Below are 72089 nucleotides of genomic sequence, written 5' to 3'. Positions count from 1 at the left end.
AGGCTGTAATATGGTCTTTGCAGTCTAATAAAGGCTTCACACGTAAATCACGTGGTTCCATTTGCCTGTGCAGGTTACCATTGGACTATTCCTTCCAGTCTCAATGCGCTACAACGTCCCAAGTCATTTTCATTAGCGCCGTTGCTTTACAACACTCTTAACTACGTGCACTGTCCTATAAAGGCTGTAATATGGCCTTTTGCAGTCTAATAAAGGCCTCACACGTAAATCACGTGGTTCCATTTGCCTGTGCAGGTTACCATTAGACTATTCGTTCCAGTCTCAATGCGCTACAACGTCCCAAGTCATTTTCATTAGCACCGTTGCTTCACAACACTCTTAACTACGTGCTTAATCCTATAAAGGCTGTAATTTGGCCTTCTGCAGTCTAATACATGCCTCACACGTAAATCACGTGGTTCCATTTGCCTGTGCAGGTTACCATTAGACTATTCGTTCCAGTCTCAATGCGCTACAACGTCCCAAGTCATTTTCATTAGCACCGTTGCTTCACAACACTCTTAACTACGTGCTTAATCCTATAAAGGCTGTAATTTGGCCTTCTGCAGTCTAATACATGCCTCACACGTAAATCACGTGGTTCCATTAGCCTGCGCAAGTTACCATTGGCCTAATCCCTCAAGTCTCAATGTGCTACAATGTCCCAGGTTGTTTTCATTAGCGCCGTGGCCTTAGAACACTCTTAACTACGTGCACAGTCCTATAAAGGCTGTAATATGACCTTTTGCAGTCTAATAAAGGCCTCACACGTAAAACACGTGGTTCCATTTGCCTGTGCGGGTTACCATTGCACTATTCCTTCCAGTCTCAATGCGCTACAACGTCCCAAGTCGTTTTCATTATCGCTATTGCCTTATAACACTCCTAACTACGTGCACTGTCCTATAAAGGCCGTAATATGGTCTTTTGCAGTCTAATAAAGGCCTCACACGTAAATCACGTGGTTCCATCTGTCTGTGCAGGTTACCAGTGGACTAGTTGTTCCAGTCTCAATGCGCTACAACGTCCCAAGTCGTTTTCATTTGCGCCGTTGCTTTACAACACTCTTAACTACGTGCACTGTCCTATAAAGGCTGTAATATGGCTTTTTGCAGTCTAATAAAGGCCTCACACGTAAATCACGTGGTTCCATTTGACTGCGCAAGTTACCATTGGCCTAGTCCTTCAACTCTCAATGTGCTACAACGTTCCAGGTCGTTTTCATTAGCGCCGTTGCTTTACAACACTCTTAACTACGTGCACTGTCCTATAAAGGCTGTAATATGGCCTTTTGCAGTCTAATAAACGCCTCACACGTAAATCACGTGGTTCCATTTGCCTGCGCAAGTTACCATTGGCCTAGTCCTTCAAGTCTCAATGTGCTACAACGTCCCAGGTCGTTTTTATTAGCGCCGTTACCTTACAATACTTTTAACTACATGCACAGTCCTATAAAGGCTGTAATATGGCATTTTGCAGTCTAATAAAGGCTTCACACGTAAATCACGTGGCTTCAACTGCCTGCGCAGGTTACCTTTGGACTAATCGTTACAGTCTCAATGCGCTACAACGTCCCAAGATGTTTTCATTGGCGAAGTTGCCTTAGAACACTCTTAACTACGTGCACAGTCCTATAAAGGCTGTAATATGGCATTTTGCAGTCTAATAAAGGCCTCACACGTAAATCACGTGGTTCCATTTGCCTGTGCAGGTTACCATTGTACTATTCCTTACAGTCTCAATGCGCTACAGCGTTTCAAGTCGTTTTCATTAGCGCCGTTGCCTTACAACACTCCTAACTACGTGCACAGTCCTATAAAGGCTGTAATATGGCCTTTTGCAGTCTAATAAAGGCTTCACACGTAGATCAGGTGGTTTCACCTGCCTGCGCACGTTACCATTGAACTAATCGTTCCAGTTTCAATGCGCTACAACGTCCCAAGTTGTTTTTATTGCCGAAGTTGCCTTAGAACACTCTTAACTACGTGCACAGTCCTATAAAGGCTGTAATATGGCATTTTGCAGTCTAATAAAGGCCTCACACGTAGATCACGTGGTTCCATTTGCCTGTGCAGGTTACCATTGTACTAGTCGTTCCAGTCTCAATGCGCTACAACGTCCCGAGTTGTTTTCATTTGCACCGTTGCTTTACAACACTCTTAACTGCGTGCACAGTCGTATAAAGGCTGTAATATGGCCTTTTGCATTCTAATAAAGCCCTCATACGTAAATCACATGGTTCCATCCATTGTACTATTCCTTTCAGTCTCAATGCGTTACAACGTCTCAAGTCGTATTCATTATCGCTGTTGCCTCACAACTCTCCTAACTACGTGCAGAGTCCTATAAAGGCTGTAATATGGCCTTTTGCAGTCTAATAAAGGCCTCACACGTAAATCACGTGGTTTCACCTGCCTGCGCAGGTTACCTTTGGACTAATAGTTCCATTCTTAATGCGCTACAACGTCCCAAGTTGTTTTCATTGGCGAAGTTGCCTTGGAACTCTCTTAACTACGTGCACAGTCCTATAAAGGCTTTAATATGGCCTTTTGCAGTCTAATAAAAGGCCTCACACGTAAATCACGTGGTTCCATCTGCCTGTGCAGGTTACCAGTGGACTAGTCGTTCCAGTCTCAATGCGCTACAACGTCCCAAGTTGTTTTCATTTGCGCCGTTGCTTTACAACACTCTTAACTGCGTGCACTGTCCCATAAAGGCTGTAATATGGCCTTTTGCAGTCTAATAAAGGCCTCACACGTAAATCACGTGGTTTCACCTGTCTGCGCAGGTTACCATTGTCCTAGTCCTTCTAGCCTCAATGCGCTACAATGTCCCAAGTCGTTTTCAATAGTGTCGTTGCCTTACAACACTCTTAACTACGTGCACAGTCCTATAAAGGCTGTAATATGGTCTTTGCAGTCTAATAAAGGCTTCACACGTAAATCACGTGGTTCCATTTGCCTGTGCAGGTTACCATTGTGACTATTCCTTCCAGTCTCAATGCGCTACAACGTCCCAAGTCATTTTCATTAGCGCCGTTGCTTTACAACACTCTTAACTACGTGCACTGTCCTATAAAGGCTGTAATATGGCCTTTTGCAGTCTAATAAAGGCCTCACACGTAAATCACGTGGTTCCATTTGCCTGTGCAGGTTACCATTAGACTATTCGTTCCAGTCTCAATGCGCTACAACGTCCCAAGTCATTTTCATTAGCACCGTTGCTTCACAACACTCTTAACTACGTGCTTAATCCTATAAAGGCTGTAATTTGGCCTTCTGCAGTCTAATACATGCCTCACACGTAAATCACGTGGTTCCATTAGCCTGCGCAAGTTACCATTGGCCTAATCCTTCAAGTCTCAATGTGCTACAATGTCCCAGGTTGTTTTCATTAGCGCCGTGGCCTTAGAACACTCTTAACTACGTGCACAGTCCTATAAAGGCTGTAATATGACCTTTTGCAGTCTAATAAAGGCCTCACACGTAAAACACGTGGTTCCATTTGCCTGTGCGGGTTACCATTGCACTATTCCTTCCAGTCTCAATGCGCTACAACGTCCCAAGTCGTTTTCATTATCGCTATTGCCTTATAACACTCCTAACTACGTGCACTGTCCTATAAAGGCCGTAATATGGTCTTTTGCAGTCTAATAAAGGCCTCACACGTAAATCACGTGGTTCCATCTGTCTGTGCAGGTTACCAGTGGACTAGTTGTTCCAGTCTCAATGCGCTACAACGTCCCAAGTCGTTTTCATTTGCGCCGTTGCTTTACAACACTCTTAACTACGTGCACTGTCCTATAAAGGCTGTAATATGGCTTTTTGCAGTCTAATAAAGGCCTCACACGTAAATCACGTGGTTCCATTTGACTGCGCAAGTTACCATTGGCCTAGTCCTTCAACTCTCAATGTGCTACAACGTTCCAGGTCGTTTTCATTAGCGCCGTTGCTTTACAACACTCTTAACTACGTGCACTGTCCTATAAAGGCTGTAATATGGCCTTTTGCAGTCTAATAAACGCCTCACACGTAAATCACGTGGTTCCATTTGCCTGCGCAAGTTACCATTGGCCTAGTCCTTCAAGTCTCAATGTGCTACAACGTCCCAGGTCGTTTTTATTAGCGCCGTTGCCTTACAATACTTTTAACTACATGCACAGTCCTATAAAGGCTGTAATATGGCATTTTGCAGTCTAATAAAGGCTTCACACGTAAATCACGTGGCTTCAACTGCCTGCGCAGGTTACCTTTGGACTAATCGTTACAGTCTCAATGCGCTACAACGTCCCAAGATGTTTTCATTGGCGAAGTTGCCTTAGAACACTCTTAACTACGTGCACAGTCCTATAAAGGCTGTAATATGGCATTTTGCAGTCTAATAAAGGCCTCACACGTAAATCACGTGGTTCCATTTGCCTGTGCAGGTTACCATTGTACTATTCCTTACAGTCTCAATGCGCTACAGCGTTTCAAGTCGTTTTCATTAGCGCCGTTGCCTTACAACACTCCTAACTACGTGCACAGTCCTATAAAGGCTGTAATATGGCCTTTTGCAGTCTAATAAAGGCTTCACACGTAGATCAGGTGGTTTCACCTGCCTGCGCACGTTACCATTGAACTAATCGTTCCAGTTTCAATGCGCTACAACGTCCCAAGTTGTTTTTATTGCCGAAGTTGCCTTAGAACACTCTTAACTACGTGCACAGTCCTATAAAGGCTGTAATATGGCATTTTGCAGTCTAATAAAGGCCTCACACGTAAATCACGTGGTTCCATTTGCCTGTGCAGGTTACCATTGTAGTAGTCGTTCCAGTCTCAATGCGCTACAACGTCCCGAGTTGTTTTCATTTGCACCGTTGCTTTACAACACTCTTAACTGCGTGCACTGTCCTATAAAGGCTGTAATATGGCCTTTTGCAGTCTAATAAAGGCCTCACACATAAATCACGTTGTTTCACCTGTCTGCGCAGGTTTCCTTTGGACTAATCGTTCCAGTCTCAATGTGCTACAACCTCCCAAGTCGTTTTCATTAGCGCCGTTGCTTTACAACACTCTTAACTACGTGCATAATCCTATAAAGGCTGTAATATGACCTTCTGCAGTCTAATACATGCCTCACACGTAAATCACGTAGTTCCATTAGCCTGCGCAAGTTACCATTGGCCTAATCCTTCAAGTCTCAATGTGCTACAACGTCCCAGGTTGTTTTCATTAGCCCCGTTGCCTTACAACACTTTTAACTACATGCACAGTCCTATAAAGGCTGTAATATGGCCTTTTGCAGTCTAATAAAGGCTTCACACGTAGATCAGGTGGTTTCACCTGCCTGCGCACGTTACCATTGAACTAATCGTTCCAGTTTCAATGCGCTACAACGTCCCAAGTTGTTTTCATTGCCGAAGTTGCCTTAGAACACTCTTAACTACGTGCACAGTCCTATAAAGGCTGTAATATGGCCTTTTGCAGTCTAATAAAGGCCTCACACGTAAATCACGTGGTTACATCTGTCTGTGCAGGTTACCAGTGGACTAGTTGTTCCAGTCTCAATGCGCTACAACGTCCCAAGTCGTTTTCATTTGCGCCGTTGCTTTACAACACTCTTAACTACGTGCACTGTCCTATAAAGGCTGTAATATGGCCTTTTGCAGTCTAATAAAGGCCTCACACGTAAATCACGTGGTTCCATTTGACTGCGTAAGTTACCATTGGCCTAGTCCTTCAAGTCTCAATGTGCTACAACGTCCCAGGTCGTTTTTATTAGCGCCGTTGCCTTACAATACTTTTAACTACATGCACAGTCCTATAAAGGCTGTAATATGGCATTTTGCAGTCTAATAAAGTCTTCACACGTAAATCACGTGGCTTCACCTGCCTGCGCAGGTTACCTTTGGACTAATCGTTACAGTCTCAATGCGCTACAACGTCGCAAGATGTTTTCATTGGCGAAGTTGCCTTAGAACACTCTTAACTACGTGCACAGTCCTATAAAGACTGTAATATGGCATTTTGCAGTCTAATAAAGGCCTCACACGTAAATCACGTGGTTCCATTTGCCTGTGCAGGTTACCATTGTACTATTCCTTACAGTCTCAATGCGCTACAGCGTTTCAAGTCGTTTTCATTAGCGCCGTTGCCTTACAACACTCCTAACTACGTGCACAGTCGTATAAAGGCTGTAATATGACCTTTTGCAGTCTAATAAAGGCCTCACACGTAAAACACGTGGTTCAATTTGCCTGTGCAGGTTACCATTGGACTATTCCTTCCAGTCTCAATGCGTTACAACGTCTCAAGTCGTTTTCATTATCGCTGTTGCCTTACAACACTCCTAACTACGTGCAGAGTCCTATAAAGGCTGTAATATGGCCTTTTGCAGTCTAATAAAGGCGTCACACGTAAATCACGTGGTTTCACCTGCCTGCGCAGGTTACCTTTGGACTAATCGTTTCATTCTTAATGCGCTACAACGTCCCAAGTTGTTTTCATTGGCGAAGTTGCCTTGGAACTCTCTTAACTACGGGCACAATCCTATAAAGGCTGTATTATGGCCTTTTGCAGTCTAATAAAGGCATCACACGTAAATCACGTGGTTCCATCTGCCTGTGCAGGTTACCAGTGGACTAGTCGTTCCAGTCTAAATGCGCTACAACGTCCCAAGTTGTTTTCATTGGCGAAGTTGCCTTGGAACTCTCTTAACTACGTGCACAATCCTATAAAGGCTGTAATATGGCCTTTTGCAGTCTAATAAAGGCCTCACACATAAATCACGTGGTTCCATTTGCCTGTGCAGGTTACCATTGGACTATTCCTTCCAGTCTCAATGCGCTACAACGTCCCAAGTCGTTTTCCTTAGCGCCGTTCCCTTACAACACTATTAACTACGTACACAGTCCAATAAAGGTTGTAATATAGACTTTTTCAGTCTAATAAAGGCCTCACACGTAAATCACGTGGTTCCATTAGCCTGCGCAAGTTACCATTGGCCTAATCCTTCAAGTCTCAATGTGCTACAACGTCCCAGGTTGTTCTCATTAGCGCCGTGGCCTTAGAACACTCTTAACTACGCGCACAGTCCTATAACGGCTGTAATATGACCTTTTGCAGTCTAATAAAGGCCTCACAAGTAAAACACGTGGTTCCATTTGCCTGTGCAGGTTACCATTGGACTATTCCTTCCAGTCTCAATGCGCTACAACATCCCAAGTCGTTTTCATTTGCGCCGTTGCTTTACAACACTCTTAACTACGTGCACTGTCCTATAAAGGCTGTAATATGGCCTTTTGCAGTCTAATAAAGGCCTCACACGTAAATCACGTTGTTCCATTTGCCTGCGCAAGTTACCATTGGCCTAGTCCTTCAAGTCTCAATGTGCTACAACGTCCCAGGTCGTTTTCATTAGCGCCGTTGCCTTACAATAGTTTTAACTACATGCACAGTCCTATAAAGGCTGTAAAATGTCATTTTGCAGTCTAATAAAGGCTTCACACGTAAATCACGTGGCTTCACCTGCCTGCACAGGTTACCTTTGGACTAATCGTTCCAGTCTCAATGCGCTACAACGTCCCAAGTCGTTTTCATTTGCGCCGTTGCTTAACAACACTCTTAACTACGTGCACTGTCCTATAAAGGCTGTAATATGGCCTTTTGCAGTCTAATAAAGGCCTCACACGTAAATCACGTTGTTCCATTTGCCTGCGCAAGTTACCATTGGCCTAATCCTTCAAGTCTCAATGTGCTACAACGTCCCAGGTCGTTTTCATTAGCGCCGTTGCCTTACAATACTTTTAACTACATGCACAGTCCTATAAAGGCTGTAAAATGTCATTTTGCAGTCTAATAAAGGCTTCACACGTAAATCACGTGGTTTCACCTGCCTGCACAGGTTACATTTGGACTAATCGTTCCAGTCTCAATGCGCTACAACGTCCCAAGATGTTTTCCTTGGCGAAGTTGCCTTGGAACTCTCTTAACTACGTGCACAGTCCTATAAAGGCTGTAATATGGCCTTTTGCAGTCTAATAAAGGCCTCACACGTAAATCACGTGGTTCCATCTGCCTGTGCAGGTTACCAGTGGACTAGTCGTTCCAGTCTCAATGCGCTACAACGTCCCAAGTTGTTTTCATTTGCGCCGTTGCTTTACAACACTCTTAACTGCGTGCACTGTCCTATAAAGGCTGTAATATGGCCTTTTGCAGTCTAATAAAGGCCTCACACGTAAATCACGTGGTTTCACCTGTCTGCGCAGGTTACCATTGGCCTAGTCCTTCTAGCCTCAATGCGCTACAACGTCCCAAGTCGTTTTCATTAGTGTCGTTGCCTTACCACACTCTTAACTGCGTGCACTGTCCTATAAAGGCTGTAATATGGTCTTTGCAGTCTAATAAAGGCTTCACACGTAGATCAGGTGGTTTCACCTGCCTGCGCAGGTTACCTGTGGACTAATCGTTCCAATGTTAATGCGCTACAACGTCCCAATTTGTTTTCATTGGCGAAGTTGCCTTAGAACTCTCTTAACTACGTGCACAGTCCTATAAAGGCTGTAATATGGCCTTTTGCAGTCTAATAAAGGCCTCACACGTAAATCATGTGGTTTCACCTGCCTGCACAGGTTACCTTTGGACTAATCGTTCCAGTCTCAATGCGCTACAACGTCCCAAGTCGTTTTCATTTGCGCCGTTGCTTTACAACACTCTTAACTACGTGCACTGTCCTATAAAGGCTGTAATATGGACTTTGCAGTCTAATAAAGGCCTCACACGTAATTCACGTGGTTTCACCGGTCTGCGCAGGTTACCATTGGCCTAGTCCTTCCAGTCTCAATGTGCTACAACGTCCCAAGTCCTTTTCATTAGCGCCGTTTTTTTACAACACTCTTAATACGTGCACAGTTCTATAAAGGCTGTAATATGGCCTTTTGCAGTCTAATAAAGGCCTCACACGTAAATCACGTGGTTCCATTTGCCTGTGCAGGTTCCCATTGGACTATTCCTTCCAGTCTCAATGCGCTACTACGTTCCAAGTCGTTTTCAATAGCGCCGTTGCTTTACAACACTCTTAACTACGTGCACAGTCCTATAAAGGCTGTAATATGGCCTTTTGAAGTCTAATAAAGGCCTCACACGTAAATCACGTGGTTCCATTTGCCTGTGCAGGTTACCATTGGACTAATCGCTCCAGTCTCAATGCGCTACAACGTCCTAAGTTGTTTTCATTGATGAAGTTGCCTTAGAACACTCTTTTAACTACGTGCACAGGCTTATAAAGGCTGTAATATGGCCTTTTGCAGCCTAATAAAGGCCTCAGATGTAAATCACGTTGTTTCACCTGTCTGCGCAGGTTACCATTGGCCTAGTCCTTCCAGTCTCAATGCACTACAACGTCCCAAGTCGTTTTCATTGGCGAAGTTGCTTTACAACACTCTTAACTACGTGCACAGTCCTACAAAAGGCTGTAATATGGCCTTTTGCAGTCTAATAAAGGCCTTACACGTTTATTACGTGGTTTCACCTGTCTGTGCAGGTTACCATTGGCCTAGTCCTGCCAGTCTCAATGCGCTACAACGTCCCAAGTCGTTTTCATTGGCGAAGTTGCCTTGAAACACTCTTAACTACGTGCACAGTCCTATAAAGGCTGTAATATGGCCTTTTGCAGTCTAATAAAGGCCTCACACGTAAATCACGTGGTTCCATCTGCCTGTGCAGGTTACCAGTGGACTAGTCGTTCCAGTCTCAATGTGCTACAACGTCCCAAGTCGTTTTCATTTGCGCCGTTGCTTTACAACTCTTTTAACTACGTGCACAGTCCTATAAAGGCTGTAATATGGCTTTTTGCAGTCTAATAAAGGCCTCACACGTAAATCACGTGGTTTCACCTGCCTGCGCCGGTTACCTTTGGACTAATCGTTCCATTCTCAATGCGCTACAACGTCCCAAGTTGTTTTCATTGGCGAAGTTGCCTTAGAACACTCTTAACTACGTGCACAGTCCTATAAAGGCTGTAATATGGACTTTGCAGTCTAATAAAGGCCTCACACGTAAATCACGTGGTTTCACCGGTCTGCGCAGGTTACCATTGGCCTAGTCCTTCCAGTCTCAATGTGCTACAACGTCCCAAGTCCTTTTCATTAGCGCCGTTGCTTTACAACACTCTTAATACGTGCACAGTCCTATAAAGGCTGTAATATGGCCTTTTGCAGTCTAATAAAGGCCTCACACGTAAATCACGTTGTTCCATTTGCCTGCGCAAGTTACCATTGGCCTAGTCCTTCAAGTCTCAATGTGCTACAACGTCCCAGGTCGTTTTCATTAGCGCCGTTGCCTTACAATAGTTTTAACTACATGCACAGTCCTATAAAGGCTGTAAAATGTCATTTTGCAGTCTAATAAAGGCTTCACACGTAAATCACGTGGCTTCACCTGCCTGCACAGGTTACCTTTGGACTAATCGTTCCAGTCTCAATGCGCTACAACGTCCCAAGTCGTTTTCATTTGCGCCGTTGCTTAACAACACTCTTAACTACGTGCACTGTCCTATAAAGGCTGTAATATGGCCTTTTGCAGTCTAATAAAGGCCTCACACGTAAATCACGTTGTTCCATTTGCCTGCGCAAGTTACCATTGGCCTAATCCTTCAAGTCTCAATGTGCTACAACGTCCCAGGTCGTTTTCATTAGCGCCGTTGCCTTACAATACTTTTAACTACATGCACAATCCTATAAAGGCTGTAAAATGTCATTTTGCAGTCTAATAAAGGCTTCACACGTAAATCACGTGGTTTCACCTGCCTGCACAGGTTACATTTGGACTAATCGTTCCAGTCTCAATGCGCTACAACGTCCCAAGATGTTTTCCTTGGCGAAGTTGCCTTGGAACTCTCTTAACTACGTGCACAGTCCTATAAAGGCTGTAATATGGCCTTTTGCAGTCTAATAAAGGCCTCACACGTAAATCACGTGGTTCCATCTGCCTGTGCAGGTTACCAGTGGACTAGTCGTTCCAGTCTCAATGCGCTACAACGTCCCAAGTTGTTTTCATTTGCGCCGTTGCTTTACAACACTCTTAACTGCGTGCACTGTCCTATAAAGGCTGTAATATGGCCTTTTGCAGTCTAATAAAGGCCTCACACGTAAATCACGTGGTTTCACCTGTCTGCGCAGGTTACCATTGGCCTAGTCCTTCTAGCCTCAATGCGCTACAACGTCCCAAGTCGTTTTCATTAGTGTCGTTGCCTTACCACACTCTTAACTGCGTGCACTGTCCTATAAAGGCTGTAATATGGTCTTTGCAGTCTAATAAAGGCTTCACACGTAGATCAGGTGGTTTCACCTGCCTGCGCAGGTTACCTGTGGACTAATCGTTCCAATGTTAATGCGCTACAACGTCCCAATTTGTTTTCATTGGCGAAGTTGCCTTAGAACTCTCTTAACTACGTGCACAGTCCTATAAAGGCTGTAATATGGCCTTTTGCAGTCTAATAAAGGCCTCACACGTAAATCATGTGGTTTCACCTGCCTGCACAGGTTACCTTTGGACTAATCGTTCCAGTCTCAATGCGCTACAACGTCCCAAGTCGTTTTCATTTGCGCCGTTGCTTTACAACACTCTTAACTACGTGCACTGTCCTATAAAGGCTGTAATATGGACTTTGCAGTCTAATAAAGGCCTCACACGTAATTCACGTGGTTTCACCGGTCTGCGCAGGTTACCATTGGCCTAGTCCTTCCAGTCTCAATGTGCTACAACGTCCCAAGTCCTTTTCATTAGCGCCGTTTTTTTACAACACTCTTAATACGTGCACAGTTCTATAAAGGCTGTAATATGGCCTTTTGCAGTCTAATAAAGGCCTCACACGTAAATCACGTGGTTCCATTTGCCTGTGCAGGTTACCATTGGACTATTCCTTCCAGTCTCAATGCGCTACAACGTCCTAAGTTGTTTTCATTGATGAAGTTGCCTTAGAACACTCTTTTAACTACGTGCACAGGCTTATAAAGGCTGTAATATGGCCTTTTGCAGCCTAATAAAGGCCTCAGATGTAAATCACGTTGTTTCACCTGTCTGCGCAGGTTACCATTGGCCTAGTCCTTCCAGTCTCAATGCACTACAACGTCCCAAGTCGTTTTCATTGGCGAAGTTGCTTTACAACACTCTTAACTACGTGCACAGTCCTACAAAAGGCTGTAATATGGCCTTTTGCAGTCTAATAAAGGCCTTACACGTTTATCACGTGGTTTCACCTGTCTGTGCAGGTTACCATTGGCCTAGTCCTGCCAGTCTCAATGCGCTACAACGTCCCAAGTCGTTTTCATTGGCGAAGTTGCCTTGAAACACTCTTAACTACGTGCACAGTCCTATAAAGGCTGTAATATGGCCTTTTGCAGTCTAATAAAGGCCTCACACGTAAATCACGTGGTTCCATCTGCCTGTGCAGGTTACCAGTGGACTAGTCGTTCCAGTCTCAATGTGCTACAACGTCCCAAGTCGTTTTCATTTGCGCCGTTGCTTTACAACTCTTTTAACTACGTGCACAGTCCTATAAAGGCTGTAATATGGCTTTTTGCAGTCTAATAAAGGCCTCACACGTAAATCACGTGGTTTCACCTGCCTGCGCCGGTTACCTTTGGACTAATCGTTCCATTCTCAATGCGCTACAACGTCCCAAGTTGTTTTCATTGGCGAAGTTGCCTTAGAACACTCTTAACTACGTGCACAGTCCTATAAAGGCTGTAATATGGACTTTGCAGTCTAATAAAGGCCTCACACGTAAATCACGTGGTTTCACCGGTCTGCGCAGGTTACCATTGGCCTAGTCCTTCCAGTCTCAATGTGCTACAACGTCCCAAGTCCTTTTCATTAGCGCCGTTGCTTTACAACACTCTTAATACGTGCACAGTCCTATAAAGGCTGTAATATGGCCTTTTGCAGTCTAATAAAGGCCTCACACGTAAATCACGTGGTTCCATTTGCCTGTGCAGGTTACCATTGGACTATTCCTTCCAGTCTCAATGCGCTACAACGTCCCAAGATGTTTTCCTTGGCGAAGTTGCCTTGGAACTCTCTTAACTACGTGCACAGTCCTATAAAGGCTGTAATATGGCCTTTTGCAGTCTAATAAAGGCCTCACACGTAAATCACGTGGTTCCATCTGCCTGTGCAGGTTACCAGTGGACTAGTCGTTCCAGTCTCAATGCGCTACAACGTCCCAAGTTGTTTTCATTTGCGCCGTTGCTTTACAACACTCTTAACTGCGTGCACTGTCCTATAAAGGCTGTAATATGGCCTTTTGCAGTCTAATAAAGGCCTCACACGTAAATCACGTGGTTTCACCTGTCTGCGCAGGTTACCATTGGCCTAGTCCTTCTAGCCTCAATGCGCTACAACGTCCCAAGTCGTTTTCATTAGTGTCGTTGCCTTACCACACTCTTAACTGCGTGCACTGTCCTATAAAGGCTGTAATATGGTCTTTGCAGTCTAATAAAGGCTTCACACGTAGATCAGGTGGTTTCACCTGCCTGCGCAGGTTACCTGTGGACTAATCGTTCCAATGTTAATGCGCTACAACGTCCCAATTTGTTTTCATTGGCGAAGTTGCCTTAGAACTCTCTTAACTACGTGCACAGTCCTATAAAGGCTGTAATATGGCCTTTTGCAGTCTAATAAAGGCCTCACACGTAAATCATGTGGTTTCACCTGCCTGCACAGGTTACCTTTGGACTAATCGTTCCAGTCTCAATGCGCTACAACGTCCCAAGTCGTTTTCATTTGCGCCGTTGCTTTACAACACTCTTAACTACGTGCACTGTCCTATAAAGGCTGTAATATGGACTTTGCAGTCTAATAAAGGCCTCACACGTAATTCACGTGGTTTCACCGGTCTGCGCAGGTTACCATTGGCCTAGTCCTTCCAGTCTCAATGTGCTACAACGTCCCAAGTCCTTTTCATTAGCGCCGTTTTTTTACAACACTCTTAATACGTGCACAGTTCTATAAAGGCTGTAATATGGCCTTTTGCAGTCTAATAAAGGCCTCACACGTAAATCACGTGGTTCCATTTGCCTGTGCAGGTTACCATTGGACTATTCCTTCCAGTCTCAATGCGCTACAACGTCCTAAGTTGTTTTCATTGATGAAGTTGCCTTAGAACACTCTTTTAACTACGTGCACAGGCTTATAAAGGCTGTAATATGGCCTTTTGCAGCCTAATAAAGGCCTCAGATGTAAATCACGTTGTTTCACCTGTCTGCGCAGGTTACCATTGGCCTAGTCCTTCCAGTCTCAATGCACTACAACGTCCCAAGTCGTTTTCATTGGCGAAGTTGCTTTACAACACTCTTAACTACGTGCACAGTCCTACAAAAGGCTGTAATATGGCCTTTTGCAGTCTAATAAAGGCCTTACACGTTTATCACGTGGTTTCACCTGTCTGTGCAGGTTACCATTGGCCTAGTCCTGCCAGTCTCAATGCGCTACAACGTCCCAAGTCGTTTTCATTGGCGAAGTTGCCTTGAAACACTCTTAACTACGTGCACAGTCCTATAAAGGCTGTAATATGGCCTTTTGCAGTCTAATAAAGGCCTCACACGTAAATCACGTGGTTCCATCTGCCTGTGCAGGTTACCAGTGGACTAGTCGTTCCAGTCTCAATGTGCTACAACGTCCCAAGTCGTTTTCATTTGCGCCGTTGCTTTACAACTCTTTTAACTACGTGCACAGTCCTATAAAGGCTGTAATATGGCTTTTTGCAGTCTAATAAAGGCCTCACACGTAAATCACGTGGTTTCACCTGCCTGCGCCGGTTACCTTTGGACTAATCGTTCCATTCTCAATGCGCTACAACGTCCCAAGTTGTTTTCATTGGCGAAGTTGCCTTAGAACACTCTTAACTACGTGCACAGTCCTATAAAGGCTGTAATATGGACTTTGCAGTCTAATAAAGGCCTCACACGTAAATCACGTGGTTTCACCGGTCTGCGCAGGTTACCATTGGCCTAGTCCTTCCAGTCTCAATGTGCTACAACGTCCCAAGTCCTTTTCATTAGCGCCGTTGCTTTACAACACTCTTAATACGTGCACAGTCCTATAAAGGCTGTAATATGGCCTTTTGCAGTCTAATAAAGGCCTCACACGTAAATCACGTGGTTCCATTTGCCTGTGCAGGTTACCATTGGACTATTCCTTCCAGTCTCAATGCGCTACTACGTTCCAAGTCGTTTTCAATAGCGCCGTTGCTTTACAACACTCTTAACTACGTGCACAGTCCTATAAAGGCTGTAATATGGCCTTTTGAAGTCTAATAAAGGCCTCACACGTAAATCACGTGGTTCCATTTGCCTGTGCAGGTTACCATTGGACTAATCGTTCCAGTCTCAATGCGCTACAACGTCCTAAGTTGTTTTCATTGATGAAGTTGCCTTAGAACACTCTTTTAACTACGTGCACAGGCTTATAAAGGCTGTAATATGGCCTTTTGCAGCCTAATAAAGGCCTCAGATGTAAATCACGTTGTTTCACCTGTCTGCGCAGGTTACCATTGGCCTAGTCCTTCCAGTCTCAATGCACTACAACGTCCCAAGTCGTTTTCATTGGCGAAGTTGCTTTACAACACTCTTAACTACGTGCACAGTCCTATAAAGGTTGTAATATAGATTTTTTCAGTCTAATGAAGGCCTCACACGTAAATCACGTGGTTCCATTTGCCTGTGCAAGTTACCATTGGACTATTCCTTCCAGTCTCAATGCGCTACTACGTTCCAAGTCGTTTTCAATAGCGCCGTTGCTTTACAACACTCTTAATACGTGCACAGTCCTATAAAGGCTGTAATATGGCCTTTTGCAGTCTAATAAAGGCCTCACACGTAAATCACGTGGTTCCATTTGCCTGTGCAGGTTACCATTGGACTATTCCTTCCAGTCTCAGGGCGCTACAACGTTCCAAGTCGTTTTCCTTAGCGCCGTTGCCTTACAACACTATTAACTACGTGCACAGTCCAATGAAAGTTGTATTATAGACTTTTTCAGTCTAATAAAGGCCTTACACGTAAATCACGTGGTTCCATTTGCCTGCGCAAGTTACCATTGGCTATTCCTTCCAGTCTCAATGCGCTACTACGTTCCAAGTCGTTTTCAATAGCGCTGTTGCTTTTCAACACTCTTAACTACGTGCACAGTCCTATAAAGGCTGTAATATGGCCTTTTGCAGTCTAATAAAGGCCTCACACGTAAATCACGTGGTTCCATTTGCCTGTGCAGGTTACCATTGGACTATTCCTTCCAGTCTCAATGCGCTACAACGTTCCAAGTCGTTTTCCTTAGCGCCGTTGCCTTACAACACTATTAACTACGTGCACAGTCCAATGAAAGTTGTATTATAGACTTTTTCAGTCTAATAAAGGCCTTACACGTAAATCACGTGGTTCCATTTCCGTGTGCAGGTTACCATTGGACTAATCGTTCCAGTCTCAATGCGCTACAACGTCCTAAGTTGTTTTCATTGATGAAGTTGCCTTAGAACACTCTTTTAACTACGTGCACAGGCTTATAAAGGCTGTAATATGGTCTTTTGCAGTCTAATAAAGGCCTCAGACGTAAATCACGTTGTTTCACCTGTCTGCGCAGGTTAACATTGGCCTAGTCCTTCCAGTCTCAATGCACTACAACGTCCCAAGTCGTTTTCATTGGCGAAGTTGCTTTACAACACTCTTAACTACGTGCACAGTCCTATAAATGTTGTAATATAGACTTTTTCAGTATAATGAAGGCATCACACGTAGATCACGTGGTTTCACCTGTCTACGCAGGTTACCATTGGCCTAGCCCTTCCAGTCTCAATGTGCTACAACGTCCTAAGTCGTTTTCCTTAGCGCCGTTGCCTTACAACACTATTACCTACGTGCACAGTCCAATAAAGGCTGTAAAATAGCCTTTTTCAGTCTAGTAAAGGCCTCACACGTAAATCACGTGGGGCCATCTGCCTGTGCAGGTTACCATTGGACTAGTCAGTCCAGTCTCAATGCGCTACAACGTCCCAAGTCGTTTTCATTTGCGCCGTTGCTTTACAACACTCTTAACTACGTGCACAGTCCTATAAAGGCTGTAATATGGCCTTTTGCAGTCTAATAAAGGCGTCACACGTAAATCACGTGGTTCCATTTTCCTGTGCAGGTTACCATTGGACTATTCCTTCCAGTCTCAATGCGCTACAACGTCCCAAGTCGTTTTCCTTAGCGCCGTTGCCTTACAACACTATTAACTACGTGCACAGTCCAATGAAAGTTGTATTATAGACTTTTTCAGTCTAATAAAGGCCTCACACGTAAATCACGTGGTTCCATTTGCCTGTGCAGGTTACCACTGGACTAATCGTTCCAGTCTCAATGCGCTACAACGTCCCAAGTTGTTTTCATTGATGAAGTTGCCTTAGAACACTCTTAACTACGTGCACAGTCCTATAAAGACAGTAATATGGCCTTTTGCAGTCTAATTAAGGCCTCAGACGTAAATCACGTGGTTTCACCTGTCTGCGCAGGTTACGATTGGCCTAGTCCTTCCAGTCTCAATGCACTACAACGTCCCAAGTCGTTTTCATTGGCGAAGTTGCTTTACAACACTCTTAACTACGTGCACAGTCCTATAAAGGTTGTAATATGGCTTTTTGCAGTCTAATAAAGGCATCACACGTAGATCACGTGGTTTCACCTGTCTACGCAGGTTACCATTGGCCTAGCCCTTCCAGTCTCAATGTCTCGGGCAACTTACGGAACGTCTGGAATTATTTCGGGTAAAGCACGTATAAAACGCGTTTTTCACAATTTTATACCGCGTTTTGCTATCTGACGTGTTTGTTTTGACGTGGTGTTTTTGTGTATGACTACATCGATGATGAGCCAATTTTTTAAGTTTGTGAAGGAAGGCGCCGCCATCTTCAGGAAAGTGATGTTGACAAAGGTACCCGTAGTGATTACACAGAAAATCAAGGTTTGTTAAATTATTACGGATATATATTTAAACTACTAGTAAAAGCATAATTAAAATTATATATATATTTAATTAAGAATACCTGGAAATGTCGTAGATCACAGCGGATTAGCTAGCTAAAATAGTTGTGGGTGCAAGTCCCACCTCTGTACAAAAAGAGTAGCTTAATAAGAAAAGCAATTTAGCTAGTATTCTCTTAGATTAAGTATAGCCAGTAAGTAAATACATTAAAGGTTCCCTCTGACGTTTTAATGATGCTACCTAATTAAGTTCTATTCATATAGCTAAGTATTTAAGAAAATAACATTCGTTTTTTACAGAAAAGTTTAGTACAGCAAAAAATTGTAAATAAACTTTCAAATTTTGAGCTACCTCACTTCATGCGGCTTTATCATGCTCCAATTCTTCTCGAACTTTGAAATTCATAATGGCTGCATAATTGACATCACAAGGACCATTTACATGAGCTTATCTTTGCTGTACTGAATGATTAAAACTGCAAAAACGTAAAAAAACATTTCCAGTGCAAATCTTCTATTATAATTATTGTATATAAATAAATTTTATTAATTAAATTAAAAAATTTCTTCCTGGAAAAGTACACAATTGCATGCACATATATACCTTGGATCCTTTTTCCATGTTATTTAGTTCTTCCAATAACGCAGCTTTATCAAAATTTATTAGGGTCTGGGCTATGCCGCTTCTTTTTACCTAGTAGTGCTGCATCTACTTCTCCACATTGATGTTTTTTTCCTAAAAATGTAAATATAAATAATTAGTTTTTTCAAAGAAAATTTGATATGAAAGAGAAAGAAAAGGAATGAGTAATGATTACCTATGATTCTCTGGAGAGCTTCATCCTTTATCTCAAAATACTGGATTGATCGTGATTTTCTGTATGAAGATGCAGACTGTCTGATCCTGAAAACAGTTTCCATTGCCTTGCCACTTCCGTAACATTTGCTTTCCAAGGACTTTTTTATTCTGCTGTTCCGCTGTCTAATTCCTTTTTTTCCTGCAAATCAGACTTAGCCTCAACTAAATTTACAGATCTAATTAAATGTGAGGACTTTAGTGTGTCATATATACTATCCAACTTTGAATTTATTGATTTAAGTGCTCCTTCTGCATTAATTTTCATATATTTCATGTCATTTTTTGTTGACTGTATTTCAAATGAGATGGTGAAAGAGCTGTCTCCTGTTTTTTTCTTATTCTTAGGTGTGTTCATTTTATTAGGTGTTAGCACTCACCAATTCTGTCCTGATGGGTGTCTTTATATCTATTGAGTTGTTTGTATTTAAAGGTGTATTTATGTTCACTGCTTCTGGTGTATTTTGCTTGCACACAATTGGTGTGTTTATAGACATATTTTTATTTAACGGTGTGTTTGTATTGATAGCTGCATTTGTAATACTGTCTAATGTGTTTGTTATGTCCAAGAAATGTTTTATATTTTTTATTTCAGCGTCCAGTTGCAGTAGGAAACGTATTTTTTCCTCTAGTAGTAAAAAAGAACCATCCTTCACAATTATGATTGTGTGTGTATTTTTTTCTACATTGCTGAATTTGTTCCAAACATCTCTGGAATAGTCCTTCACCCTGATATTGCCATGCATTTTCTTTTTCTAACAAAGGAAACAAGCTCTTTAGCCTTCCTGTTAAAGTGAGATTTCTTGAAGTTTACACAAGAAGGGAACATACAAATGAAGGCATTGTATCTGACACCTTCATGGTGGTAACTTACACTCTGGATCTCACGTAAAACCTCTCCTCGCATAAAGGCGCATTAAAAATAATTTGCCATGCAACCATGGAATGAATTTCTCTGCCTCCAATTCCCGCTAAATATCCGCCATTTCTATTAAAAATTCTCCCGCGCGTTTTACATCTGCTGGCATCACGGAAAAGTTCCGACGCAGGCGCGGCAATAATGTCAAAACCGCGAATTTTTGCCGACATATTCTATTTCTGACAAATATTCTTGTGAAATTGACGGAAAAGCATGATCGCACTATGCGCGTAGGACTTACGACATATTTTGTTGACGTAATTCATCCACAAAATGATTACGAACGGTAAAAAAGCCGTTCAAAGATTGTCGTATTTATATTTTTCGAGATATTCGCGAAAAGAGGATTGTTTAAAAACCTTCAAATCGAGGCTGTGACGTCATAATATTTAATTTACATTTAAAACACCTTTTTTCAGGAAGCCCTAAAGTCATGTTAACTATTGGACATTCATCTGTTATTGTGACTAGTACCCTTAAAGTGCGCCGATGAATTTAACAAATCCCAGACGTTCCGTAAGTTGCCCGAGGTGCTACAACGTCCTAAGTCGTTTTCCTTAGCGCCGTTGCCTTACAACACTATTACCTACGTGCACAGTCCAATAAAGGCTGTAATATAGACTTTTTCAGTCTAGTAAAGGCCTCACACGTAAATCACGTGGTTCCATCTGCCTGTGCAGGTTACCATTGGACTAGTCAGTCCAGTCTCAATGTGCTACAACGTCCCAAGTCGTTTTCATTAGCGCCGTTGCTTTACAACACTCTTAACTACAGGCACATTCCTATTAAGGCTGCAATATACACTTTTTCAGTCTAATAAAGGCCTCACACGTAAATCACGGGGTTCCATTTGCCTGTGCAGGTTACCATTGGACTATTTCTTCCAGTCTCAATGCGTTACAACGTCCAAAGTCGTTTTCATTAGCACCGTTTCTTTACAACACTTTAACTACGTGCACAGCCCTACAAAAGGCTATAATATGGCCTTTTGCAGTCTAATAAAGGCCTCACACGTTTATCACGTGGTTTCACCTGTCTGTGCAGGTTACCATTGGCCTAGTCCTTCCAGTCTCAATGCGCTACAACGTCCCAAGTCGTTTTCAATAGCGCCGTTGCTTTACAACACTCTTAACTACGTGCACAGTCCTATAAAGGCTGTAATACGGCCTTTTGCAGTCTAATAAAGGCCTCACACGTAAATCACGTGGTTCCATTTGCCCGTGCAGGTTACCATTGGACTAATCGTTCCAGTCTCAATGCGCTACAACGTCCCAAGTTGTTTTCATTGATGAAGTTGCCTTGGAACACTCTTTTAACTACGTGCACAGTCTTATAAAGGCTGTAATATGGCCTTTTGCAGTCTAATAAAGGCCTCACACGTAAATCACGTGGTTTCACCTGTCTGCGCAGGTTACCATTGGCCTAGTCCTTCCAATCTCAATGTGCTACAACGTCCCAAGACGTTTTTATTATCGCCGTTACCTTACAACACTCTTAACTACGTGTACAGTGCTATAAAGGCTGTAATATGGCCTTTTGCAGTCTAATAAAGGCCTCACACGTAAATCACGTGGTTTCACCTGTCTGCGCAGGTTACCATTGGCCTAGTCCTTCCAGTCTCAATGCGCTACAACGTCCCAATTCGTTTTCAATAGCGCCGTTGCTTTACAACACTCTTAACTACGTGCACAGTCCTATAAAGGCTGTAATATGGCCTTTTGCAGTCTAATAAAGGCCTCACACGTAAATCACGTGGTTCCATTTTCCTGTGCAGGTTACCATTGGACTATTCCTTCCAGTCTCAATGCGCTACAACGTCCCAAGTCGTTTTCCTTAGCGCCGTTGCCTTACAACACTATTAACTACGTGCACAGTCCAATGAAAGTTGTATTATAGACTTTTTCAGTCTAATAAAGGCCTCACACGTAAATCACGTGGTTTCACCTGTCTGCGCAGGTTACCATTGGCCTAGTCCTTTCAGTCTCAATGTGCTACAACGTCCCAAGACGTTTTTATTATCGCCGTTACCTTACAACACTCTTAACTACGTGCACAGTGCTATAAAGGCTGTAATATGGCCTTTTGCAGTCTAATAAAGGCCTCACACGTAAATCACGTGGTTTCACCTGTCTGCGCAGGTTAACATTGGCCTAGTCCTTTCAGTCTCAATGTGCTACAACGTCCCAAGTCGTTTTCATTAGCGCCGTTGCCTTACAACACTCTTAACTACGTGCACAGTCCTATAAAGGCTGTAATATGGCCTTTTGCAGTCTAATAAAGGCGTCACACTTAAATCACGTGGTTTCACCGGTCTGCGCAGGTTACCATTGGCCTAGTCCTTCCAGTCTCAATGTGCTACAACGTCCCACGTCGTTTTCATTATTGCCGTTACCTTACAACACTCTTAACTACGTGCACAGTTATATAAAGGCTGTAATATGGCCTTTTGCAGTCTAATAAAGGCCTCACACCTAAATCACGTGGTTTTACCTGTCTGCGCAGGTTACCATTAGCCTAGTACTTCCAGTCTCAAAGTGCTACAACGTCCCAAGTCGTTTTCATTATCGCCGTTACCTTACAACACTCTCAACTACGTGCACAGTCCTATAAATGCTGTAATATGGCCTTTTGCAGTCTAATAAAGGCCTCACACGTAAATCACGTGGTCTCACCTGTTTGCGCAGGTTAACATTGACCTAGTCCTTCCAGTCTCAATGTGCTACAACGTCCCAAGTTGTTTTCATTGGCGAAGTTGCCTTTCAACACTCTTAACTACGTGCACAGTCCTATAAAGTCTGTAATATGGTCTTTTGCAGTCTAATAAAGGCCTCACACCTAAATCACGTGGTTTTACCTGTCTGCGCAGGTTACCATTAGCCTAGTACTTCCAGTCTCAAAGTGCTACAACGTCCCAAGTCGTTTTCATTATCGCCGTTACCTTACAACACTCTCAACTACGTGCACAGTCCTATAAATGCTGTAATATGGCCTTTTGCAGTCTAATAAAGGCCTCACACGTAAATCACGTGGTCTCACCTGTTTGCGCAGGTTAACATTGACCTAGTCCTTCCAGTCTCAATGTGCTACAACGTCCCAAGTTGTTTTCATTGGCGAAGTTGCCTTTCAACACTCTTAACTACGTGCACAGTCCTATAAAGTCTGTAATATGGTCTTTTGCAGTCTAATAAAGGCCTCACACTTAAATCACGTGGTTTCACCGGTCTGTGCAGGTTACCATTGGCCTAGTCCTTCCAATCTCAATGTGCTACAACGTCCCAAGTTGTTTTCATTATCGCCGTTACCTTACAACACTTTTAACTGCGTGCACAGTCCTATAAAGGCTGTAATATGGCCTTTTGCAGTCTAATAAAGGCCTCACACGTAAATCACGTGGTTTCACCTGTTTGCGCAGGTTACCATTGACCTAGTCCTTCCAGTGTCAATGTGCTACAACGTCCCAAGTCGTTTTCATTGGCGAAGTTGCCTTAGAACACTCTTAACTACGTGCACATCCTGTAAAGGCTGTATCGAGGCCTTTTGCAGTCTAATAAAGGCCTCACACGTAAATCACGTGGTTCCATTTGCCTGTGCAGGTTACCATTGGACTATTACATCCAGTCTCAATGCGCTACAGCGTCCCAAGTCGTTTTCATTAGCGCCGTTGCCTTACAACACTCTTAACTACGTGCACAGTCCTATAAAGGCTGTAATATGGCCTTTTGCAGTCTAATAAAGGCCTCACACGTAAATCACGTGGTGTCACCTGTCTGCGCAGGTTGCCATTGGACTATTCCTTACGGTCTCAATGCGATACGACGTCCCAAGTCGTTTTCTTTGGCGAAGTTGCCTTAGAACACTCTTAACTACGTGCACAGTCCTATAAAGGCTGTAATATGGCCTTTTGCAATCTAATAAAGGCCACACACGTAAATCACGTGGTGTCACCTGTCTGCGCAAGTTACCATTGGCCTAGTCCTTCCAGTCTTAATGTGCTACAACGTCCCACGTCGTTTTCATTATTGCCGTTACCTTACAACACTCTTAACTACGTGCACAGTTATATAAAGGCTGTTATTTGGCCTTTTGCAGTCTAATAAAGGCCTCACACCTAAATCACGTGGTTTCACCTGTCTGCGCAGGTTACCATTAGCCTAGTACTTCCAGTCTCAATGTGCTACAACGTCCCAAGTCGTTTTCATTATCGCCATTACCTTACAACACTCTTAACTACGTGCACAGTCCTATAAAGGCTGTAATATGGCCTTTTGCAGTCTAATAAAGGCCTCACACGTAAATCACGTGGTTTCACCTGTTTTCGCAGGTTAACATTGACCTAGTCCTTCCAGTCTCAATGTGCTACAACGTCCCAAGTTGTTTTCATTGGCGAAGTTGCCTTACAACACTCTTAACTACGTGCACAGTCCTATAAAGTCTGTAATATGGCCTTTTGCAGTCTAATAAAGGCCTCACACTTAAATCACGTGGTTTCACCGGTCTGCGCAGGTTAGCATTGGCCTAGTCCTTCCAGTCTCAATGTGCTACAACGTCCCAAGTCGTTTTCTTTGGCGAAGTTGCCTTAGAACACTCTTAAGTACGTGCACAGTTATATAAAGGCTGTTATTTGGCCTTTTGCAGTCTAATAAAGGCCTCACACTTAAATCACGTGGTTTCACCGGTCTGCGCAGGTTATCATTGGCCTAGTCCTTCCAGTCTCAATGTGCTACAACGTCCCAAGTCGTTTTCATTATCGCCGTTACCTTAGAACACTCTTAACTACGTGCACATCCTATAAAGGCTGTATCATGGCCTTTTGCATTCTAATAAAGGCCTCACACGTAAATCACGTGGTTCCATTTGCCTGTGCAGGTTATCATTGGACTATTACATCCAGTCTCAATGCGCTACAGCGTCCCAAGTCGTTTTCATTAGCGCCGTTGCCTTACAACACTCTTAACTACGTGCACAGTCCTATAAAGGCTGTAATATGGCCTTTTGCAGTCTAATAAAGGCCTCACACGAAAATCACGTGGTGTCACCTGTCTGCGCAGGTTGCCATTGGACTATTCCTTACGGTCTCAATGCGATACGACGTCCCAAGTCGTTTTCTTTGGCGAAGTTGCCTTAGAACACTCTTAACTACGTGCACAGTCCTATAAAGGCTGTAATATGGCCTTTTGCAATCTAATAAAGGCCACACACGTAAATCACGTGGTGTCACCTGTCTGCGAAAGTTACCATTGGCCTAGTCCTTCCAGTCTTAATGTGCTACAACGTCCCACGTCGTTTTCATTATTGCCGTTACCTTACAACACTCTTAACTACGTGCACAGTTATATAAAGGCTGTTATTTGGCCTTTTGCAGTCTAATAAAGGCCTCACACCTAAATCACGTGGTTTCACCTGTCTGCGCAGGTTGCCATTGGACTATTCCTTACGGTCTCAATGCGATACAACGTCCCAAGTCGTTTTCTTTCGCGAAGTTGCCTTAGAACACTCTTAAGTACGTGCACAGGCCTCTAAAGGCTGTATTATGGCCTTTTGCAGTCTAATAAAGGCCTCACACGTAAATCACGTGGTTCCATTTGTCTGCGCAGGTTACCATTGGCCTAGTCCTTCCAGTGTCAATGTGCTACAACCTCCCAAGTCGTTTTCATTGGCGAAGTTGCCTTAGAACACTCTTAACTACGTGCACATCCTATAAAGGCTGTATCATGGCCTTTTGCAGTCTAATAAAGGCCTCACACGTAAATCACGTGGTTCCATTTGCCTGTGCAGGTTACCATTGGACTATTACATCCAGTCTCAATGCGCTACAGCGTCCCAAGTCGTTTTCATTAGCGCCGTTGCCTTACAACACTCTTAACTACGTGCACAGTCCTATAAAGGCTGTAATATGGCCTTTTGCAGTCTAATAAAGGCCTCACACGTAAATCACGTGGTGTCACCTGTCTGCGCAGGTTGCCATTGGACTATTCCTTACGGTCTCAATGCGATACGACGTCCCAAGTCGTTTTCTTTGGCGAAGTTGCCTTAGAACACTCTTAACTACGTGCACAGTCCTATAAAGGCTGTAATATGGCCTTTTGCAATCTAATAAAGGCCACACACGTAAATCACGTGGTGTCACCTGTCTGCGCAAGTTACCATTGGCCTAGTCCTTCCAGTCTTAATGTGCTACAACGTCCCACGTCGTTTTCATTATTGCCGTTACCTTACAACACTCTTAACTACGTGCACAGTTATATAAAGGCTGTTATTTGGCCTTTTGCAGTCTAATAAAGGCCTCACACCTAAATCACGTGGTTTCACCTGTCTGCGCAGGTTACCATTAGCCTAGTCCTTCCAGTCTCAATGTGCTACAACGTCCCAAGTTGTTTTCATTGGCGAAGTTGCCTTACAACACTCTTAACTACGTGCACAGTCCTATAAAGTCTGTAATATGGCCTTTTGCAGTCTAATAAAGGCCTCACACGTAAATCACGTGGTGTCACCTGTCTGCGCAGGTTACCATTGGACTAGTCGTTCCAATCTCAATGCGCTACAACGTCCCACGTCGTTTTCATTATTGCCGTTACTTTACAACACTCTTAACTACGTGCACAGTTATATAAAGGCTGTTATTTGGCCTTTTGCAGTCTAATAAAGGCCTCACACCTAAATCACGTGGTTTCACCTGTCTGCGCAGGTTACCATTAGCCTAGTACTTCCAGTCTCAATGTACTACAACGTCCCAAGTCGTTTTCATTATCGCCATTACCTTACAACACTCTTAACTACGTGCACAGTCCTATAAAGGCTGTAATATGGCCTTTTGCAGTCTAATAAAGGCCTCACACGTAAATCACGTGGTTTCACCTGTTTTCGCAGGTTACCATTAGCCTAGTCCTTCCAGTCTCAATGTGCTACAACGTCCCAAGTTGTTTTCATTGGCGAAGTTGCCTTACAACACTCTTAACTACGTGCACAGTCCTATAAAATCTGTAATATGGCCTTTTGCAGAATAAAGGCCTCACACGTAAATCACGTGGTGTCACCTGTCTGCGCAGGTTACCATTGGACTAGTCGTTCCTATCTCAATGCGCTACAACGTCCCACGTCGTTTTCATTATTGCCGTTACTTTACAACACTCTTAACTACGTGCACAGTTATATAAAGGCTGTTATTTAGCCTTTTGCAGTCTAATAAAGGCCTCACACCTAAATCACGTGGTTTCACCTGTCTGCGCAGGTTACCATTAGCCTAGTCCTTCCAGTCTCAATGTGCTACAACGTCCCAAGTTTTTTTCATTGGCGAAGTTGCCTTACAACACTCTTAACTACGTGCACAGTCCTATAAAGTCTGTAATATGGCCTTTTGCAGTCTAATAAAGGCCTCACACGTAAATCACGTGGTGTCACCTGTCTGCGCAGGTTACCATTGGACTAGTCGTTCCAATCTCAATGCGCTACAACGTCCCACGTCGTTTTCATTATTGCCGTTACTTTACAACACTCTTAACTACGTGCACAGTTATATAAAGGCTGTTATTTGGCCTTTTGCAGTCTAATAAAGGCCTCACACCTAAATCACGTGGTTTCACCTGTCTGCGCAGGTTACCATTAGCCTAGTACTTCCAGTCTCAATGTGCTACAACGTCCCAAGTCGTTTTCATTATCGCCATTACCTTACAACACTCTTAACTACGTGCACAGTCCTATAAAGGCTGTAATATGGCCTTTTGCAGTCTAATAAAGGCCTCACACGTAAATCACGTGGTTTCACCTGTTTTCGCAGGTTACCATTAGCCTAGTCCTTCCAGTCTCAATGTGCTACAACGTCCCAAGTTGTTTTCATTGGCGAAGTTGCCTTACAACACTCTTAACTACGTGCACAGTCCTATAAAGTCTGTAATATGGCCTTTTGCAGAATAAAGGCCTCACACGTAAATCACGTGGTGTCACCTGTCTGCGCAGGTTACCATTGGACTAGTCGTTCCAATCTCAATGCGCTACAACGTCCCACGTCGTTTTCATTATTGCCGTTACTTTACAACACTCTTAACTACGTGCACAGTTATATAAAGGCTGTTATTTGGCCTTTTGCAGTCTAATAAAGGCCTCACACCTAAATCACGTGGTTTCACCTGTCTGCGCAGGTTACCATTAGCCTAGTACTTCCAGTCTCAATGTGCTACAACGTCCCAAGTCGTTTTCATTATCGCCATTACCTTACAACACTCTTAACTACGTGCACAGTCCTATAAAGGCTGTAATATGGCCTTTTGCAGTCTAATAAAGGCCTCACACGTAAATCACGTGGTTTCACCTGTTTTCGCAGGTTACCATTAGCCTAGTCCTTCCAGTCTCAATGTGCTACAACGTCCCAAGTTGTTTTCATTGGCGAAGTTGCCTTACAACACTCTTAACTACGTGCACAGTCCTATAAAATCTGTAATATGGCCTTTTGCAGAATAAAGGCCTCACACGTAAATCACGTGGTGTCACCTGTCTGCGCAGGTTACCATTGGACTAGTCGTTCCTATCTCAATGCGCTACAACGTCCCACGTCGTTTTCATTATTGCCGTTACTTTACAACACTCTTAACTACGTGCACAGTTATATAAAGGCTGTTATTTAGCCTTTTGCAGTCTAATAAAGGCCTCACACCTAAATCACGTGGTTTCACCTGTCTGCGCAGGTTACCATTAGCCTAGTACTTCCAGTCTCAATGTGCTACAACGTCCCAAGTCGTTTTCATTATCGCCATTACCTTACAACACTCTTAACTACGTGCACAGTCCTATAAAGGCTGTAATATGGCCTTTTGCAGTCTAATAAAGGCCTCACACGTAAATCACGTGGTTTCACCTGTTTTCGCAGGTTAACATTGACCTAGTCCTTCCAGTCTCAATGTGCTACCAAGTCCCAAGTTGTTTTCATTGGCGAAGTTGCCTTACAACACTCTTAACTACGTGCACAGTCCTATACAGTCTGTAATATGGCCTTTTGCAGTCTAATAAAGGCCTCACACTTAAATCACGTGGTTTCACCGGTCTGCGCAGGTTAGCATTGGCCTAGTCCTTCCAGTCTCAATGTGCTACAACGTCCCAAGTTGTTTTCATTATCGCCGTTACCTTACAACACTTTTAACTGCGTGCACAGTCCTATAAAGGCTGTAATATGGCCTTTTGCAGTCTAATAAAGGCCTCACACGTAAATCACGTGGTTTCACCTGTTTGCGCAGGTTACCATTGACCTAGTCCTTCCAGTGTCAATGTGCTACAACGTCCCAAGTCGTTTTCATTGGCGAAGTTGCCTTAGAACACTCTTAACTACGTGCACATCCTATAAAGGCTGTATCATGGCCTTTTGCAGTCTAATAAAGGCCTCACACGTAAATCACGTGGTTCCATTTGCCTGTGCAGGTTACCATTGGACTATTACATCCAGTCTCAATGCGCTACAGCGTCCCAAGTCGTTTTCATTAGCGCTGTTGCCTTACAACACTCTTAACTACGTGCACAGTCCTATAAAGGCTGTAATATGGCCTTTTGCAGTCTAATAAAGGCCTCACACGTAAATCACGTGGTGTCACCTGTCTGCGCAGGTTGCCATTGGACTATTCCTTACGGTCTCATTGCGATACGACGTCCCAAGTCGTTTTCTTTGGCGAAGTTGCCTTAGAACACTCTTAACTACGTGCACAGTCCTATAAAGGCTGTAATATGGCCTTTTGCAATCTAATAAAGGCCACACACGTAAATCACGTGGTGTCACCTGTCTGCGAAAGTTACCATTGGCCTAGTCCTTCCAGTCTTAATGTGCTACAACGTCCCACGTCGTTTTCATTATTGCCGTTACCTTACAACACTCTTAACTACGTGCACAGTTATATCAAGGCTGTTATTTGGCCTTTTGCAGTCTAATAAAGGCCTCACACCTAAATCACGTGGTTTCACCTGTCTGCGCAGGTTACCATTAGCCTAGTACTTCCAGTCTCAATGTGCTACAACGTCCCAAGTCGTTTTCATTATCGCCATTACCTTACAACACTCTTAACTACGTGCACAGTCCTATAAAGTCTGTAATATGGCCTTTTGCAGACTAATAAAGGCCTCACACTTAAATCACGTGGTTTCACCGGTCTGCGCAGGTTAGCATTGGCCTAGTCCTTCCAGTCTCAATGTGCTACAACGTCCCAAGTTGTTTTCATTATCGCCGTTACCTTACAACACTTTTAACTGCGTGCACAGTCCTATAAAGGCTGTAATATGGCCTTTTGCAGTCTAATAAAGGCCTCACACGTAAATCACGTGGTTTCACCTGTTTGCGCAGGTTACCATTGACCTAGTCCTTCCAGTGTCATTGTGCTACAACGTCCCAAGTCGTTTTCATTGGCGAAGTTGCCTTAGAACACTCTTAACTACGTGCACATCCTATAAAGGCTGTATCATGGCCTTTTGCAGTCTAATAAAGGCCTCACACGTAAATCACGTGGTTCCATTTGCCTGTGCAGGTTACCATTGGACTATTACATCCAGTCTCAATGCGCTACAGCGTCCCAAGTCGTTTTCATTAGCGCTGTTGCCTTACAACACCCTTAACTACGTGCACAGTCCTATAAAGGCTGTAATATGGCCTTTTGCAGTCTAATAAAGGCCTCACACGTAAATCACGTGGTGTCACCTGGCTGCGCAGGTTGCCATTGGACTATTCCTTACGGTCTCATTGCGATACGACGTCCCAAGTCGTTTTCTTTGGCGAAGTTGCCTTAGAACACTCTTAACTACGTGCACAGTCCTATAAAGGCTGTAATATGGCCTTTTGCAATCTAATAAAGGCCACACACGTAAATCACGTGGTGTCACCTGTCTGCGAAAGTTACCATTGGCCTAGTCCTTCCAGTCTTAATGTGCTACAACGTCCCACGTCGTTTTCATTATTGCCGTTACCTTACAACACTCTTAACTACGTGCACAGTTATATCAAGGCTGTTATTTGGCCTTTTGCAGTCTAATAAAGGCCTCACACCTAAATCACGTGGTTTCACCTGTCTGCGCAGGTTACCATTAGCCTAGTACTTCCAGTCTCAATGTGCTACAACGTCCCAAGTCGTTTTCATTATCGCCATTACCTTACAACACTCTTAACTACGTGCACAGTCCTATAAAGGCTGTAATATGGCCTTTTGCAGTCTAATAAAGGCCTCACACGTAAATCACGTGGTTTCACCTGTTTTCGCAGGTTAACATTGACCTAGTCCTTCCAGTCTCAATGTGCTACAACGTCCCAAGTTGTTTTCATTGGCAAAGTTGCCTTACAACACTCTTAACTACGTGCACAGTCCTATAAAGTCTGTAATATGGCCTTTTGCAGTCTAATAAAGGCCTCACACGTAAATCACGTGGTGTCACCTGTCTGCGCAGGTTACCATTGGACTAGTCGTTCCAATCTCAATGCGCTACAACGTCCCAAGCCGTTCTCATTAGCGCCGTTGCTTTACAACACTCTTAACTACGTGCACAGTCCTATAAAAGCTGTAATATAGCCTTTTGCAGTCTAATAAAGGCCTCACACTTAAATCACGTGGTTTCACCGGTCTGCGCAGGTTACCATTGGCCTAGTCCTTTCAGTCTCAATGTGCTACAACGTCTCAAGTCGTTTCCATTAGCGCCGTTGCCTTACAACACTCTTAACTACGTGCACAGTTATATAAAGGCTGTTATTTGGCCTTTTGCAGTCTAATAAAGGCCTCACACTTAAATCACGTGGTTTCACCGGTCTGCGCAGGTTATCATTGGCCTAGTCCTTCCAGTCTCAATGTGCTACAACGTCCCAAGTCGTTTTCATTATCGCCGTTACCTTAGAACACTCTTAACTACGTGCACATCCTATAAAGGCTGTATCATGGCCTTTTGCAGTCTAATAAAGGCCTCACACGTAAATCACGTGGTTCCATTTGCCTGTGCAGGTTACCATTGGACTATTACATCCAGTCTCAATGCGCTACAGCGTCCCAAGTCGTTTTCATTAGCGCCGTTGCCTCACAACACTCTTAACTACGTGCACAGTCCTATAATGGCTGTAATATAGCCTTTTGCAGTCTAATAAAGGCCTCACACGTAAATCACGTGGTGTCACCTGTCTGTGCAGGTTGCCATTGGACTATTCCTTACAGTCTCAGTGCGATACAACGTCCCAAGTCGTTTTCTTTGGCGAAGTTGCCTTAGAACACTCTTAAGTACGTGCAAAGTTATATAAAGGCTGTTATTTGGCCTTTTGCAGTCTAATAAAGGCCTCACACTTAAATCACGTGGTTTCACCGGTCTGCGCAGGTTATCATTGGCCTAGTCCTTCCAGTCTCAATGTGCTACAACGTCCCAAGTCGTTTTCATTATCCCCGTTACCTTAGAACACTCTTAACTACGTGCACATCCTATAAAGGCTGTATCATGGCCTTTTGCAGTCTAATAAAGGCCTCACACGTAAATCACGTGGTTCCATTTGCCTGTGCAGGTTACCATTGGACTATTACATCCAGTCTCAATGCGCTACAGCGTCCCAAGTCGTTTTCATTAGCGCCGTTGCCTCACAACACTCTTAACTACGTGCACAGTCCTATAATGGCTGTAATATAGCCTTTTGCAGTCTAATAAAGGCCTCACACGTAAATCACGTGGTGTCACCTGTCTGCGCAGGTTGCCATTGGACTATTCCTTACAGTCTCAGTGCGATACAACGTCCCAAGTCGTTTTCTTTGGCGAAGTTGCCTTAGAACACTCTTAAGTACGTGCACAGGCCTCTAAAGGCTGTATTATGGCCTTTTGCAGTCTAATAAAGGCCTCACACTTAAATCACGTGGTTTCTCCGGTCTGCGCAGGTTACCATTGGCCTAGTCCTTCCAGTCTCAATGTGCTACAACGTCTCAAGTTGTTTTCATTATCGCCGTTACCTTACAACACTTTTAACTGCGTGCACAGTCCTATAAAGGCTGTAATATGGCCTTTTGCAGTCTAATAAAGGCCTCACACGTAAATCACGTGGTTTCACCTGTTTGCGCAGGTTACCATTGACCTAGTCCTTCCAGTGTCAATGTGCTACAACCTCCCAAGTCGTTTTCATTGGCGAAGTTGCCTTAGAACACTCTTAACTACGTGCACATCCTATAAAGGCTGTATCATGGCCTTTTGCAGTCTAATAAAGGCCTCACACGTAAATCACGTGGTTCCATTTGCCTGTGCAGGTTACCATTGGACTATTACATCCAGTCTCAATGCGCTACAGCGTCCCAAGTCGTTTTCATTAGCGCCGTTGCCTTACAACACTCTTAACTACGTGCACAGTCCTATAAAGGCTGTAATATGGCCTTTTGCAGTCTAATAAAGGCCTCACACGTAAATCACGTGGTGTCACCTGTCTGCGCAGGTTGCCATTGGACTATTCCTTACGGTCTCAATGCGATGCGACGTCCCAAGTCGTTTTCTTTGGCGAAGTTGCCTTAGAACACTCTTAACTACGTGCACAGTCCTATAAAGGCTGTAATATGGCCTTTTGCAATCTAATAAAGGCCACACACGTAAATCACGTGGTGTCACCTGTCTGCGCAAGTTACCATTGGCCTAGTCCTTCCAGTCTTAATGTGCTACAACGTCCCACGTCGTTTTCATTATTGCCGTTACCTTACAACACTCTTAACTACGTGCACAATTATATAAAGGCTGTTATTTGGACTTTTGCAGTCTAATAAAGGCCTCACACCTAAATCACGTGGTTTCACCTGTCTGCGCAGGTTACCATTAGCCTAGTACTTCCAGTCTCAATGTGCTACAACGTCCCAAGTCGTTTTCATTATCGCCATTACCTTACAACACTCTTAACTACGTGCACAGTCCTATAAAGGCTGTAATATGGCCTTTTGCAGTCTAATAAAGGCCTCACACGTAAATCACGTGGTTTCACCTGTTTTCGCAGGTTAACATTGACTTAGTCCTTCCAGTCTCAATGTGCTACAACGTCCCAAGTTGTTTTCATTGGCGAAGTTGCCTTACAACACTCTTAACTACGTGCACAGTCCTATAAAGTCTGTAATATGGCCTTTTGCAGTCTAATAAAGGCCTCACACGTAAATCACGTGGTGTCACCTGTCTGCGCAGGTTACCATTGGACTAGTCGTTCTAATCTCAATGCGCTACAACGTCCCAAGCCGTTCTTATTAGCACCGTTGCTTTACAACACTCTTAACTACGTGCACAGTCCTATAAAAGCTGTAATATAGCCTTTTGCAGTCTAATAAAGGCCTCACACTTAAATCACGTGGTTTCACCGGTCTGCGCAGGTTACCATTGGCCTAGTCCTTTCAGTCTCAATGTGCTACAACGTCCCAAGTCGTTTTCATTAGCGCCGTTGCCTTACAACACTCTTAACTACGTGCACAGTCCTATAAAGGCTGTAATATGGCCTTTTGCAGTCTAATAAAGGCCTCACACGTAAATCACGTGGTTCCATTTGCCTGTGCAGGTTACCATTGGACTATTACATCCAGTCTCAATGCGCTACAGCGTCCCAAGTCGTTTTCATTAGCGCCGTTGCCTCACAACACTCTTAACTACGTGCACAGTCCTATAATGGCTGTAATATAGCCTTTTGCAGTCTAATAAAGGCCTCACACGTAAATCACGTGGTGTCACCTGTCTGCGCAGGTTGCCATTGGACTATTCCTTACAGTCTCAGTGCGATACAACGTCCCAAGTCTTTTCTTTGGCGAAGTTGCCTTAGAACACTCTTAAGTACGTGCACAGGCCTCTAAAGGCTGTATTATGGCCTTTTGCAGTCTAATAAAGGCCTCACACGTAAATAACGTGGTTCCATTTGCCTGCGCAGGTTACCATTGGACTATTCCTTCCAGTCTCAATGCGCTACAACGTCCCAAGTTGTTTTCATTAGCGCCGTTGCCTTACAACACTCTTAACTACGTGCACATTCCTATAAAGTCTATAATACGGCCTTTTGCAGTCTAATAACGGCCTCACACGTAAATCACGTGGTTCCATTTGTCTGTGCAGGTTACCATTGGACTATTACTTCCAGTCTCAATGCGCTACAGCGTCCCAAGTCGTTTTCATTAGCGCCGTTGCCTTACAACACTCATAACTACGTGCACAGGCCTCTAAAGGCTGTATTATGGCCTTTTGCAGTCTAATAAAGGCCTCACACGTAAATCACGTGGTTCCATTTGTCTGTGCAGGTTGCCATTGGACTATTACTTCAAGTCTCAATGCGCTACAGCGTCCCAAGTTATTATATTAGCGCCGTTGCCTTACAACACTCTTAACTACGTGCACATTCCTATAAAGGCTGTAATATGGCCTTTTGCAGTCTAATAAAGGCCTCACACGTAAATCACGTGGTGTCACCTGTCTGCGCAGGTTACCATTGGACTAGTCGTTCCAATCTCAATGCGCTACAACGTCCCAAGTCGTTTTCATTAGCGCCGCTGCTTTACAACACTCTTAACTACGTGCACGGTCCTATAAAGGCTGTAATATGGCCTTCTGCAATCTAATAAGGGCCTCAAACGTTAGTCACGTGGTTGCACCTGTCTGATTTATTCAAAAAGAGATTTAGCTAGTGTTTTTTCAGAGCAATATAGGTAGCTAGCTTTATTTTAAATTTATCTTGTTAAAAAAGGAAACAACAAATTTTTTCTGCTGAGCTATAAATTTGTTTTTGTCTGCAAAGCAAAAATGGTCATAAAATAAGACAATACGAGAGTGATGATATTCAGTTCAGCACGTCGAATAAATAAATGCTAGAGGTCAATATTTACTCGCTTAGTTAAAAAATATATAGTGCAGGTTCAGGAATTTTATTCACCTATCTCTGCTTTAAATATCAAAGTAAAATTATTATACAACTGATATATATAGCTATATAGCTATATATCTTTATTTATTTTTAGCTAGTTAGTTACGATGTTGAAATAATAACCCTTTCCTTTAGAGTATTTCACTTGTACACATTTAATGAAGTTTCGACTGAAAATATGTGAGCAAGTTTCGTAACATTTGCTTCTGAAAATCCGTTTTTATTATAAGAAATTGTTATTAAAACCTTATTTATCAAGCGCAGCTAATTATAAATGATTGCGTAAAATATTTACATGTTAATTTATCATAAGGCTGTTGTTTAGACAAAATTGTAAAGAGTCAATTGTAAAGTTTAGCCTAAGAACAGCATTTTACTACAAGACTCATGTTTGAAACAAACATATTTTTTGTGAAAACAACTTTAATCAGTATATATATTGTATTTAACTTGCATTGTAATGTTCACAAAAACTGGTTAAGAACCTCTGAAACAATATTATATTGTGAATATTATCTTACAAATACACTAATTTCATTTTTGCAACAGTGTTTCGGCTATCGGAGACGTCTCTGACCCTTTAATTATAGCTAATTTTTTTAGTAAATATTTTAGTTCAATTGCAGACAATCTTAGGAAAACCATTCCACATAGTTCTTAATATTTTTCTTCATATCTAAAAATCATGTTACTAATTCTCTATTCCAACTCCTACTGATCAACTAGAACTTCTTGATTGCCTTTCTCTCATCAAATTTTTACTTCGAAAAAGTTGTTATACCAAGAGATTTCTTGGAAAAATTAGTTCCCATTAGGTGCCATTAAGGTATATACATATTTAGCTTTTTTAACTGCATTACGGTAAAACAGTAATTTATGCTATTAAAATTTGTAAAAAGGTTTTGATCGTCTAATTAAGACACCTACATTATAGGAAATCCAGGTTCAAGTCCTGGTCAAGACAGTTTACCTTAGTTATGGTGTAATAATTTTATTCTTAATGTGTGAGTGCATTCAACTTTTCTCCAATTCTTGCCATGCAACAACGTGAAAAATGCCACTGCACTTATATCAACAACCATAATAACAACAAATACATATATTTTATATATTTTATAGGTCTAGTAGGCCTATAAAATATATGGTTTTTTTAATCCTCACTCAGCAACCATTCTTTTTTGAAGTCCTTATACCGACATTCCACAACATGTACCTGAGGGTAGTAGTTTTTACCTTGCACATACACCGATGAAATAGCTAGGATGGTACTGGCTTGGCAGGGTTCATCGTAGGGTACTGGCATGTCATGGAATTTGGTCGTGATTGCATCCTTGTAGTATTTAAGCTTGGCGTTCACGTAACGGTCCTTTTTCACAGGCTCTGTCGTCAATTACTCAGATATCAACTCCTGGATCTTGAACCAGATTTGGTGATACTTCGCAACCCAATCAGGGTACTCTTCAAAATCAAGACTCATCGCCGGTACTGCATTGGCGTTGTACCGGGTGACCCCATGTGGGGACTAGATTTTTGGTGTTTTTACCCTGAGGGATACTACGAGGTCTCGTGTATGATATCCTATAATGTACCGATTATCCTTACCCCCATTAGCAGGAATGGGATCCGACACTGTTAGATAGTCCACGTTGATATCGTTGATGTCTGTAAAAGTAGCAGCAAATGAGTAGAATAATTTAGGGTTGACAAGCTCATTCTCAAATTGTAGCATCTTCTTTATTGTAATTCAAACGATTTTGGAGGATTTCATCTTGCTCACACACACAACTACCCCCGTTATATGTGACGTATTCCTGGTAGCAGTACCAACACAACATTTTACCATTTACAACAAGCCTCCGACCACAGTTACATCTGTCATACTCGTCAAGTACCCTTTCACAGTCCTTACATTGTTCCATTTATCTTATGATTCTAAGGCATCAAGACGATCCTCTAGGTCTTGAATCCTCCGTTCATTATCCTTCTCCTTCTCCGATTCTTGTACTAATGCCAAGGCCATAAGGGGCAGAGAGAGACCAATACCTGCTATAAAGGCCATGACTACTGCACTTCCAAATATATCAAATTTTCTTTGACAGTTGATGCACATTTTATTAGTGGCATTTTTCACCTACGGCAGGGTTGTAAGATAACCTTGGTTTCAAACCAACCCCCACAATTTTTCAAGACCTGCCTTTTCATCCTCCGGAAAGCACCAATCGATTACCCTGTCAGGATGCAAGGCTAATGGAAGAAGAGCCTCCATAATCCAAGCCTTTTCGGCCTTCCTCTGGTGATAGTCAGAGAGAAGTTCAGGCCTAGTGTTCATGCTGCTATACATATCCTGGGTGACAAACCAATCCGATATATATTCGAGCATGTGGGGATACTTTTCAACAGCTTTGTTGCACATGTCCTGCGTCTTGAATTGATTCGGGACATGCATGATCATCCCGGGATACTCTCCAACAGCCTTGTTGCACATGCATTGCGTCTTGAACCTGTCGGGGATATACTTGAATAGGTAGGGATCTCTTTTAACAGCCTTGTTGCACATGTATTGCGTCTTGAACCTGCCGGGGATATATTTGAATAGGTAGGGATTCCTTTTAACAACCCTGCTGCACATGTATTGCATCTTGAATTGATCTGGTGCATATCTGATCACCGGGGGATCCTTTTCAACCAATTTTTTCCACCTTTCTTGCCTCGTCATCACTATACAGAGGGAATTCCCCTACTAGGTGTGCTAGAACTTTTTTTGACTCATTTTCTGTATGATAGGGACTTTACCTTGAATTCCATGGATAAGCATAGCATAGTACTGGATTTGTTGTGGTTGACCGTGGGTGTGCGCGATGTGCATGCGCGACTATGCTAGAACATACATTTCTCTATCTCTCCCCACAAAATGTCAAAAAATTTAATAAACGCCCCGGGCGTTTATTCGAAGCATTACGGTGCGTTCCATGCTCAAAAGAGATCTTATATTATTAGTATTTTTCTCTTATAGTGCGAATTACTCTAAAACAGACGCTCATTTTACAGTGCTCTTTGTTGCTTAATTTCTATCGGTCTTTAGTGTTCTTTAGTGCCATGTGAGAACCAAGCCTTATGGTGACCATTTATTTTTAATTTGACTTCTCTAGCACCTTCGCACTTAAGTGCAGATGACGTCATTTTCTAGAAATAGGCCGTGTGGAGACATTCACACATGATTAAACTCAAAGAAATGATATTATTTTGAGACTTGCTCGAAAAATAATTGCTTTCTTGACAATTATAGAGCGAGTCCAAGTTTGTCTCGTTTATTATGTATTAATAATGAAGAGTTCTAGTCAGTTCTGTCTCGGATTCTGATACTCGATTAATAAATTACCAAAGTTTACATGATTTTACTTTCATTTTATGTATCAAACTGGAAGATGTTTACATCGTACCAATTCAAACCAAACCTGGACTGTTCGTCTGAAGAACCAACGGCTGCTCCTTTTTTGTATCCTCAATTTTCCTATCCAGATAAGATTGAGATAACACTCCTAATAACTCGGGAGCCTGAAAGGTTTTTAAACGTTTCCTCCCGAGCAGAAACAAGTTGATCTTAATAGGTAAGTAAAATATAGTTAATAAAGAAAAAAAAATCCTTTCTACTATAAATGTTGTTTTCGAATGATAAAAGGAATTTAAAAATATCACACTTCCACATAACCATGGGCTTCGCGTCCGCCATTGCCGAGTGTTTTGAAACGAAAAAGCAAATGCGATATATCTTGTGTCGTCATCACGAGATTCAACACAGACCAGATTGTCACACGGAAAGTGAAAAAATTTACTTTAAAGACTGCCAACCTAGACTAAGAAAAATTATTTCTCCCCTCAGCATAATTTTCCGCTGCAAACGAGCAGACATTTTGCATAATATATCAGATTTTAGGTGTAAAAAAAAAAAAGATTTAAGAAAAAACATCACTATCAAGCCCCAATAATGTAACATAGATTACGAAAATCTTCGTGAAAATAAATTGTTTTTTAACCAAGTGTTTTTATTGATTATTGATACTTATTTTTGACTGTAGACATTCACATCTACACATTTGTTATAGTAATATGTTTTATAAAAATATCAGTGTTGGATTTCAAGTTAAAAACAGCAGATCTATTGTGTCTATTATTTAGAACAATTGGAAAAAAAGAATGATGACCAGCCTAGAATTTAGTATTCTTATAAAAAAGCATGTAAGTTGTATGTTGTAGTTCATTTGTAAATATTCCTATTCGCCGTCGCTATCAACTTCGTGCACCTATGTGAAACTGATTTTATTTACGTAATCTCCGTCTTTGCATCCGGTGTAACTACCGTCTAGAGAAGGAAATTCTTCTCTTATTCGCTTGACAAAACAAGCTCGGATCACACGTTGCACAGATCTGTCACGACGGTTATGTGACAAAGGAAGAAACAAACGTCAAAGTATAATTACTATTAATCGTCTCGCGAAGAAGGAAGGCCGATTTTGCCTGTCGTACATTCCAGCTAATGCCGTCCAAAGATTTATTTCGTTAAGACGATAGAAAAAATATGATCGTGCTCCGTTATGCACCGTTTATCTGAGATAGTAACACAATAAATATTATTTCACAAAATAAGTCACAATGAGACACTAATCACTAACTGAATTTATTTACCGCCTAATTCCTAACTCGGTTATATCCATTCCTCTACAGTATTTACACTCTTATAAGTACTCATTTTCATGCAAACACCGCATTTGCACCAGATACAATTAATTTTGTTCTGTCAGTGACTTCACCCGATTCCGTTTCCCGCACGTCATATGGTGTAGTACTTGAACAGAGTTGTCTCCCGTTGGTTCATATTAAAAACCCAAAAACGTATTTTCATCCATATTCATACACGTGTTGATATACTTATTTAATTTCCTTAAAAATTGGTTTTTGCTTCTGCATGCTTGTAGAATCCACTTTATAATACAGGAAAGGGGCGGGGTAATTAAAAAGTCTTTATCTATAATTAAAAGATCTTTACTACAATTTTCGTTCTGGTCAGTAGCTTATCTCGTGATGACGTAACATTGCTGATGTAAGCATTTTTTACCGTTCTCATAATGCCCGCGTGACAAGGGTTTGGAGAGGGAGCTAAACAGCAGTAAGTCAATTTCTTTTCCAATGGTACTCCTTTGGTCTGTAAATATAGGGAAAAACATTGTTATTTTGTCGAATAACATGTTGTTGTGGATTATTTTAAGGCAACGTGTGTTTGCTTGGAAGGTAACCTTTAAGCTAGGATATGAAAAACTGAAGCAACCAAAACGTACGAAAAGGAGGAAAAACGACTATATTTAACTTGTATACATACAGAACACCACCCTGTAAACAGAACATTACCTCACTAATCAACATCTGTTGTTTTTGTTTCTGCATATGGCCCCAGTAACGAGCGGTTAATAGACAAGAAACTTATTGACATCACTTGGGCGAAAAAACTTTTAAAAATAGCAGCATAGAATGACTACTACACGCTACTCATCACATCAAGCGTAAAATATTTCGTAGGGTTTGAAAATTTTAATTTTATTCCCTTTTCTCCTAACGGTTTGTGAACAATCAGTAATAGCGTTGCTTTGCAGTTAATTTTTAAGTTGGTCGAAAAAAAGATTCAAAATGCACCGTTTAAACTCGGGTTGATAAAAAATACTTTTTTGTCGTACTCTCCGATAGATTTTATGTCTAAAAACAGAAAAAAAACCTTTAAATTTAAAAATTTGTTATAAGCAATGCTTTTAATTTTTCTTCAGTCTTTCTTAGTTATTTTTTACCCAATTTTAGACCTTTTTCATAGGCGCAAAGATGAAAAATCGCAGGTGTTTCCAGTGCGTTTTTCAGTTAGTAAGATGTCTAAAGCGCAAAGGGAAGGAATAAAACCAGGGATACAATGTTAGAGTTGTTTTTGGAACAGCCCTAGTCAAGTAAGTATTTATCTAACCACGAGCATCACTGCATTTAAACAAGGTGTTAGAGCAGTATCGGTCTGTGCTTTGGTTTTCTTGTACGTTTTTTTCTCTATCTCCGGCAGATTTGTCAGCCCATATCTCTGGCGGCAATGTAACATAGTTACAGTCGGAGGGAAGAAAGAGTCAGCTGTTAGAATGAAATCCTTAAGGACATTAAACTTCCCTTTACTTATTTACTTACTAACTGACTACTGTTGTAACAAAAAATAAATATAAAGGGAAGGTCTTATATACATCTGTTAACAAAACATCTTTTACTTGTAAAGAAAGTATACACTTTAATTTATACTTTTCAAAAGGATTTAAAAATGTACAGAATTATTTCCTGAACAGTTTGTTGCTTATCGTTTTTCGTTAGTTGGAAAGGTGGTAAATAGATCGGCTCCTCGGACTCGTTCACCGTTGGTACCCTCAGAATAAATAAACATAGCCATATCGTCGACTGGTGGTTCTGGATCATTCCTGGCAGCGAAAACTGCTTCTTCCACTTCTTTCTTTACAGATAGATCGATTTGCTAAAATAATATCAAGATAATTAAAGTCTACGAAGCACCACAATTCTTAGAACGCACTCAAGGCGCCAGAAGTGGTTTTTCAATACTGCTTTACGTAATACATCCAAAATTCTAGGTCGGTTTGAATTTCGGACAAAAAGCCTGCCCGATAATTATTTTTTGAATTTTTTTTTGCAAGTCCTAAGTTTTCGCGAATTTCGCAAAAGAAAAGAATGTGATAACGTTTGGTTCTCTGTTTATGCTGTTTCCAATGTAGGAGACATTTAAGACTCATTTACATATTATTTCATTAGCGTTTTTGGAATTTTGACTTCCTCGCCCTCTGTATTTATGTATATAATCATTTGTATTCTTTGCAGGGACTAATTTTAACAAAATTGACAATACCTCGGGAACTTGACAAAAACTAGCGAAATTTGCAAAAATTACGGTAGAAAGCTATTTTCTTCTGATTCGAAAAAACTCACTTTAAGTTCAGCTGATGACACAAGGTTTGCACGGGTTATACGTTCTTTAAAACCAGTAATCGGGTCTCGCTTCTGCCTGATCTCTTGAATTTCATCTCGTGTGCGATAACTAGTACCTGGATCACTCATACTGTGTCCAAAATATCGATACGTATTCAACTCCAACAACATCGGACCCTGTGATCACAGATAACGTGTCAAAAAATACAACTCGAACAAAGGGATAAAACGTCTTTAAGTATTTCTACCTTTCCACTTCTCGTCCAATCAACCGCAAACTTCGAAGCCTCTCGAACACTGATAACACAGTTGCCATCAACTTGTATTCCGGGAATGAAATCGCCTCGCGTGTAGAATTCATCAACGAAGGACGCACGAGACGAGGAGGTACCCATTCCGTAGCCATTATTCTCAATAACAAAAATACACGGTAACTTCCAAATCGCGGCCATGTTGAAAGTTTCAAACACCTACGTGGTAAGAGAATTTGTAGATTAGTATATAATGAATTTGGAAGCAATACAACCAGTCACCTTCAGAAGCGTACCTGTCCTTGATTAGCTGCACCATCACCATACAATGTGACACAGACGTGTTTGTTACCCCTGTATTGATGTGCTAATGCTATCCCAGCACCTAATGGCACCTAAAATGTAGCAATTTTATCATCTTCGTGGTATAATCGATCCTTCGTAGTGAGTCGGTCTATAAACCAGAATAATGAAGTACCCACCTGAGCACCGACGATACCGTTACCACCATAAAACTCGTGACCATACATATGCATTGAACCGCCTTTCCCCTGTGTGCATCCAGTTTTACGTCCTAGATTTTTTACAGTTGAAACACATATAGAATATTTTTGTTCTTATTAAACACTTTATATGTCTATATCTATTTTTTTAAAAATTAGTTTTACCAGTTAGTTCCGTAAGAACTTCCTTTACACTTCGGCCTTTCATATAAGTCCATCCATGCGCTCGATATGCTGTTATAACACTGTCGCCAGAAGTCAAGGTGTCATTCATGCCAACACAACATGCTTCCTAAAGAGTTAGATGAGTTGCGAATGTTTACAAAGTTCCGTAAATGCGCGTGCTTCCTGACAGGCTATAGTAGTAGGGCCACATAGGTTAAATTGACTATTACGCTAATTTATAGATTTTTAGTTATTTAGAATAAAAATGCTATGGAATTCTTTTTTCTCAACTATTATCTTCTCTATTTAAGAGCAAACTTTTATTTTCACTTAATATTTTCGATCGTTGCAGTCTGTCGTTTATATTTTTTGCCTGTGCATATGGGTGCGCATGTCCATTGTTCTCGATGCAAAATCAAAACATCACATCACGCCTCATCTATAGTAAGTTGATTAAAAGCTTATGTTTGATTCTCACTCAAGAAGGATTCCCAGTCTAAGCTAAGGAATACCTTTTCTGATAATGCCAAAAGTCCATAACATTTTTCTATCATAAATATAATTTATCCCTTTAAATGACGTTTAACCATTTTTCAAACAAAAGATATTCGTATGTGTTTTCGGTTAAACAAACAAACTAAAACTACTTTCACAAACCTGACCGGAATATAGATGACAAAAACCTCTAATAATTTTCTCTTTGTATAATTTTGACGCTTCTTGTTCCATGCGACGTATAGTGACCATTTCTTGATAATATTTTAAGGCTTTTTCCTTTGTGAGAACGGCACTATTGAGCAAGACATTTTCCTCCAGCTTATGAAACTTATACGGCTGAAAAAAATAAGTAAAAGTAAAATGTACTTTCAGAATTTGTACCATTTTAAAACTGAATAAGGTTTGTCCCGAATATAAGATTAAGATATAAAGTGATTTTTTCAATATGCAACGCTGTTTATTTAATGGCGCCTAATGGGTAATCAATAGTTAATCTCAAAGATCCCAAAGTAGGCTAAAAATTTGTAACTAAAGGATAAGAAATAATATGATTCCAGACAAAACATTTATATGGAGATTCGAAAAAATTACAATTGAGTGGCGTAGCAAAGTGTGAAAACCATGTGCAATGTTTTGCTTAGATAAAAGTTTTTTGCATGTTTATATTTGTCATTTGTCATTTGTGATTAGGAGGTCATGTCAAGCTTGACTAGCTGTTTGAGTTTCCATACGACTGCATTTTCTGCTCGAGAGCTTGTTCCACAAGCATGCGCAATGAAAGAACCACTATTTGATATAAAAATACGCTCATATGGTTCTTTCAAAAAGTTGAACTTCTTTGACTTTTTCAGTACTTTTCAGCCAATGAAATTCAAGGAACTGTAAACAATTGTGAATATATTATATTCAAGAGTAAAAAAAATATTCTTTTCCAAATTATGAGTTCATCAGCAAAAAAATAAGAAGCCTGGGACGAGCAAGCTAGTGTCATTTTGGCAAAAAAATTTATGTTAATCAATTAACCTTTATGATATCTATGCATTGATAAAGTTTGAATGCACACCCCTTAACAGGTCTACAATTACTGATGAAAGAAAATGTCTAAATTTGCTATTACTGAAATATGACATCATAATTTATGCAGCATAATTAAATCTGAAATTCTTTAAATGTGAATATCTTTAGAACGAAAAGAACTTTTTAAAAATTTAAAAAGACTTGTTAGCTAACTTTTTAAGCTCTATAATATAAGTCCAACATAATTTTATACCTCGGGTTCCCTTTAACCCTATTCGGTCCGGGGGGGGGGGGGGGGGATTCCGCCCCCCCCCCCCCCCTGACGTTTTTTTTTTAATAACTCCTGATTGCTTTCTTATATGGCTATGATACTTACTGAGTTTTAACATTTATCTATTAGACACCTGCACGCTAAATTTGTAGGACCCATTCCTTTCAGAAGCTTTGATATTGGCCATTACTCGAAACTACCCCTAAAATCTCTATGAAATCCTTATAATGGGAAAAATATAATAACTCCTGTTAGGATTATCCTTAGAACTTGAAACTTGCAACACAACTTTGTTTCATCAAGAAAAACCATTTTGAATAATTTTGACACATGACCAATCCGATTTTCCGATTTTGTCGGATTTTACCCGAAAATCGAAAAAAAAACGGATTTTCGGGGAAATTTTTGTCAATTTGTTATCCGATCCATGTAAAAACCGGAGGATATGTTAAACAAAATTTATTTAGCTTTCAGAAACTTCAAACAGAATGTAAAAATTCGCTTTAGAACAAAAGTAATTATATTTTAAGCAGATAGTGGCATTTTTAACAATGTTCAAGCTTCTGATGACGTCACAGAAAATGTGCTGACGCAAGCAAAAATTTATTGGCGCCATTTTGTTCCTTTTATGACGTACTATAAGTGTGCTAAGTGTGATTCAATTTGAGCAATCCTATGAAAAGTTATTGAGGGGTGGCGGAATCCACCCCCCGTCATAGTATGTTCGAAAAACCCCGGACCGAATAGGGTTGAAGCTGTTTTAGCGGAGTAATTACATTCTCCTGGAAAAAGTGGAGAGACCTGTTTGAGACTTTCAACAGGTGAAATCTAATAAGTAACGATAAATAATAACTGTGTCAACCTGTGCTTCCCTGAAAATTCTAGTTGCAGTTACCTGTTACGTCTTCTTTCATTGTGGTGTCATTATAATTACTTTCTGCACATTGAGCATATTTTTTCTGAAGGAGAAAATTATAGCTCTTGGCTTTTCTTTCTCATGTGGGTAATGCAGTCGTAAAAAAAACCTGTATGATGAAATCACTTAACCAATGAATATTTAACATTAACATTAGAATTCGAATGTGTCTCCGGATAATCAGGAAATAGTCTTACTTAAGTATTGCATGCTAAAACATTTTGCTTACCTGGCCCTATTGACGAGATATCCAAATCCAGCATATGAAAAACAAAATCAATTAAATTAGTCAGTACAATGTCTTAAATGATAAAAACACATAAAAATCAGGCTGTGAACAATAATACATACGAGAAGCTGGAAATCCATGGAATCTGCAGGTGTACTCATCTTTCGAATACGAGTACAAAAAATCGGAGTTAGCTGAAAAAAACAAATATATAAAGGACCAATTGAACAACAAGAAACTCAGAATACAAAAAGGAATTCCACATGAAACAACTTACCTTTTCAGCAGTTTTAGCAAACATTTTTGGGAAGCTCAAACATTTTATTGGTAATGATAAGGCTGCCATAATCATATCACTATTAAAATATTTAAAACATCAATTCACATTTTCTTAAAACTATACTAATACAGACTGGCATCTGAGTTACTGTGCTCCAAGTTTGTCACCATTTTGGAGATATATATATCTAATTATAAAATTGAAAAAAATATGTAGTGATATATAGCAATGAAGGTCTTAGGGTGCTGATGTCGGCAGTCTAGATCCAACAATTAAATAATTAAAATAATTGTGGATCTGGTGAAAGTTAAAAATTCAATTTTATATTAAAAACTCATCAAACAGTGAGAATAAATTAATACAAAGTTTCATTTAATTAGAGACCACAGAAAAAACAGTGGTGCATTGGATTATTGGTAACTTGGCATGTGGAATTGACATACTTTAATAAATAGTAAATTATCAGCCAAAATGTTTTGAAATAGCTTGCTAGGGTAAAGAAAATTAGAGGAGATAACTGATGTTGAAATTTTTGAAAATGTTCTTTTTATAAAAATGTACTTTAAAAGAATATCAGACTAGGATTTTAGGTTTTAAACAATAGGTCTATTGTTTAGAATAATACAGAAGTAAGAATAATGACCGGCAAAGATTTTTGCATTTATTTATTCTGCATGTCAATGTTCTTTTAGAAACTGTTGATATTTTCTATTGTCATAATTTTTAAAAAATATATACTTACAAAAATATATATGCAAGAAAATTAATAATATGAATATGGAACAAATGCAGGACAACTACTCAATAAGGCAAAAACATCTTTAAAAATCTTGGTGAATCTGGATCTGGTATTTATTTTTTACACGCTCAGAATTCCCAGACCCTCTAACCATTTAGCTTATATATATACATACATGACTACAAAAATCTAAGGAAAGGACAAGAAAACCTTCTAAACCCTCCTTTACCTCACGGTTCACTTTAGGCCATGTACCCCAATTGGGGTAGCATTTTTAGTGGTTAGGGTAACGTATATTTTGTAAATACACATTATAGATTCAAATTTATTGCAATACAACTGCTTTTAGGGCACAACATACTGAATATAGCGCCCATGTGTTAAAAAGAATTTTATAACGCAAAGCTCCACAGTATTTAAATCCCTCAAGATGAAATTGTTCTGCCCGGATAATAAACGCTGCCCTGATTAAGTACGGCAGCTTGCCCCGGTTAAGAACAGGACAGAAAATATATAATCAGGGCAACATCATCAGGACAGGCCAGCTTATCACTCAAAAAAATATTATTTGGCACTTATAAAAGGAAAATAATCGCGGCTAGAGATAGGGAAATGTTACTTCTGGCACAATCGCATGCGCACGCCCACAAGACGTCACGGCAACCCATAGGAACCCCCAGCAAAGTCATCGACAATCCCCTAATAGTGACCGCATCATTCCAACACCCATGACCTATTAATCCAACACCCATTCCATATTAATCTACATAAGACCTAGTAATCCAACACCATCCCCTAGTATTCATCAAAATGACGTCATCAAGATTCTAACACATACAGGGAAATTCCATAATGATACTAATATTCATCAATAATTAACGCATGCGCAGTAAAGAGGGAAATTCCCTTGAGGGAAATAACTGTGTTAGTCGAGCAGAATGAAATCCTCCGACAAACAAAAATTCTATATAGTAAAGAGAATGAATACACATATATACTGTAAAAGAATTACGTGATATCGCAAAGGTTGTGGACTTAAAGAGTATTATAGGCTACGTAAGGTTGAATTGGTGGCCTTATTGGAGGATGTACTAAAATACGCCCCAAGGCCACCTAAACAACCAGCCAAGCCTATGGTACCAGGGGATGTGGATATCTTTGAGAGACAGGAGATGGCGAAGGTGCGTTCCGTTGTAAGGGATAAGATGCAGGAATGGTACAACTGGTTGGTTGATGCCATTCTGAAGCCAATAAAAGAAGGGGTCATGAGTAATTATGCAAAATTCAAACGAGGGGTGATGGAGCTCTATCGCAGGGCAACCAATAAAAGGCCTACACTTCATGACGAATGAGAAAAAGAGGCCAAGAAAGACTATATATATGAACAACCAGGGAAAGATTTTACACCACAGGAGCATAAGCATGCTCACCATCAGTTAGGAAAATCCTACATTTGCGGTATACTCCAATTGTGGTATAAAATTTTTGCGAAGCAATTGAGCTTCGCAAGCGAAGCGAGCGAAGCGAAATTGTGGAGCACGTTTGCTACGCGAAGTATACCAAAAGAATTATTGAGATTCTCAAAATTTCGATAGAAAAGAAATCATATAAAATCAGCTTAAGGAGATATGACTGATATTTTTTCTCGAAAAGGTAGGTTATTTTTTTGTCTAATAGAACAAATAAGTTTGGACCAAGCAGCTCTTATAAATGTTAGCTAAAAATGCCAGTAAATAGGCTTTGTACCCCCCTACCCCCGTCTTTCGTACCCCCCCGTTATTTCCCGATTTTCCGTTTGCCGGAAGCGAAAGACTGGGAAGTAAACTCAAGCAATCAGAAAACGGCTATCGGCTAAATTGAATTATCGTGTATTTTACAGACCTAAGAAAAATACATAGTTTATACCAAGTCCTGATAATAATTGGCTTAGCTGGCATGCTATTTCTCTTAATATTTGCACTTGGAAAGCTTGTATTTACCTTTTGAAGGCACATTATATTAATTTGAACGTTTAATGCGCAAAAACGTGTTATATTTATGGCTTCATTAAAAAGAAGATTTTAAAGTACTAAATTATCAGCTTGAATTGGCATGTTTGTGGTATTCTTTTCATACAGCAGAAGAAAAGTGAGTTGCGCAGGTATGGATGATTTGAAAGTTATATTTACGTTCCTTGGTTTGATGTAGCTAGCTAACTAAATTACTTTTTGGTGCGTATGGCCACCATGGAAAATTATTTTTGCTGTCATCCTTCAATCGAATCATTAGCTAGCTAGATAGATAGCTACCTCTAGCTACAGTCAGAAGAAGAAAATTCAATCCATAATGATTAACAAAACTCTTTTTTTTAAAATTTTATTACACGATTTTTAAATATTTCCTAAAACTCAAGTTGCTTCTTTTTTTTGTTGCATTGTGGAAATAAATTTAAGTCACCAATCCAAAACTAACGGGAAAATACCTCTTTATTCTTTAAGGTATTTACTCATTTGTGGTTAAAAACTTTTGTACTTTTGCTACTAGGGTCTTTTTACTGATATATGTTCTAAATCTGAACTATTTTATCAAATGGTGCCCTTACCTAGAAATTCTACTTTGTTTACCTACTTTCGCATCTTGTTAAATTCTTCAACACTCAAACCTATAGCAATAAATTTTTCAAGAAGTTAGCTTATGTACGATGTGTGAAGTCACAAATGACCAATTGGACTTTTGTTCGATAATGGTGGCAACCGTTAATGTAATTATTGTTTTTGTGAGATTAAGTTTGGACATATATAAAATATTTAAAAAAGATAAAAAAAAAAACTGGCCATAAAAGCCATAAGTGTGAGGGCAACCTTGAGCAAATTGTTAAGTACAATTTGTACTTTCCAAATGGAAAACAGTGCCTTCAATTCTGTTGTCTTGGCCACAAAAAGTAGTGATCTATATTTTATGTGGTTAGCCTCGTTAATTGCAATAAATTTACCCTGTCAATTGTTCCAGGAGGGACAACATGACGATTCTAGAGTGCTAAAAAGCTTCCATTTGAGCTACAAAAACCCTTTAAATTTCTGTTCATTAAGGAACAGCTGTTATATGGGATTGAACCCATATGAATATGAAGTGAACACTCTACTGACTGAACTACCAATCCCCAAAAGAAGACAACCCCCAAAGTAAACAGAGTTGCATGACTTTATTAATTCTATCAAGCATGTATCAATCATATTGTATTTAGTAAATAATATTTGAGCACTCTTTCCCAAAAAAGATATATATTTGTAGTTTAGAAATTTAGCTCTAAATATCGTCTCTCAAAGGCACTGGATTTTAATGTATTTAAAGACTTTACTATATATATAATATAATATACTATATAAGAATGTTTTCTGTTTCTTTTTAGATTGCGTACAATGAGCGAGAGATGGTATCTTTCAATATGTGAGATAAAAAGAAGAAAGCGAAACCTCATCCCGCGTTGTTATTGTTTTTCTGTCAAAAACTTGAAGCTGTTTTATAAATCTTGATAAAGTTAATAAATTGTTTTCGTTTCTATAGATGTTTGTTTTTGTTTATTGTTTCTCGTGAGTTTACAAAATTTATTGCAACAGATTCATTGGCTTCAAGAAATCGGTTTTCATAACTAGTGCCGTTATTATTAAGTGAAAAAAAACACATGCTGCTTCGTGCGCCTTCTTGTCTCTGAAAGTCTCTATTATTATCTGTGTTCCGAGTATTATTTTCCGGTTGAAAGAGTACCTTACGATGCGCATCCCCTTAATTCGTGACATTTTCGCACACTACGGATTGTACAACTCGATGTATTGCATTTCTTTCAAAATAAGGGTTTTAACTTTATAAAAGTATAACTTTGCATGGATTTTTAGTGCTAAAAGCTTCATCAATGTTGGATTTACGTCGGCCACCACTGACAATATTGTGATTATTGTCAATATTTAATCTTATAATTCTGTGAAAAAGAGGTTTTACGAAATTTCTTAGTTATCGTTTATGTTTAGTTTCGCGCGATCTAAATTTCTCGTACCTTCTTAAAAGAAATATTCCGCATATATATATTGTATTTTTGCCAAAAAATCACTACTTTTGCACAACGAGTTGTTGTTGTTCCGCGGAGAGTTTATTTTACAACCTCGTCGCCAGGGTTTTCTACGTCTATGATATTCCGTTTTGGTGTATTTCCCAGATATCAGCTGCAGTAAGATGTAAGCACCTCGTCGTATTATATCAAAGAGAAACAAAAGCACTAGGGTCAACTATTGGCTAGTTTCGATCTTGCTTGCAACTTGCGTAATGCTTCGCAACCTTTTTTTAATTTCTAGTTTGCTCTTGCCCAAGAAGGGTTGCATCAACAAGGTTTTTTTCGTTTTCGCATCGGATGGCTAAAAATCGCATCCAGTGAAATATGTCATCGGGAGCTCCAGGCTATGACCTTTATTCTTGCCTGCGGGAAAAAAAACGTATTACGCGTTTGTATACTGCAATTGCAGTATAAGAGACTATGCGTGAACGTTGTGGGAACTAGAAATTAAAAAAAGGTTGCGAAGCATTACGCAACTTGCAAGCAAAATCGAAACTAGCCAATAGTTGACCCCAGTGCTTTTGTTTCTCTTTGATATAATACGACGAGGTGCTAACATCTTACTGCAACTGATATCTGGGAAATACACCAAAACTGAATATCATAGACGTAGAAAACCCTGGGGACGAGGTTGTAAAATAAACTTGCCGCGGAACAACAACAACTCGTTGTGCAAAAGTAGTGATTTTTTGGCAAAAATACAATATATATATGCGGAATATTTCTTTTAAGAGGTACGAGAAATTTAGATCGCGCGAAACTAAACATAAACGATAACTAAGAGATTTCGTAAAACCTCTTTTTCACAGAATTATAAAATTAAATATTGACAATAATCACAATATTGTCAGTGGTGGCCGACGAAAATCCAACATTGATGAAGCTTTTAGCACTAAAAATCCATGCAAAGTTATACTTTTATAAAGTTAAAACCCTTATTTTGAAAGAAATGCAATACACCGAGTTGTACAATCCGTAGTGTGCGAAAATGTCACGAATGCGCATCGTAAGGTACACTCTTTCAACCAGAAAATAATACTCGAAACGCAGATAATAATAGAGACTTTCGGAGACAAGAAGACAAACGAAGCAGCATGTGTTTTTTTTCACTTAAAAATAACGGCACTAGTTATGAAAACCGATTTCTTGAAGCCAATGAATCTGCTGCAATAAATTTTGTAAACTCACGGGAAACAATAAACAAAAAAAAACAATCTACAGAAACGAAAACAAATTATTAACTTTATTAAGATTTATAAAACAGCTTCAAGTTTTTGACAGAAAAACAATAACAACGCGGGATGAGGTTTCGCTTTCTTCTTTTTATCTCACGTATTGAAAGATAACATCTCTCGCTCTCATTGTACGCAATCTAAAAAGAAACAGAAAACATTTTTATATAGTATATTATATTATATATATAGTAAAGTCTTTAAATACATTAAAATCCAGTGCCTTTAAAAGACGATATTTAGAGCTAAATTTCTAAACTACAAATATATATCTTTTTTGGGGACAGAGTGCTCAAAAATTATTTACTAAATACAATATGATTGATACATGCTTGATAGTCATGCAACTCTGTTTACTTTGGGGGTTGTCTTCTTTTGGGGATTGGTAGTTCAGTCGGTAGAGTGTTCACTTCATATTCATATGGGTTCAATCCCACATAACAGCTGTTTCTTATTGAACAGAAATTTAAAGGGTTTTTGTAGCTCAAATGGAAGCTTTTTAGCACTCTAGAACCGTCATGTTGTCCCTCCTGGAACAATTGACAGGGTAAATTTATTGCAATTAATTAGGCTAACCACATAAAATATAGATCACTACTTTTTGTGGCCAAGACAACAGAATTGAAGGCACTGTTTTCCATTTGGAAAGTACAAATTGTACTTAACAATTTGCTCAAGGTTGCCCTCATACTTATGTCTTTTTGGCCAGTTGACACGCATACTAATCTACAATACTGAACACAAAAGTTACGAAAAACACAAAATTTGATTAAGGTGTATTATTTAGTTTCACATTCCAGAGTAGTTTTTACATATTATAACTTAGCAATACCACATTATTGTAAGCTCGTGAAACACAATGCAAAAACATAGGGTCGTAAAGAAAAAAATGAAAATGATGAAGCCCTAAATTTTTTTTTGTCTTTCTTAAATATTTTATATATGTCCAAACTTAATCTCACAAAAACAATAATTACATTAGCGGTTGCCACCATTATCAAACAAATGTCCAATTAATCATTTGTGACTTCACACGTCGTACATAAGCTAACTTCTTGAAAAATTTATTGCTATAGGTTTGAGTGTTGAAGAATTTAACAACATGCGAAAGTAGGTAAACAAGGTAGAATTTCCAGGTAAAGGCACCATTTGATAAAATAGTTCAGATTTAGAACATATATCAGTAAAAAGACCCTAGTAGCAAAAGTACAAAAGTTTTTAATCACAAATGAGCAAATACCTTAAAGAATAAAGAGGCATTTTCCCGTTAGTTTTGGATTGGTCACTTAAATTTATTTTCACGATGCAACATAAAAAAGAAGCAACTTGAGTTTTAGGAAATATTTAAAAATCTAAAAATTTAAAAAAAAGAGTTTTGTTAATCATTATGAATTGAATTTTCTTCTTCTAACTGTAGCTAGAGGTAGCTATCTAGCTAGCTAGCTAATGATTCGATTGAAGGATGACAGCAAAAATAATTTTCCATGGTGGCCATAGGCACCAAAAAATAATTTTTGCGCATTATAAACGTTCAAATTAATATAATGTGCCTTTAAAATGTATATACAAGCTTTCCAAGTCCAAATATTAAGAGAAATAGCATACCAGCGAAGCCAATTATTATGAGGACTTGGTATAAACTATGTATTTGTGTTAGGTCTGTAAAATACACGATAATTCAAATTAGCCGATAACCGTTTTCTGATTGCTTGAGTGTACTTCCCAGTCTCTCGTTTCCGGCAAACGGAAAATCGGGAAATAACGGGGGGGGGGGGGTACGAAAGACGGGGGGTAGGGGGTACAAAGCCTATTTATTGGCATTTTTAGCTAACATTTATAACAGCTGCTTGGTTCAAACTTATTTGTTCTATTAGACAAAAAAATAACCTACCTCTTATTGAAAAAATATCAGTCATATCTCCTTAAGCTGATTTTATATGATTTTTTTTCTACCGAAATTTTGAGAATCTCAATAATTCTCTTGGTATACTTCGCGTAGCAAACGTGCTCCACAATTTCGCTTCGCTCGCGAAGCTCAATTGCTTCGCAATAAAGTTTGTATACTGCAATTGCAGGATATGAATTTGCGGTATACTGCAATTGCGGTACATATCCTGCAATTTCAGTATATACATTTTTTAAAGAAACTTTTTTATAATCTTTTAAATCTTAAACTTATGATCTTAGAAATCTTGGACGTTCGATTTTTAATGCAGCTGTTCTAAATTCGAATCCTAATGTATAAATAACAAATTTAAGAAAAATTGTTTCAGTGTTCTTAGAGAAGTCCTTAGAGCGGTAAATAACACTTGATCGACTGCGATAGTAAGTTTCTTTTATTTGCATTACTGTTCACAAGTGGAATAACCTGTTTAAAAATTGCTAATTAATTGCTTTTTTCATAGACTTATCAACTCAACAAAATGGATCCCTTTCAACCAACTTTGGATTTATCCAACGAATCATCTAAAAGTCTCCCGGTGTTAAAGGATATTACAAGCATTATTGGAAATTGCGGCCCGTTAGAAATTTCAAATTTTAATAATTCGTCATTTTTTAATGCATCCTCGCCCATTCAACCATTCACTTTTTTAACTCAGCAGCGCTCCACAAACACTCATACAAATATTTCAAATGGGACTTCTGTTCCTGATGAGCAGCAACAGGTTCAAGCTGAAAATATTAAAGAAGAAGAAGAAGAAGAAGAAGAAGAAGAAGAAGAAGAAGAAGAAGAAGAAGAAGAAGAAGAAGAAGAACCTGTCAACAACATCACTATTTACAGCGAACAAGGAGAAATAAAGCTAGAGCGAAGAAAATTAACAACGCACCAGCAAGAAATCAAGAAGAAATTGTCGAGTGAAAAGATACGTGGAAAAAGATGCACCCAATATCAGAAAAACTCCGCCTTTAGGGCAAAATCGCGTTACAACAACACAAATGGGCTGCTGCGGAAAATGCAGGACTTAAAAATAACACCTGGGGACGAAGTGTTTCTAAAAGTCTTCAAAGGATTATGGCAAAGACAATTGCTGTGTCAAAAAATTTGCAAATCTGCCCGTTCTTTTAAATGCCCGAGCAGCGATTTCAGGTGCACAGGCTGCTGTTGCTCCATTGCCGTCGATAGAACTTTTGACTGAAAACTCGCCATCAAAGGCGAGAAAAAAAAGATTCAAATATGTATGTCAACTTTGCGGTATCGAATACGATAGTGACAGGGACAAGCGATATGACAAGGTCTTTTGTTGATTCATATGAAGATGCCCAAGTCCTGGTACCATTGCAGCGAAATCAAACCTTTCAACCTCTCTGTTAATAATACGTTCTGATAGGCAATACGGAGGACCATCACATCCTAAAAGCACCCATTCTCGACTTTTCCCGATTTCCGCTATGATTTTCATCTCCATCAATATCGACTCTATATTTTTATAGCTGTTCGGATTCAGTATGATCGATTCAACCATACGAATCAATGGCTTGTGTTCGCATTTTTTGGCACCAACGTCAACATCTTTCAACAAATTAATTCCACACTTCATCACTGGGGTATGATTGTACGAAACACCTTCTACAACACTTCCGCAGACACATTTTCGTTTTAATGTTGAAAATTTCTTTCCGCATGCTTCGTTCGTGCAGATTCGTCTTACTGACATTTCCTTAAATTAAAATATATAGGTTTATTATAGGAGTTTCAAATATTGCAATATAACCAACTTGTTAGAAATATAAAATCCATACTTTTTTAAAACAAACATATCAAAGTAATTTACCTTAATGTTATTGTCAATGCTCCTGTCATATTCGTCCCCAATGACAACGTAGTCAAAAAGTTCTTTTACAAAACAAAAACGAAACTTGCGAAAATCTTCATTGGCGCGTTGGATCTCCAATTGCATCAATTTGTATGAGGATTTAACATCGGCACTTCGGCTAGGTTTCAAGTCAATTCGTTTCTGTATGTCGTCAGTGCTATTTGGATCCCTGTCGTTATGATATCAGCACTTTTCGTTTTCAGTATGCTAATCCGATAGTTCTTTACGATATACTTGCCAATGTTATCAAAAAATAAATCCACTGGTCCATCAATGCAAGTTAGCGGTTTCGCTCCTTTTTCAGATAGCCAGTTTTTAAAGGTGGTATAACAAACGCCAGGAGAGGTTTTTCCGTTCATCACCGAAACAACTTTAGAACCGGAAATTGATGACTGAATAAAGTTCCCAAGAAAGGAAAAGGGAAGAACAAGTTGAAAATTTCTTAAATAATAACACATTTCAACAGTATTGATAAATGACATCTTTTTCTCTGTGGACGTGTTGGACATATCTAAGCCAGTTACTCCACATAAAAACAAAACTAACAAACGATTCCGCTCTTTAATGTATCGGTCTACATCTTGTTGGATCAGGAAATTGACATCTTTGTATTTTTTTGATATCTTTAGACCGTCTTTATAAATTTCCTTATTGCAAATTTTATTGCCGATTAAGAATATAAGATTCGCCCATAAGTTCTCGTTACCTTTTAGCAAGGCTTCTATGGATTCGTTTTCTAACTTATCAACGAGGTTATGCAATAAGTATGCGATTGAATTTTCTTTGGCAAGTTCAGGTGTTTCTAGTGTTGGTACAGTTTCCTGAACATTTGCAGTTACGGATGTAGTAGCTATTTCTTTTTGGGTGGTTTGCATGTCGATCGTTTCATCTACGTTTTTGTATCGCTCATAACAAGTTGTACAAAGATATTTCGCTCGTAATGGAAATATCTTCTTTTCTTTGAAATCATTAATTACGCTCGCTTTGTACCTTTTTGAAGAACTAATATCGTAGCAACCATTGCCATTTATGTCAGTATCATTGTGCAGAATGCACTTACATTTTTTTGAAAAATCTTTCTTCGGATTTCTAAGGCTACGCTTCATGTTTTCATTTTTAAAATAAAACAAGACGTATGATATACGCAAACAACCTCGCGAATAAAGTTTACAAAAAGCTGTCTATCAAATTGGGATTTTTGTTACGAAGTTAGACACGACATATTTTACTATTCAGATACGCAATAATATTTGTTACACACTTATTTTTCAAAATTGATTTGTGAGACCTTCCTGAACGGAAAATTCCTCGAACTTTTAATTTTCGATTTAATTTTCAACTGACAGGAAGAAGAAAGACCACAAACCCACAAACCCCAAAATTTGCGAAATTCATTAATTCAGTTAATTCTGCCTACATTCACTTTTAAAAAGTTTGGTGGAAACACCTTTATTTACTAGTTAGTTAAACAAGTGTTTTGAACACTTGTCTTCGAACACACGACTCCCGTGTCGGTGCTCAGAGAGGCAAAAATTTCCATTCTTGTAGGACACATTTGCGTTTTAATAAAAGCTCACGAGCTTGTAACAAGTGATATATATATCGCAATTGCGGGATATTCGAATCCCGTATATCCCGCAATTGCGGGACAAAATTTTCAGATTATTTTTATACCGCAATTGGAGCATACCGCAAATGTAGGATTTTCCTAACTGACCATAGGACCTTCCGAAGTTTCCGAATTCCCGGTATAGGAAATGCCGATGTTAATGGCTATTTCGGGATGGTGAGGTCAAACGTGAAAACCTTAAGGGGCAGGTAGAAGATATGGGATAAGCGAAGGTACAGCTGTCGCTATGGATAATGTGGAAAAAACCAACAAATATAGAGGGGGCTAATGGCGAGGAGAGAGATAGGGAAATGTATGTTCTAGCGCAAAACAACGACGACAACGACAACGTAAACAACAACAATGTAAAACAACACAACAACAATTCCCGGAATTCCAAAATTCTCTAATTCCGATAAATCCCAGAATCCAAAAACAAATCCGAAACCGATAAATCTAGCGCATGCGCACACGCCGCTAGTAATAATGCTGACATCAACAAAAACCAACGACTGCGTGGTTAAGTAAGGGAAAGTCCCATACTCAAAGCCCGACCGTCACACATTTTGCGTTTTACAGTGATCAAAGATGCGGGGACGGCAGCCTCGGGGTCTACCGCAGCCAAGGCAGCCGCTGCTGCGTACAAAATCACCAACATCAACCTGTAGTTTGACAAGATCACTCATGAAAGCCTGGCAAGTAGCATGATGTCCCGTTATAGCCATCTTGCACTACCTTATGAACGAATCCTATGAAGCAAGATCGTGACTATGAAATAGGCTGTTACCAGCTACAACTTCCAAATCGATACCCCTGCAAAGAGCCTAAAAGGTGTCTTGCTACTCTTCATAGACCCTTGGAAAGTATAGCCGTCACACCTCTCCCAGAGGATGTACCACAGAGACCACCCAGGAGGGCCGGGCGACGAAACCTAGTCAGACCAGTGACTATTCTACCAACACCAGAGACCATGGACATCTTCGAACAACAGGAGATGGTAAAGAGTCGATCGGTGGTGAAAAACAAGATGCGTGAATGGTACAACTGGCTAGTGGACGCTGTTCCCGAGCCAATAAAGAAGGGTGACAATAGCGCATATAACACGTTCAAAAACAATATGATGAACCTCTACAACAGGGCCACGGGTGCAACGCTTCATGACGAGGTTGAGCAAGAGGCAAGGGAGAATCATGCCGAAGACAAGCAGCAACCGGAGCAAGACCTCACACCCAAGGAGCATCTGCAAGCCCATGGCAGGACCTTACGGAGCTTTCGCATCCCCCGCATAGACGGCCCAGACGTCGACGGGTACTTAGGGATGGTGCGATCACACGTGAAAACACTGGTCGAGAACCAAGTAGAGGAGATGGGGTCGGCGAAAGCGCAGTGCTCCCTCTGGATCCAGTGGAAAAAGCCGGCGGATGGTACCAGCAAGTTCATGGAGGTCGACAAGGTCTTCAACAGCAACATGACGCCTATCTTCCAGGGTAGCGACGTGGAAGAGGTGCTAGACACCATGCTCGCTCAGGTCAAAACGCATGTGGAGTACCCAGCGCTGCCCAAGAGCTATTTTAGCATCGGCCGCATCCTACATCTCGACGTAGACTTCTTCAAACTCAAGCTGACGAGAGGATCCTCGTACATCGAAGCACCAAAGTGGATAATCACGAGAAAGGCCATCATTAACCCAGCGAATAAGGACGAAGAGTGCTTCAAGTGGAGCATCATCGCTGCTCTACATCATGAGGATATTGGTAGAGACCCGCAGAGAATCAGCAAGCTGAGACCCTACGCGGAGCGCTATAACTGGCAGGGCATCGAGTTCTCTACGTTTGTCAAGGACATCACCAAGTTTGAGTTGAACAACCCCGGGATCGCGGTGAACGTCTTGTACGTGATGGTAAAGACGATAAACATACCACGTCGCTCCGATCACAACATCTCGCGCGACAAGCAGGCGAACCTGCTCCTCCTCACGGATGATAGCAAAACCCACTATACAGCAATCAAAAGTCTCTTACGACTGCTGGGCAGCGAGACCTCAAAGAATACGGCAAAAATGCACTTCTGCTTGAACTGCTTGCACGCTTTCCCCACAGTTATCTCGCGCGACAAGCACTATGACTACAGCGCCAACAACAAAGCGGTCAAAATCAAGGTGCCGAGCGAGAAGGATAAGTGGCTATACTACTCGGATGGTAAACAGCAGTTCAAGGTACCCTTTGCAATCTACGCCGACTTTGAGAGCTTGCTAATCCCGAGCCAAAACGCGAGCGACACCAAGACGAAGAAGCTTAACGAGCACGTACCACGTGGCTGGTGTACGTACAGTACCTTCGCATACGGGCCAGTACCAGACCCACTGACAGTCCAAAGGGGTAAAGACTGCGTGAAGAAGTTCGTCGACCACCTGGAGGATGAGGTAAAGCGACTCTACTCCACCTTCCCTCAGCAGGACATGTTACCACTAACGGAGGTACTAAAGAGGGAGCACGACTCCGCCATGACTTGTCACATCTGCATGAAACCCTTTGACAACGACTCAAAGAACGGCAAAGTGAGGGACCATTGCCATTACACGGGACTTTACCGAGGTGCCGCGCATAACAGCTGCAATCTCAAATTTAGAATCCCGGGCACGTACCCGTGATATTCCACAACCTGTCAGGATATGACGCCCACTTTTTCATCGGGGAGCTCGGTGCCAAGTATGACGCTCAAGACCTTGGTTGTATCGCTGAAAACACAGAAAAGTACATCTCCTTCAACGTAAAGATCAAGGTACCTATCGACGACTTCTTAAAGCAGGTAGAGATACGATTCATCCACAGCTGTCGGTTCATGGCCTCGAGCCTGGACAAACTCGCAAGCAACCTCGATAATGAACAGTGCAAATATCTCCTGCGTAAGAAGGGAGTCTACACCTGCGAGTACATGGATGGCTGGCAGCGATTCGAGGAGGCGGAGCTACCTCCCAAAGAGGGCTTCTACAGCAAACTCAACATGCGTGGGATCAGCGAAGAAGACTTAAAAAGTATGGAATGTCATCACTCCAGAGGGTGCGGAGGTCAATATGGGAGACTATCACGACGTGTATCTTACCACGGACGTCCTGCTACTAGCAGACGTATTCGAGAACTTTCGGGGAGTTTGCTTGGATCAATACAAGCTCGACCCCGCCCACTTCTACAGCGCTCCAGGCTTAGCCTGGAAGTCAGCGTTGAAGTACACCGAGATCAAGCTGGAGCTCCTCACGGACTTGGAAATGCTCCTGATGTTCGAGAGAGGCATTCGAGGAGGTACAAGCCAAGCCGTGCACCGCTATGCCAAGGCCAACAACAAGTATATGGGAAACCAGTACGATCCTGAAGAGGAGTTGTCCTACTTGCAGTACCTCGACGCCAACAACCTTTAGGGTTGGGCCATGCGGAAGGACCTACCCACTGATGGGTTAAATGGGTGTCGAACGTGAAGGCCTTTACGGAGAAGAAGATCAGCAAACTCGTGGCTACCAACAAACACGGCTACTTCTTGGAAGTTGACATAGACTACACCGAAAGCCTACACGACAAGCACAACGAGCTGCCCTTCCTGCCGGAGCGCAAGGCGGTTCACAGGGTCGAGAAGCTCATCCCAAATCTCGAATATAATCAGAAATACGTGGTACACATCGGGGCTCTTCACCAAGCTCTAAAGCATGGGCTCGAGCTGAAGAAAGTGCACAGAGTCATCCAGTTTAACCAGAAACCCTGGTTGTGTGACTATATCGACCATAACACGAGGCTGAGAACTACCGCCAAGAACGACTTCGAGAAGGACTTTTACAAGCTCATGAACCTCTCGGTCTTTGGGAAAACCATGGAGAACATCCGCAACCACCGGAACATTAAGCTAGTCACGAACGAGGCCGCGTACAAGAAGTTCGTCATGCAACCGAACTTCAAGGGCGGTAACTACTTCAGCGAGATGAAAATGGGCAAGACGGGGATCAAGATGAACAAGCCAGTGTACATTGGCCAGGCTATACTTGATCTGTCAAAGACCGTTATGTACGAGTTCCACCATGACTATATGCAGCCCATGTACGACAGCAAGCTGCGCTTGTGCTGTATGGACACGGACTCTTTCGTCTACCACATCAAGACTGAGGACTTTTACCGTGACATCGCCAACGATGTCGAGGAGCGCTTCGACACGAGTGCCTACAGTAAGGACGATGACAGACCTCTCCCCATCGGCAAGAAAAAGAAAGTCGTAGGCTTGATGAAGATTGAGCTAAGTGAGAAGGTCATGACAAAGTTCATCACTCTAAGATTGAAGGCATATGCCTACGAGAGTCTCACGAAAGAGGGTGGGGATCACAAGGCTAAGGGCGTAAAGAAGTGCGTCACGGCCAAATCGATAACCTTCGATGACTACCAACGCTGTCTGGAGGAAGGCGTTAGCATCTACAAAACCTGGGTATGTATCGCCAACAAAGCGCATCAGGTCTTTACGCAGGAAGTGACCAAGCTGGCACTCAACCGAGCAGACGACAAGCGGATCATCGTGTAAGCGATTCAAATCACGACGCTCGGGAGAGGTCATTGCCGTTGGAATTGCAGCTCGCGTTGAATAGATTTGTGTTTTTTCTCACAACTTTGAGTCACTCCTCATCAGTATGAAGCGGTAGCAACAAGATCAAACTCATTTGCCTCATGCATTCAGAAATGATAAACACATTTCTGAATAATCAAGAGGTTTTCTGTATGATGGGTACACGATCTAACCGGTGATGCGTGAATTTTCACACAGGTAATACTCAAGGTGGTACTGAATAGCCTATGTACGAAGCACGATATGTACTAAAATTGTGGTAGCATGCTTAGACCTGGCTGAAGGGTACGGACGGTTGGGCGGGTGAGACCATGCCTTACCTGGAGACTGCCGTCTCGCCCCCGTTTCTATCACACTGTGCCAGTCGGAAAAAATTGTGCCAGTCGGGGAAAACAACAACAACAACAACAACCAACACCCAGAGGGTTCCCTTACGAGGGTTTTGTTTTAAAAAATAAACATGCTGAGCGAAATATGCCTATGTCTCGCCGTGCTACTACCCTATGTCTTGATCACCTGCATATTTCTACGCTACCGCTGTCTAATAAAGAGAACTTCTGATCTTGTACAAATGTTTGATGAAGTTGACACACCTGCGGAAGCCCTCGAGCATTAGGAAAAACCTATCGACAAACGTCAAGGTTTGAAGGATGCTATACGCAAAGGTAAACAGCATCTCTTGCCCAAAAAGTGTACTGAAGGCTTTGTCGACAAGGCTCCCGATGGGGTGATCGAGAAAATGTACAGTGAGTTTGTTCAGCGGGAGATCCATGAAAAAGGGGAAAAGACGGCGAAAGCTGTATCCTCACAGGCCATCAGTCTGTATACCAAGGCTGTGGGCAGCGTAATTCAGTTTGACAGACCGAGGGTCTAAGAGCGGACATTGAAGACAATCCCATCATCAAGGATAGTATGGCAGACTTGGGGATCCTCGTGTACTCCGCCTTTAGGAAACTCCTAGCTCCGCTGTTGATAGCTGCTCACACTGTTAACCACTGCCAGCTCACCGCGACCAAGGTGGGTGAAGAGCAAGATGATGAAGAGCGAGATAAAGATGGGAAACAGTCTTTCAAAGGTACGGATTGACAATCGAGAACTATATGATATAGCAAACAAATTGACTATATCCAAACTCCCTGCATTAAGGTATACGGATTGGTGCAGCATTTACGGAGACTATCACGGTAAAAAAATTTTGACACCGGCAGCTGATAGATTTCCGCCTTCCGTGTGTATTTTAGAGATGAAGCCCCATCGGAACGTGATAGGATACGCTGGTAGAAACGGTTTGAAGGCTGGATAGAGGGATTTTTGTAAGTCTCGGACTTATAAGAAATGGACGAAGAACAAACACAAGAGGATAGGGTCATAACAAAGCCAGTAAAGCACCCGGGAAGAGTCGCGCAAGGTCACAAGTTGGCGGCACTGATGAAGAAAAGGAAGGAACATCTGAAGCAACAAGAGGGCGCTGTACAATCCACAGTCAAAACCTCTTCTGGAGCGAGTTCTGGAGTCTCCGCACAGTCAGGCGATCTCTATGACGCTGGAGGTCTCGCTGCCGCACTCGCTTGTGTAGGAGTTGGGTTCTATGCTTTCCGTAAGAAGCCTGTAGCGGCTCTGCAGCTTGTCGAAATTCCGAGCCACGTGCGCCTTAGCCCACGCGAAAGCAAGAGCCCGCGAGACAGCCTTATATCGATATTTTCAAGATGGGATAAGCCCATAATAAATGAGTTCAAACGTAACACCTCAGCAAAAAGAAGTCCTCGACGGTCTCTACGAGACTGTCGTGGACCTTTACATTCGCTTACGCCATGGCGGGGCGCAAATTCCTCGATATCTCGAGCCCATCTACCACAATGGACACCAGCGATGTCATGAAGATGGTACCTTACTTCTCAGCAGGTAGGGCCAGTCGCGAGATGGCTGTCGGCAAAGGGTGGATCCCTGCGAGTATCGTGCCAAAGCCTAAGTAAGTCTACAAGGTTTATGTGTACCCCTGGTACACATAACTTGGAATAAATGTCCGACATTGTCAAAGACCCGCATACTGCGATTTTTACTGGACCTACAAGCTGTGGTAAGACCCAGCGAGTGCTCGATTTGCTCGAGAATGAATACAGGCACCACTTTGATAACACCGTCATTCTCTGCCCTACTCTCCGCTGGAACAAGACTTACTTGACAAGGGTCTGTCTCTGGAAGGATGACTACGTGTTGATGACATGATAGCCGACGATAGTCTTGACAAAAAGCTTTAATCCTTACTTGAGCTCGCCATCAGTGGGAGGCACAGGAAGCATAGTCTCTTGCTACTTACCCAAAGCTATACTGCACTGCCCAAGAACCTTCGCCGACAAAAGAAGCAGCTGTTTATGTGGTACCGGCACGAACGCAGCGACATGAAGCTTATCGATGAGAAAACGAACATGATCAACGACTGGGAAAATATCAAGACCCGGCTGAGTAAATCCAAACACTCTTGTTTGTATGTGAGACTTGAGCACCCTAGGTCTTGAAAGATTTTGGAGTGATGACCACGTCCGCGCAACACGTTCCCCAGATCCAAAACTATAAGATAAAATGTCTTGTGTCGAAATATTACTAAAGAAGCTTAGGGAGCAGCGCAAGTTAATCAAAGAACAGGACGCGACCATCGCGCTGCAGGAGGGCGAGCTCGAAGATATAGACCAATACATTACAACACAGTCACGGGAAATTGAGAGCCTTCGAAAAAAGATTCGGCTACGCTGCGAGCAGAATCCGAAGAGAGACAACGTGATATATAACACGGCGGCTTTGTCGCATTAAATGACGCCCCTGGGGGCGGGGTAAGTAATAATGCGAATCTTTGACTCACATTAACTAATCACATGCAATTTAAAATCACGAGCACCGTCCCTCTCAACATCCCCGGAATTCCAAAAACTCACAAGCAAAATGTCTCTTGTGGTTGATTACTTTGAAGGAAAGCAAGTCCGATCATTCTTTGTTCAGGATAAAGGTCAATGCATCGTTGCCTCCGATGTATGGAGAGCCGCGGGCTATAAGCGGGAAGCGGGAGTAAAAGCTATTCAGCGATATGTTCCCGACAAGTACAAAATGCGGAAAGGTGACGCTGTTGTTGAGCTCCAAGGTGTGGACACCGGTGTCCAAACCCAGCCAAACACAGTTATACTGACAGAACCAGGCCTTTATTGCTTCCTCTTGAGGTGTGGCACACCTGAAGCAGAGTCCTTTTTGGGGTGGGTTGTAGAAGAGGTGCTACCTAGAGAAATGCGAAAGCTCGCCGCAGCCCTCGAAGAAAAAGATACGGCCCTGGCGCTCCTGGGGGATGATCTTGATGAAAAGGACGCAGACCTCGAAGAAAAAGATATAGCTATGGTGCTCCTGGAGGATGATTGTCAGGAGAAGGATGAACAAATTGATGAGCTTTGGCAGAGACACGTGCCTCAGGGATACCAGTACGACACGGTACTCTGCGTGGCCGACAAGAACGATCCTCACGAGTGTGGAAAAAAAGGTAAGTATCCTCACTACATGATCAGGTGCAAGCGTAGGCAACTGAACATGAGACTAAATTTTTTACTTCCGAGTTACCCAAATATGACTTTACAACGCATCAGCGACAGCCCTACCGCCGTGCACGCCTGGTGCTGTTTTAGAAACGACACGCTTGGCACCGCGAGTTTTACAAGTGCCATTTCAGCCTACCCGACGATGATACGCATGAGCTGTTCGAGGAGGTTTTTGAAATCAACATGGCTTAGACGCGCACGGATTTTGTGGCTCGAGATTTTTGTAGCTCTTACAAGCCACAAAAACACGCATGATAATGCTGCTTGACCCCTTCAATATAATGTTAAAAGATAGTGAATTGTAAAAAAATAGAAGATTATGTACGAGAGAAACAATTTGCGTTCTACAACATTCTGGTGCCTGTGCTGAGATGCTGCATCAAGGCAGGATCTAGCGTTGGCTCTACTTGCTTGGAACATTTTAGATTTAGAAATGGAAAAAACTACGAGGGGTTTGTATATCCAGATGATGACAAGATTCTAGACAGAGTAGCCTCGGGTGAAAAGCCATGGACAACAATCCCAGTAGAAGATATAGATGAGGTGCTGGAAGATGATATTGAATTTCTTGGTTTACATATCGTATCGGCCGAGGTGACAAGTGGGGCATGCTCTGCTACGAGGTCATCAATGATAAGGACTTGAAGCTCTCGGATCTGGCAGACTTGGAGAAAATTGACGAAATACTCAACATTCAAATCGAGGATAGAGCATTGGTTGACATCATCGACCTTGATAGCGAGCCCGATGTTATCAAGGGTATCGTCTATGGGTACCTGTTCTACATCTTGCATCCTTTGGACTATGTAATGCGACTTTACATGACCTAATAGAGGTGATAAACCATTCCTGACAACCCCCCGAGATTTTTGTAGCTCATCGAGCTACAAAAACAACACATTTACCATTGTTTCACATGCTCCGGAGGTATTTCAACATCCTCCGGTACTAGCATCAACTCCTCTGCCACAGAACTAAGTTCGGGCCCACTGTCGAGATAGTATAACAACCTTGTACCAGTCACGATACGATCGAGTCTTTACGTTTTTTTGCTCCAACAAGCGTCAGTCGGGCGTCTTTTAGCATCACCATGCTCTTCTCGAGGTTGCAACAGGTAAAGGTAGAGGCCGTCATCGGGTAAAGGCTTTTCCTTCGGGTGCTGCTTACTTTTCGTAAGCGGGACTTCATCTAGCTTGATGGCCTTCAAAGGTTTCATGCCGATAATCGCGGTTTTGGTGTTGTTCAAACTTTTAGTGTACAAGTGCTTGACCCATGTGGTACTTTGTTCGTCCCGAACCAACTCTTGCGCATCTTGAGGTTTGAAGAGCCTCTCCGCGAGCACCTTGTTGTAGCTCTCAACAAAAGCCGTAAAAGTGTGGTGATACTTAGTAGTTGCCCGCTTTAATTTGACCCCCTTTACTTCTAGCAGCTTGCTCACGTTAGACTTGAACTCACTACCGTTGTCGCACTGGAAAACCCTCGGGTATCGTAGAGGTCTTGCCTTGTAAATGTCCTCGAGCATGTCAGCGACCTCGCTGGCTTTCTTTGTACGCAAAGGCCTCGCTACTTTGTACCGGGAGGCTACGTCGATGCCCGTGAGGATATACTTGTATACGTTACCTTGAGATTTGTTGTGGGGCATGTAGTGCAAGTCAAATTGGTGCATTTCGTTGGGTTTCGGGATGGTGAAATGTGGGTAATCTATGCGCTTGGGGCTTTTGATGTGCCTGAGCCAAGCAAGTTGACGAGTCAGCCACGAGAAGGCCTTCTTCTTAGAGACACCAGCTTCCGCAGCGAACAATTTGATCTCCTTGCGACCAGTCCAAAGATGCTCCGGGGTATAGTAAATATCGCTTAACCTTTCAGCTTCCGATTTTGACATGTTTATTATATGTCAAAATGCTTAAACATACTTGTACACAACAAAGCCAAGGAGGGTCAAGGAGCCCACGATAAAGCTGAGCTCACCATCTTGTTGTTGCTTCAAGGGGATGCAAAAGTCAGAAATCTTCGGGGCTTTTTTAATTGTGGCTACGTAGTATTCTCTCATCCCTTCGTCAAAATCTTTCAAGCTGTCACCAGCTTGACGCTTGAGTTCTCGCTGCTGATTGTACCAATCTGTCTTGGCTTGTCGATCCCGGACCCACTGTGCTTGAGCAGCTTGTAGTTGTTCAAGAGCTTTATCGTGCCTCTTCCGCTCCTCATCACCATGCCCTAGTTTACTGAATAGGAAGTTACTCCCACTAAATTCCAGAGCATTTATGGCCGCTCCAGCAACTAATACACCGATAGTTGCCATGTTTATTCTTAGTATTCCACGCTGTTCCAACCCCCGTTTAGAATGTTAAGCTGCGCGTCCTGCAGCAAATAGACGTAGCAGAGTATATCACCGCTCCCGTCAGCCTTCTTCGTCATGTGCAAAGTTATACCGTCGCTCAACCTCTGTAGAGGCCTTCCACTACCGTGCAAGCTATGGTCCGGGCTCGCTCTAAAGTCCACAAACAGGGCGTATCTTTCCGTGACTTCCGAAGAGGTTTGCGACTTGCTCAAAATGATCCTTGGGGAGCATGGCGTGGCTGTAGAGTTCGTTGGGTTCACCTTCCACAGTGATGTTGATTTTCTCGATCTTGGGGTTGTAGAAGCTCTCGTTTGCACTAGCATAAGGCTTGACCTTTGTAGGATCTACAAACAGCAGGAGCACATCTTTCAAACTCTTTGCCGGAGTGTCGATTTGCAATTTGTACGAGGTCTGTGATGGGGGACATAAACATTGATACTCATAATAAAAATGAAATAATAAATTATCATTACATAACTTCTCTTTGCGATACTTTTGACCTAAAAAACTTTGTCAAAGACAAAACATGTTTTGCAAGTGAACAAGGAACATCAATTGATGTTATTTTAACAAATAAACAAAGGTCTTTTCAAAACACTATGGTTACTGAGACTGGACTCAGTGACCATCATCTGATGATTACAACTTTCCTAAGATCTCATCTGGTAAGATTGAAACCAAAACTAATTGTTTATAGAAGTAACAGAAAGTTTGATGAGAGAAAGTTTCTTTCTGATGTTAAGAATACACGTTTTGATTTTAATGAAAATGACCCTGCTTCAAATTACGATCACTTGACAAAAACGTTTAGTTCTATTATTGAAAAGCATGCCCCTTTAAAACAGAAACTGCTCAGGGGAAATGAAGCACCTTTTATGAATAAAGAACTTAAGCAAGCCATTTATACCAGGTCAATATTTAAAAATCAATACAATAAAGATCCTACTGAAAAAAGCAAGATTAAATATAAAAAACAACGAAATAAGTGTGTTGGCCTCAGAAAGAAAACCATAAAAATGTATTTTAAAAATGTTATAGATTCTGGGATTGTAGAAAATAAAACTTTTTGGGAAACTATTAAGCCGTTTATAACCAATAAAAGTGGTTTGAACAATGATAACATTATGATTATCAAAGATGGTGCTCAGATAACCAATGACAGTGAGCTTGCTGAATTATTTAATGATCACTATATAAACATTGTAGAAAAAAGTAGCGGAACCAAGCCAATATCAATTGATTATCGAAATTCCTTAGACAAAGAGAGACTAATTAATGAGATAATTAAAACATACGAGAGTCATCCGAGTATTGTCAAAATTAAAGCCTGCAACGAAAATATAAAATTTTTTTAACTTTGAGGAGGTAGATGACAACACAATCAAAAAACTTTTTACTAATTTAAACATAAATTCCTCTCCAGGTAGAGACAAAATACCCCCAAAGCTTGTGAAGTTAGCTAGTGAATATCTGATTGGCCCATTGAAAAATGCTATAAACAGCAGCATAAAATTGAATATTTTTCCCGATGGAGCCAAACGTGCAACGGTTGCACCTCTTGACAAAGGAGACAAAGACAAATATAGCATTGGAAATTTTAGACCTGTCAGTGTGTTGAATGTATTTTCAAAATTCTATGAAAACATAATGAAGGATCAAATCATGTCTTTCATAGAATCGAAACTTTCAATATTTTTGTCAGCCTATCGGAAAAACTATAATACACAGCATGTCTTAATTCGTTTACTAGAAGAATGGAAGAAAAAACTTGATATGAATTACGTGGTTGGTGCAGTCTTAATGGATCTATCAAAAGCTTTCGATTGCGTGCCACATGATTTACTAATCGCTAAACTTGAGGCATATGGATTTGAAATTAATGCCCTGAAATTTGTCCTGTCATACCTAACAAATAGAGAACAATCTACTCGTATAAACGACACTACAGTCTTTTCCAAATGATTCTTTCAGGTGTGCCGCAAGGATCAATCTTAGGCCCGATAATTTTTAATATTTTTCTTAACGATATTTTTCTCTTTATAACCAGAAGTGACCTACACAACTATGCTGATGATAATACATTGTCCAGCTTTTCCAATTCAATTCCAAACCTCATTAAAATTTTAGAAGGTGAGTCTGAGCAGGCATTAGCATGGCTACATGAAAATAAAATGATTGCTAACCCTGACAAATTTCAATGCATTATCATCAGCAAAGATAGGATAGAAAACACAAGTAGTAAACTGATAAGAATCGGAGATAAAAACATATATTCGGAGGACACAGTCAAACTGTTAGGAGTTAAAATTGACAATAACCTTAGATTTGATCAGCACTTAAATGAGGTTTGCAAGAAAGCATCTGCGCAACTAATTGTTTAGTATAGATTTAAAAACATACTTCCTTTTAAAGCTAAGAGTGTCTTAGCAGAAAGTTTTGTGTATTCAAACTTTAACTACTGTCCACTTATTTGGAATTTCTCATCTTCAAAATCACTTTCTAGGGTCGAAAAACTCCATAAGCGAGCCCTAAAATTTGTAGATAGCAGATATTCAGAGAGAAAAGAAAAGTACATTTCTAGCAAGAACAAAAGTAACTACATCAGAATTATGCAAATAAGAAATCTATGTATAGAGATTTTTAAATCTCTTAATAATTTAAATCCGCCATTTATGTTAGACATCTTTCAACGCAGCGAAACAAACAGGCCAGTACGAAGTCAATATGTAAATAATCTTAAAACATTGAACTTTAATACTAAGAATTTTGGGGAAAAATGTCTTCGCTCATTGGGGCCTAAAATTTGGAATACTTTACCTTCCGAATTGAAAAGTTGAAACAGCCTTAAAAAATTTAAAACGAATCTAAAGGAGTATGATTTCAGTCACTCAGTCTATTAAAATAATTTTTCATAATTTTTTTACATTTTTCATAAAACTATAAACAAATTTTTGTCGGATTTGATTAGTTTCCTGTATATTTATAAATATGTATTTATTTATTTTTTTTTATATCAGGAAGCTAAATGTACATAGTTATTTCTCCGACGTTAAATAAATTGAGAAAAAAAAAGAGGTCTCGGCTTTCTTCATCGTCACGACCTTGCTGCGGTGCATACGTTCGTAGGGCAGCGCTAGCCTGCACTAGCCAGTCCTTCGTGAGTCACTTTATCAAACTCTAAAGCGATGTTGGTGATCCTGTATTTGGCGTCAGCGGGTTTAGCCACCGTGGACCCGAAAGCAGGTGTACCGGCGTCTTTGATTACATCGCTATAACTAGCAAAGTGCAGGACGAACTGCAGTCTATCATACAAGCCGGCCTTATAGAACGGGATATCTCTCGTGAG

General features: G+C 41.1%; 1 protein-coding gene and 1 long non-coding RNA gene across 3 annotated transcripts; one reads left to right on the top strand and one right to left on the bottom strand.

Annotated features, from left to right (window-relative positions):
- Nucleotides 1–41773: 41773 nt before the first annotated feature.
- LOC130644968 (pyruvate dehydrogenase E1 component subunit alpha, somatic form, mitochondrial-like) lies at nt 41774–46909 on the bottom strand. Of its 2 annotated transcripts, XM_057450784.1 has the most exons (9): nt 46753–46909; nt 46476–46669; nt 44202–44378; nt 43545–43671; nt 43359–43450; nt 43173–43271; nt 42874–43095; nt 42626–42802; nt 41774–42158 (listed from the first exon to the last, which is right to left on the bottom strand). In XM_057450784.1, exons 3-9 carry the CDS (start codon nt 44289–44291, stop codon nt 41985–41987), a joined length of 981 nt encoding a protein of 326 aa, XP_057306767.1. In that variant the 5' UTR covers nt 44292–44378; nt 46476–46669; nt 46753–46909; the 3' UTR covers nt 41774–41984. The 2 variants fall into 2 exon arrangements, with proteins under 2 accessions (XP_057306767.1, XP_057306766.1); XM_057450783.1 differs by lacking the exons at nt 46476–46669; nt 46753–46909 and having other exon boundaries at nt 44202–45247.
- A 2072-nt stretch (nt 46910–48981) lies between these two features.
- Nucleotides 48982–51036, top strand: LOC130644970 (uncharacterized). The gene is made up of 2 exons (XR_008982653.1): nt 48982–49634; nt 50883–51036. It is a non-coding gene; the product is annotated as an uncharacterized LOC130644970 (long non-coding RNA).
- Nucleotides 51037–72089: the final 21053 nt, after the last annotated feature.

This window comes from Hydractinia symbiolongicarpus, chromosome 5 (genome assembly GCF_029227915.1).
Source record: "Hydractinia symbiolongicarpus strain clone_291-10 chromosome 5, HSymV2.1, whole genome shotgun sequence".
NCBI classification, from domain to species: domain Eukaryota; kingdom Metazoa; phylum Cnidaria; class Hydrozoa; order Anthoathecata; family Hydractiniidae; genus Hydractinia; species Hydractinia symbiolongicarpus.
This window is presented reverse-complemented; position numbering and strand designations above follow the sequence as displayed.

Excerpts from the sequence above, each read along its gene's own strand:
- LOC130644968 (XM_057450783.1), bottom strand. The coding sequence starts at position 44,426 with ATGGTACAAATTCTGAAAGTACATTTTACTTTTACTTATTTTTTTCAG. Across the intron at positions 43,451-43,544 it reads AGTTCTTACGGAACTAACTG|GACGTAAAACTGGATGCACA; the intron begins GTAAAACTAATT and ends TAAAAAATCTAG. Across the intron at positions 43,272-43,358 it reads ACGGTATCGTCGGTGCTCAG|GTGCCATTAGGTGCTGGGAT; the intron begins GTGGGTACTTCA and ends GCTACATTTTAG.